General features: G+C 46.8%; 1 protein-coding gene across 2 annotated transcripts; it reads right to left on the reverse strand.

Moving 5' to 3' along the window:
- Positions 1–36,284: 36,284 nt before the first annotated feature.
- Positions 36,285–48,849, reverse strand: Enc1 (ectodermal-neural cortex 1). 2 transcript variants are annotated; one of them, XM_052743483.1, is made up of 3 exons: positions 48,382–48,849; positions 43,170–44,983; positions 36,285–38,851 (listed from the first exon to the last, which is right to left on the reverse strand). In XM_052743483.1, exon 2 carries the CDS (start codon positions 44,968–44,970, stop codon positions 43,201–43,203), a length of 1,770 nt encoding a protein of 589 aa, XP_052599443.1. In that variant the 5' UTR covers positions 44,971–44,983; positions 48,382–48,849; the 3' UTR covers positions 36,285–38,851; positions 43,170–43,200. The 2 variants fall into 2 exon arrangements, with proteins under 2 accessions (XP_052599443.1, XP_052599444.1); XM_052743484.1 differs by lacking the exon at positions 48,382–48,849 and adding an exon at positions 47,608–47,864.
- Between the last annotated feature and the right edge of the window lie 23,240 nt (positions 48,850–72,089).

The raw sequence follows: 72,089 nt of genomic DNA on the forward strand, positions 1-72,089 counted from the left end.
GCCTGGCTTCAGGAATGAGTCTGTGGACTCAGCGGCCAGAGCTCAAGGCTTGGCCAGAATGAGACCTAGAAGGAGGGAAGAAAGCCTAGTCCAGTCAGCCAAGGCTACAGCTGTGCTGTGACCAGCTTACCCAAGTGATTCCAAGGCCAGGTCTCCTCACATCAGTGGTCACACCGCAGGGGATCTACATGTGTGCCAAAGAATAACATGCAAAGTTGCACGTCTCTTCACAATAATCAGTTGCCAGATCCTCAACTTCTATACGGCCATTTTTCTAAAATTTCCTAATGGGTCAGCAAGACGTCTCTGTGAATAAAGACACTTGCCAGGCAAGCTTGGTGACCTGGGTTGGATCCCCAGAACCCATGTAAAGATGGGAGGAGAAAACAGATTCCCACAAAGTTGTCCTCTCACACAAGGGCCATGGCACACTCAGGCCCTCCCTCGATCATGTCCACACACAACCATGATAAATACAAATTTAAATACACCATAAACCATCATAATAACGAAAACCGCACTTGGAAAAGAAAGCCACACCCGTCCTCAGCACTCCTCAAGCCCACCCCTTCGCATCTTTCCTGTCACCTTGCTTTCTTACTATGAGGTTGAAATTCTGGAGGTGAACATAATTAGCAACCTCGATCACTTCCTACAATCACCGGTGCTTTATAGGTTAATGCTCTAGATTAAAATTCTCTTTGAATTCTTTTTCACTCAAAAAAAAAAGTTTCAGGACAGTATTTAAAATCCACTCAATCACACCTATCATAGAATATTTCAATTATAGTCAGTTCTAATTTTATTGCAAATTTATAATGTTTGGTATTTTCTAACTACCAACAAAAAAAAAAAATAAACTTTAAATCCATGCCTGGCATGCGGTAAGTCCGGGGTTTAATCCCCAGCACCCAATAACCCAAGCAGGGTGGCACAGGCGTCTAATCCCATCACTCAGGAGGTGGTAGCAGAACAATCGGAAGTTTCAGGTCACCCTTAGCTACGTTTGAGACTATCCTGGGATATATGAGACCCTTAAAGGGAAGTGCAATTTAATTATGACATCAGTAGAGTTTGGGAAACACAGTGAAGAGGGAAGGAGATGATTTCTGGGGTAAGTTAAATCTGAGAAGAACCAACTTGGTGTTCAACAGAGAGAGGGGTCCTTTAATATGCTAACAAACACTGAGACTCTCAAGAGAGGGGGCTGTGCTGTTCATAAAGTTTGATCATAGAAGGCAACACCAAGGGATAATTTGAAATTCTTTTATTCCTCCCCTCAATGACCTCATCATTACCATCCCCACAATGTGAAAACCGAATACATATCATATCTGACCTCAGACGTGAGCTTCAGGTCTAGCCTGCTCCTGGAAGCTCACAGTCAAGCTGTCTTCTGAGAGAAAAGGTTCTAGAGGACAAATTCACTCTGATGAGCCTAATACACACAGACGAGAAACAGTTGGGTAGGAAGTTGGCACCAGACCTGTGAAATGTCTCTGCATTTCCTTTAGAATATCCATCTGTAGCTGAGTGTTGGTGGTGCATGCCTTTAAACCCAGCACTTGGAAGTCAGAGACAGACAGATCTCTCTAAATGTGAGGCCAGTCAGATCTAGATAGTGAGTGCCAGGCCAGCGAGGGCTGCGGAGAGAGAGCCTGACTCAAACAATGCACCTGTGCAAATCAGATGCTTTCTTACAGAACTGTTTGTTACTTGTTTCGGTTCTTAACGGCATTTTGTAGGAATGTGCACAACTGCTGGACCCACCATATGAGATCATCTGATTTGGGCCTTACTGTCTTCATGACACCAAGTGTGTAGACAGAAGCCACTTGCCTAGAAGCATGACCTGGAAGTTGAAACAAACCCTGTGATAAAGAACGTTGTGGTATATCATGAATTCGTGCTTTGGAGTCCTGTGTACTGTGTGTATAGCAGTGGTATAGCTTCCCAAGCAATATAGAACACTTAAAATGTTATCTCTGCCCTTCTGTGTGGTGTGTGAGAGAGAATGTGTGTGTGTGTGTGTGTGTGTGTGTGTGTGTGTGTGTGTGTGTGTGTGCAGGTACACATGCATGTGAAAGCCAGGGTCATGCCTCAGGCTCTAGCCATCTAGCCATCCTATGTTTTGAGGCAGCCTGGTTTCTTTCTAGCCTGGAATTCACCAAGCAGACTGGCTGGCCAGCGAACCTCAGGGATCTACAAGGACTGCAATGTGTTCCCCGACACCTGACTTCCTTAAACATGGGTTCTGAGGTTCAAACTTGGCTCCCTGAAAGTACGTTTTCCACTGAGTTGTCTACTCAGCCTATCTTAAACAAGATTCTAAAAGTGTACTTGGTTGTACATACAATATCCCTAAATACTTCCAATTTAGTAAGCTCGGGGGGGGGGGGGCAGGGACAGATGTTTCTATACCTAAATTAAAATGTATTTGATATCAGCTTACCAAGATAACCTAGTGACTGACTGAACCTCTCACTCTTCCACGGTGCATTTTGCCTTTGTGTCTGATGATGAGACACGTCATTGTGCAAGACAGGAATGCCACCTGGCCAGAGCTACTCTGTACACAGGGAAGAATGCTGCCGTTCCCACACCACTGCACTGCTCCTCAGCATCGAGCTATGCTGAATGCTGCAGAAATGAGCGTCTCCACCACAAATGCCCTTCAGAGGCAGCCCTCCTGTCTCCCTGTCACATCTGTCCCACTCCCTATGAAGGCTGATTCTGACACAGCCCTTCATAGGCCCGAGAATACTCCCAGAGCAATGTAGATGATTTGGAAAACATCCTTTCCTGGTATATGAACACCTCATTTAGAAAGGAGCTGGGATTTCTTTTGTGAAATGCAACGCTATGACCTAGGAACGTCCCTTGCCATAGCTCATAGGGCATTAGTTTGCAGTTATGCAGTTTCCAAGCTACTGTCTCTTTGCTTGAGCTGAGCTTTCTTAGGAGCATTCATGCTCTGGGTGTTTCTTAACTTCTTCTTTCCCATGGCCAGCCTGGAGAGTGACACAAGGTGGGCCCCTCCGTAAATGTGTGTTATATGACTGAGTGAAATCCTGAATGTATGAATTCGAGATCTGGATCTCTGTCTTTTGGATGCAGTGGTTGGACAGGCAGAGAACTGTTACCATGGTTACCATGACTGATCTGTACAACAGTATCGTAGATAACAGTTGACATTCCTAGACTCCGAAATGCACATTGTCCTGTGCTAATAGCTTGACGAAAACATCCATTCAGTTTGGAGGCTTTCTCCGGCTTATTTGTATTCTTTTATACCTTGGTAATGGACTTCTGGATTTTCCACATACTAACCTCTCTATGTCTGATGATGACAGTTACATTTTTCCACTATTTGCCTTTTCTGCTATTTTTAAAATCAAATCGTAGAAGATGGGAGATGGCCCAGTGGATCAAGTGTTCACTGTGCAACTCTGACCTGAGTTCAGATTCTCAACACCTACATTGAGCTGGGATGGAGGTGTGTCTGTAACCCCATTTCTGGAGGGGCAAAGACAAGCAGATCCCTCCAGCTTGCCGGCCAGCTACTCTAGTGGGAATAGTCAGCTCCAGGTTCAGTGAGAGATCCTGCCTCGAAAAATGAGGTGAAAAGCAACAGAGGAAGACATCCAGGGGAGCACTGGCCTCTACATGCAAACATAATCGAGTACACACACACACACACACACACACACACACGCACACACACACACACACACACACACACACCCCTCAATACTTCCTGCCTTTACTCTCTGATATCGCCCTGATTCAATTTCTTCCTTGGCAAAAAGAAGAAAGAATCAATTGTGCTTTAATAAGTTTTTTCTATTATTTTCTCCCTTTGCTAATCCTGGACATTCTCCTCCACCTCCGATTACCTTCACTTTCAGTCCCTCTACATATGGTTCGCCCACCTCCGTAAGGCCTGCAGATCTGCTGATGAAAACCCTGGGTGCCAGGATCTCCCTGGGTCCTTGTTCTCATCCCCTCGGAGACTGTGGGAATCCTCCATGCTAACGTTCACTAAAAATCTGACAGTCTTCGAGTTATTTCATCAAAGCCAGGGACCACACGTGGAGACTTGTGTTTTATTATGGTTTATTTTTTTCCTCTGGCTCTGCTACTGATGTGCTAAAATGCTGGAGATGAGGTATTGAACTTGTCTTGTTGAGTATAAAGCAGGGATTTCGAATACTTGGCATCCATTCCTGCCTTGGCGTACAGCTCCAAGGATGAAAGTCTGTAACCCTAATAAAGAATTTATTCTTGCTGATCTCCATTAACAGTGCTTTTTTTTTTTTCCTGTGACAGGTTTTCTCTGTGTAGCCCTGGCTGTCCTGGAACTTGATTTGCAGACCAGGCTGACCTCAAACCCAGACTCCCGAGTGCTGAGATTAAAGGTGTGGGCCACCACGCCTGGCTCCTTAGCAATGTTTTAATCTTTTTTTTTTTAAATTGAATATAGATTTTTTTTCCTCACATAATATTTCCTAATTACAGTTTCCCCTCCCTCCACTGCCCCCAGTTCCTCCCCCCTCCCTTCCCATCCAGATCCACTCCCTTTCTGTCTCTCATTAGAAAACAATCTGGCTCCTAAGGGATAATAATAAAATAAAACAACACACCTGAATTGGACGAAACAGACAGAAGGAAAAGGGTCCAAGAGATTGCTCTAAAGTTACTGATGATACAGGAAATTGGGGATCGCCTTTGAGATGGACTGAGCCTTTCTTGGCTCTTGGAGAACTGGGGTCCTGGGAAATTTGACAGCTACCACCAAAGCTGCTCTGGAACCAGTGACTTTTAGCTTCTTGTCTTGCAAATTGGAAGAATGAAATTCACAAACCACAAAAGGTATGTGCTTTAAGAAGAATTTTGTTATGGATAGGGGGAGGCTTAAGAGAAAGAACGGGCTCCTGTAGGGCAGAAGTGGGTGCCAGGAAGTGGAATGCCACTGAGCTGCTAATCTGGGGCTTTTCTTTAAAGGACTTGGGCAGAAACTGTTTGTCACACCCCTCCCTTACAGCTTCCAGGCAAGGACCAGCAATAACAGGGGACCGGGAGTCAGAACTCTCTTCTGGTGTGTTACTGTCCCCCAGCAAGGTGCTTCTCAGAACGGTGGCTTTGGGGTCCCTACTGAAGGGTTAATGAGCTAAAAGCCTCAGGTGGACAAGGAAGCTGATGAGAGCACGTGTGGGCTGTTAGGTTCTAGAATGATCTGATGAAAGGGTCAACGCGCCTCTGAGTGACATCTGCCATTTTGAGACTGCAGGGCAACAGACCTGCAGAGGGCATCTTCCCTCCGCAAGGTCTCCTTTAAAACCCTGTAGGTCCCCCAAGACCCCTGCACCCCCCACGTGTGCACGGTCTCCACCCCTGTGCAGAGGCTGCGGCCCTTCATTGTTCTCATTAAGGGAACAGTTCTGCTTCTGGACATGCCTACCCGCCTTTTTTTATTTCCACATGGCTGCCATCCATCTCAGTCTAACACTAGCCCTACCCACCAGCTTCTGTCTCCTGTTCCCATCGTGGACGACAGTAACGAGGCACCTAACTAACACAAGGGACACGCTGAAGGGCTGTGACATCACAGCCTGTAAGAGCTATCTTCTCATGTGTCCACTCCATCTCCAAATGCCTGGGGACTGGAAAGATAGCTCAATGGTTAAATGCAATGGCTGGTCTTCCGGAGGACCTGGCCTCATTCCCAGCACCCACATGGTAGCTCATAACTATCTGGAACTCCAGTCCTAGGGTATCCAATGCTCTCTTCTGGCCTCCAAGAGCACCAGGCATGCACATGGTGGAAAGAGATACATACAGACAAAACAGTCAGACACATAAAATAATAAATAAATTAATTAATTAAATTAAAAAAAAACAAACACTGCTGGATTGTTTTGCTTTTAGAAAACTGTCTTGAGATTGATTGTTTGCATTACTTTTGTGGACTGGCTTTGCCCTTGGCGAGACCCAGAGAAACACAGCCAGAGCTCACATCTGACCTCACACAGTACCAAAAGGATCAGCTAGTGGGTAGGTCGTGTAGAAAGCAAGCAAGAACACTTCCTGAAAACAGCAGACTTGTGAGCCTTTCATCGTAGTGAATAAAGGCTGACTTACGACTTTTTAAAGATATTTTCTGGCTTGATCATTTAAAAAAATATTTAGAGAACAAGAGGGTGTGTGTGTGTGTGTAAGTGTGTGAGATGTGAGTGTTAGTGCATGCACACCATGGTGCACCATGTCAACCTTTGGGAGTTGGTCTCAACCTTGGACTTGTTGGGCTCAGGCGTTCACAAGCACAAGCACTGTGACCCACTGAGCCACTCCTCAGCGGCTAAAAAGAAGGAGAAATTCACCTTTATTAAGCATCTTCACTGACCCTGGCCTCCCAATAGGCGGCCCTGCAGATATATCCAACCTCTTAACGTTGTAGCACAGCATAGCTCTACAAAGTTCACGCTTGAGAATTTTGCAATTGGGTTACAAAATAAAAGCAAAATTTTCTCGTAATGGTTTAACCAGGTTTATGATTTTGCGTTGGGAGCATCACTCAGAACTCTTCTGTTGTGCATGGGGCCCACAGGCTGCAGGTGGAACCCACCTGAGAGAGGGTGCAGGGGTGTGAGTGTGTCCAGGGGTGCTTCCTGCAGATCTCTCTGCTCTCCTTTTTCTCTCCCCTTTCTCTCCATCTCCCCATTAAAGACGCGTTTAGGGAAGTGATGTGCAGAAGGATTCTTCCAGGGACTTTGCACGGTATGGTTAGAACCGCCATGGCAGATCCCCTGCTGTGAGGCTGTGGCGGCTGAACACAGCGGTGGAAAGCAGTGCGCATGCTCCTCTCCAAGTGGGGCATCAGCGCCTGTTTGGAGTAAGCTCAGCACCTCAAAGCCTTCCTCTCACCAAGTTCCATGAGGGGTAGGCCCAATTTTAGCTGTTTCTTTTCTTTTTTCTTCTCTCTTTTACTTTCTTCTTCTCTCTCTTTCTCTCTCTCTCTCTCTTTTTTTTTTTTTGAAATCTCACTTTTAAATTTTCATTTGTCTCCCTTATTATTATATTTGGAAGACCATGTCTTTACCCCTCTGGCACTCACGGCTCATTACAGAAGAAGGACGGCCCTCCTGTCTCTTCATTCAAACCGTGCACAGTTGTTTTCATGAAAGGCATGCAATAAAATAAATAAACAAACAAATAAATAAGTAAGGGGTGCCTTGAGAGCAACCAGGCCAAGGACTTCCTCATAAGGACTGGACGTGTGGACTCTACCATGAGCTAATCAACCTGTAAGTTTCTTGGGCTTCCTTGGAGTGGAGGTGCCATCTTGTTTGAAAGATTAAAATCTTTGTGTGATTGCGGTAAGGAGTAATCGGTCACCTCTGTAGTTACACGCTCAATAGCTGTTAAGCGCGAAGAATTACAAAGTGATTTGTGCCTCTAAGTTGAATCCCAAGAATTTTGAGTTTACAAAAGGCAAGGAAGTGGAGGTGGCAGAAAGACAGGTATGCTAAGTGGGAGCATTGACTGGGGACCTCCGGGAAGAAAGGCTCAGTAAGGGGGGGAGGGGGAGGTTCCTCCAGAATCAAGACAGGCCTCGCTGGCTTAGTTTGTGCTAACCTGTGTATACAGGAAAGCACTATTTGCATGCACAAGGTTGTGTGTTTACATGCATGCATAAGGTTTTATGTTTACATGCATGCATAAGGTTATGTGTTTACATGCATGCATAAGGTTATGTGTTTACATGCATGCACAAGGTTATGTGTTTACAGGAAAGTACCATTTGCATGCATAAGGTTATCTGAGGGGCTTTAGAAGTGTGCTTAGTGGGGAGTTGCAAATGTCTGCCTAAACTCAAGTATGATTTTTCATCACTCTCAGGCCAAGTATAATCTTCTTGAACTTTGTGCTAAAGACATGAAAGAACATTTACCTGTACCCTTGGGGGATGTGTGTGTGTGTGTGTGTGTGTGTGTGTGTGTGTGTGTGTGTGTATGGTGTGTGTGTGTATGGTGTGTGTGTGTGTGTGTATGGTGTGTGTGTGTGTAATTGGAATGAAAATTTTAAAGAAAGAAATAATAAAGCATTTAGTAGTTCTGTTCGCAGAGCCACCAGTATTTGGTTTTGTGCCAAGAGCTCTTTCTCCGCTTTAGATCACACCGGAAAATGCATTCATTAAACAAATATTGATTCAGCACCCAGTGCATACCAGGCCTCTTTCTGGGCTTGGTACTGGCGAAATGGTGAGAAACAAGATAGAAAAGGTCTCTGCATTCAGAGCTCAGTCTGACAGGAAAAGATGGCATTGTGGGTGGGAATAAGTAAGCATCACAAGCTGTGGGCGGTGGACGGTGACCGGTAGACTGTAAGTCTGTTCTAGTTTAAAAGGCAAGGACAACAGGTAAGAGGAAATGGTGCTTGTCTGGGACCTGGAGGTGAATTATCTAGGAGAAAGGAGAGAGGCCAATCTAACCTTCCTCCAGCATCTCCCTTTCAATGCCTTTCTCTCTCCAAACCTTGAAGCTCATCTACCTAGCTTGCTCATGCTAGCGAAGAATTCTGTGAATTGTCCGTCCGTCTGTACCAACTTCTGATGCTGCTGGTCTCTGCAGCCGAGCAACGGTAGGTACCTGCGAATTCGCCCATGGGGCTTCTCAGTAGGTTCTCTAGCATACAATCTGGGAGGAACCTAAGCAGCTGGCTTCCAAAGTAGAAGGGATCCAGGGGTGGCTGAAAAGGGCTGAAACGGCTGGGCAGCGGTGGCGCACGTCTTTAATCCCAGGCGGGTCTCTGAGAGTTCAAGACCAGTCTGTCTAGTCTACGGGCCGAGATCCAGGACAGGCACCAAAACTACACAGAGAAACCTTGTCTCGGAAAAAAAAAAAAGGGGGGGGGGCTGAAAAGCAGCTCAGTGATGTGTGGGATGATCAGAAGATTTTCAGGCAATTGACAAGGGGACAAACTACGTGATAAATGTAACTAGATAACTGTCACTTACATACCACAGACTTAAATTATGGCAATATCTAAAAAGTTTTGGAAAATTCACCCATTTCTCTTAGTAGTAAAATGTTTCTCCTCTTTCCCCAGAATAGGGTCCTCACCATCTATCCACTTAGCCTACAATCCTAACGTGTGATTAGTGATAGTTTCCAGTTTTATAATTTGTGTTCATTAGCTTTCTGTCACTCTAACAAACACCCAAGATAACTAACGTATAAAGAGAAAGGGTTTATTTCGGTTTGCGGTGTTAGAGGTCGTCCAGGGTCAAGCAGGCCCGTCACTTTAAGTGTCCACTAGGGGATGGAAATACTTAAAACCGCTCATTTCACGAGAAAGAAGGAAAATCAGGAAGAGTAGGAACAGGGCCCCTCTCTTCTCCTCCAGTGTTGATTCCAAGCCCATCTGTCTCCGCTAGCCTAGCCCTGCTTCTGCCTCCCTCCTTCCTAACAAAGATGAAAAGTGACCGTCACACTGTCCCACTGCCGTGAGCTCAGCCACGCCTTCCTGTCACGATGGACCAAAACACCTGAGCACAGGGTCAAAATAAACCTCTTGTCCCTTTGTGTCCCTCTTGTCCCTTGACCACAGCAATGGGAAAGAAATCAGTAGTTCAGCCCCTGTGACCTGAATCCCTCCATAGTCCCTACCTCTTAAAAGTCCTTTCAGGATTCAAAATGTCACCCCAGGGACCTTTTGTCACCTTTAGGAGACAGTCAAGGTACAAATTATAGTAGATTTTGTTTTTAAAAATAAATTTAGGAAACAGAAGAATAATAAAATCCTACTTTACATTTGGCTCTATTTCTTTTCAGTCTTTATCCCCAGCATCAGAGTCTGGCTTTTTCCTCCCTCGTCCTCCATTTATCTGTTTTATTTTGATTTTTTTTCCTTGACAGTGTCTTGTGTATACCCTGACTGTCCTAGAACTCACGCTGTAGACCAGGCTGGCCTTGAACACACAGAGATCTGACTGCCTCTGCCTCCTGAGTGCTGGAATTAAAGATGTGTGTCACCACCGCCCAGCCGATCTTCTTTTTAATGTAAGTGACTTAATATAATGTGAGTGACTAGCCCGGTGGTGGTGATACATACCTTTAACCCCAGCACTCGAGAGGCAGAGAGAGGCGGGTCTCTGTGAGTTTGAGGCCAGCCTGGTCTACAGAGCAAGTTCCAGGACAACCAGGGCTACACAGAGAAACCCTGTCTCAAAAAACCAAAATAGCCGGGCGGTGGTGGCGCACGCCTTTAATCCCAACACTCGGGAGGCAGAGCCAGGCGGATCTCTGTGAGTTCGAGGCCAGCCTGGTCTACAGCGCGAGATCCAGGAAAGGCGCAAAGCTACACAGAGAAACCCTGTCTCGAAAAACCAAAAAAAAAAAAAAAAAAAAAAAAAACCAAAATAATAATAATAATAATAATGTGAGTGACATACTCCATATTCATGAGCGCTGATTTTCCTCTGTTTACCCCTCTGTCCTCACACTCTCTCCCGTGACACAAGTGTGTGACAGGGCACACACAGTGTCTACCTCACTGCTCAGGGAGACATTTAAGGCCCCTGGAGCCTTTCTTCCATCCTGCAGCATTTTCAGTGGAGATCCTGGAAGCTGTACAACTGGATTAAATGATAGTCCTTTTAAAGAGGTCTGAAGCTTCCAGGCCCACCTGTTTTAAAACAGACAGCAGTTGATGCTCCCTTGATGATACACAAAAGCCCTGTGCGATCACACCCTTGTCAGGGCATGGTATTGCATGTCCTCTGCCTTTCCTGATTTGTTAGGCAAAACAGAGAGGAAAAGATGGTATCTTGTCTGAATTTGCATTCTGTGATGTTGATCATTTTCCTGTATGCATTATTTGTGTTTCCTTTTTTTGATGTGCATGTCCTTTTTCCTTCTTAGTTAGACGTCTTTTATACTTTTGCCATTGTCTTTGCTGTCATCTCAGCACTAAGGAGGTGGAGGCCAACAGGTCTCTGTAAGTTCAAGGCCTGCCTGGTCTATATAGTGAGTTCTAGGCCAACCAGGGAAACACAGTAAGACCCTGCCTCAAAGATATAGGTAGAGATAGAGATAGAGATAGATATAGATACATATATGTGCGTGTGTGTATTTGCTTCATTTTGTCTTAAATTTTTACATGCAGAATCATAAATCTTTATGTCAACTCTGATCTGTGAGCTTAGGACCAACAATACAACTTTCATTTGAGATACTACAACACAATTCATTTTTATTTCAAAATAATTCAAATCCTATTAGACCAGTTCTATAATACAACTTTTTATTAGGCTGGCTGGCCCGGAACTCACTATGTAGACCACTCTGGCCTAGAACTCAGAGTTTCCCAGCCTCTGCTTCCTGAGTGTTGGCATTAAAGGCCTTTGAAACCACACCCAGCTGCCTCTTTAATTTTTAGAGTCATGAACATGTCTATGTATGTGTGGGAACACACACACACACAACACACACACACACACACACACACACACACACACACACACACACACACACCACAATATGTAAATAGAAACAGAGAAGATACTTTCTTTTATTTAGTTACCAGTTTAATAAAAATAAATAAATTTAGTTAAGTTGTGGGTTTCAAATACTCATCTAGGGTTCTAATGGTGCCCATAAAACACAGAAAATTAAGAAACTAGTGTAGAATAAATGTAATAAGTAATGGGGACATTTTACTTTTTTAAAAAATTAATTTATTTTCATGTATGTGTATGCACATCTGCCTACAAATATGTATGTGCACCCAAAGAAGCCGTCAGATCCGCTGGAAACAGTTATAGACAGTTGTGAGCTGCCACATACATGTTGGAAAGTGAACATGGGTCCTCTGGAGGAGTAGCAGTGCTCTTAAGCGCTGGGGTAGTCTCTCCAACCCAAGAACATTTAAAAAAAAAAAAAAAAAAAAGCAAAAAAGCAAGTATTTATCTTTTTTTTTTTTTTAACTACTTAGAAACTTGTGTTTTGATTTTACCAAAAGGATCTTTGGGTTCTCATTTGAAATCACGTTCAGAATTAGTTTCTGAGTCCCCTTCATTTTTGTCCCAGCTTCTGTTACCTGGGTTTATTGTGGCTCTCTTTACCTGTTTTGACTTGAGTTTCGTTGAGAGGGTTTCAATGGTGTGTTTCCCTTCTTCCAAGGCAGAGAGAATTGCCATGATGTGTGCGATATGTCTGCATTTGCCCATATTTCTCCAAGCCTGAAGAGTGGATCTAAAAACAAAAGTTCAAAGGATGTTTAGGGAAAAGAGCCGCTGTCCTTTGAGAGCCTCAGAGCACTGGCTTCAGGAACCCAGGATACAACCCCTCAGACGCTCATGCCCATATGCAAATGGCATTGAAGCTACATACAGACCATGGACAGCCTTTGAAAGCAGCACCACATCACTTAAAATACTTAGTATAGAACAGCGAGATAGCATTGGGTAAAGGCACTTGCCACCAAGCCTAACCACCTGAATTCAGTCCCCAAAACTATCACGCTAGAGTTGAGAGACTCAAATCCCACAGGCTGTCCTTTGACCCCCACACCAATGTATACAGACACACACACACACAAATAAATAAATGTAAAAATCTATGTACTTAGTACGATGTATATGTGTCATACTTAGGACCTCAAACATCCCCCAAGTCCCACGTGTTAGAAGTCTTCGTCTCCAGCTTGTAGTGTGGGGTGTTGTGTGATATTTTGATCACGTTCTGTTGCTCCCAAGACTGTCAATAAAGTTTGTTTTGAATCAGAGGGCAGAGCTAGCTACTAGCGGGCCAAAATTAACCATAGAGGTTTTGGAGGACTAAGAACAGATAGACACAGAAAGTAGTAGAGTGGGGTGTAGAGAGGGTCCCAGCCCTTTTGGATCCAAGAATGAGAGAGAGAGAGAGAGAGAGAGAGAGAGAGAGAGAGAGAGAGAGAGAGAGAGAGTCATTAGTCACTTCTCTGCCCATTCAGGTTCTTACCCCATCTCTGACTCCTGAGCTTTTATTGATAAAGAATAATTAGATAAACACTTCAGTGGGGAACTGGCAGAACCTTTAGGAAAGAACTGGGCTCTAGTTATGGGAAGTTATGTAATTGGAGATATCTCCTTTGAAGGAGACACGGGAACTTCTAAGCCTCTCTCTTCGCCTCCCAGACACCATGAGGGGAGCTTTTCGCCACAGGTTCCCACCGTGATGAGCTAATGAGCTGTGAATAGAACACTTCCCACAAGCCAGATAAACCTTTCTTCTGTGTTTTCCTCCTCCTCATTCCTGGGGTGAGGGGATCAAACCCAAGGCTTCCCACACGTTTGGCAAGCGCTCTGCTGCTGGACTTCGCACCCAGCTCCCCTTTTCTGTTTTTAAGTTGATTCTTTCGGGATGCTGTTACCGTAATGGAAAGCTTAGGACATGCTAAGTGAACAGTCGCTGTAATGTGTTCTTTAGGGAATAATGACAAGGGAAATACTCTGTGCATATTGAGTACAGGTGAAGATATTTGTCCTAAATAGTTCAACTCAGTGGTTGGATCTGCAGGTGCTGACTACAGGGCTGAGTTCATAGAGCATCTGAAGGTGCTAACAAAACCAGGTTCACCTGCCTAGGTCTGTGCCTGCAAGCATGGTCTGCATCCCCAGAGCGCAAGGCCTGACTCCCCAAGATACGTTAGAGAAATCCACTTTGAGTCTGTGCTCGTAGTTCAAATACTTTGATTTGGTTTTATTTTTTTCAGAAACTTAGAAAAGTTGAATAACATGAAAACTAAACTGGTTTGGGTTTTGAAACTGGGATAGGTGGTTATGTGTTTGACTCAGTTTGTCCACGTGTGCACACCTTTGAGCATCATTTTTTTCTGAGGAAACATGAATCGGAAAAATCTGCAAAAGTATAATGTCACAACTATTACAGTGTTATCCTTTCTGACTAGAATGGTGCGATACACATTTGCTTATAAATGCCTAAGATGCTTGTCCTAGAAGGCAGAACCAGCAACGGAATTGATTATTCATTTGCAAAAGCGCTCTTGGGCACCTCAGCCACAGCAAGCGACTCTCTTCAGAGGATCAATAACCTCTTGTTCTAATCACCAGGAGAAACTCTGGGCATCAGGAAAAGTCATCAGCAAAAAACGTGAAAAGATGTTCAGGCTGCTTGTGACGGTCTGGAAGAGAGGACAGAGAAAACAAAAGGAAATGTTGGCCATATGCTGGGAGATGAGCGGTAATGGAAACACGGACAAAGACGAACAGGGGCCTGTCTGGGATTCAGGTGTGCAAACAATGCACTTCCATCTACTTAGTATTGACTCTTGTGAATTCAAATTACTCCAGGGCCGGGGTAGCCATCCCCGGAGTCCCGGAGATTCCTTATGCAGACAATTTGCCTGCGCCAGAGCTCTAAGATCAAACCCTAAGCTACAAATTAGCATAAAATATTCTATGTGAGTCATTTATATTTGAAGGGTGAGGGTTTGGGTTGTATTGTTTTGGTTTTGGCTAAGTTTCAAATTGGTGCTGTTGTCATATTTCAAATCTGTTTGGTAATCAGTCTCTCCCCTTGTCTAACTCCACTCTCTCAGCTGTGACATTCCTCATCACCACTCTTGGGGCTTACTTTCCCTGTGTAAGAAGACCAAGCCCCTGCTCCACCTATGTGGCTCAAAAGAAATCTGCCATTTCCTGGCGTATGTTTAAGAATATCTCCCGGACTCGTTTCTCCCTGAAGTCTTCTGTCTCCCCAGACATGGGTGCTATTCAGGTGTGCAGATAAACACGCCCATCTTTTTAGCATCTACTCTTCCGAATGCAAATCCAAGATACGGAAGCTGAATCAGTTTTGCCACAGCAGGAAGCAGGCAAGAGGGGAGCATGCGCTCCAAACATAATGCTAGTTTGTCATCAGCAAAGCCCTTGTGGACTTGACAATATAAATGAGGTCAAAAATTGGAAAGCCAGCCAGGCCTACACTCAAGACTTGGGTCCCAGATGGGGCTTTGTTCCTGACCATGTGGCCCCATGGGCTCCTTGTGGTCTCAGTAAGCCGTTGAAACAATGACCTTCTGGAAGTTACCAGACCAACTGCTTCAAGAAATATTGAGAAAATAATTTTGTTTCAAAGAAGATTTAAGTAGGAAAGGAGGGTAGATGGACTCAGTTCCCAAAGGGAGGGGAATCGGCCCCTGGCAAAGTTCAGAGATCTGTGGGAGTGATTTTGACTGTTCCTCAGGTTGAGAAGCACCATTAGACGTTAGTGGGTGGGGCCAGAAACAGTAAGAACCCAGCAAAATTCAATCCCCATCTCAGAACTTCCCAGTATTCTGCCTAGGCAATCATGTAAAAATCAGTGGAAAAGCTGATATAATGATCTGGGCTTAGTATCTCACTCAGCTTGCCACATAGGCACAGAGTGCATTTCCACAGCTGTAGAACTGTGTGCATGTATTTGCAAACACTGTGTGTGAATACTTCCCTTTGTTTGGAATTTTAGCAAGAATCGACCACACTTCTTACTCTGTTGGTCATTTTTGTCAAGAATCACCACCTTTGCCACCGATGAACCTCCGAGGACAGAGTACATCTGCCTGCAGAGGGATAACTGTCCTTGTCACGCACTGACAGAAATATATTTACTTAGCCCTCGCTTCAAAATGTCAAATATAGTGTTGACAATGTTCAGTGGCGTGACCTTACTTCTTGTAAGCCCTAACGAATGCGTTATAAATAGCTGTATCAGATGACTTCACACATCTAGTTTAGTCATGTCAAAAACACACGTGCTTTCAGTAAAAATCTTCTCCCTTTGGTTTTTCCTTTCTATTTCAGTTTGTGCCGGGCCCCGTATATGTCACACAGAGCCCTACATCCCCCAGCTGCTGGGAGTGTACACCTCAGACAGTCCTGGTGTGAGCCGCCTCCTCCTCCTCCCAAATTGCTCCTGTCTCAAGAGCTGTCCAAGGTCTTGCCCCCATCTCTGCCTTAGGAGCAGTCTTCCTTCCTCCACTGATGGCTCACTAGGGCATCATAAGGCTCCAATTAGGCATAACTCTACAAGACCAGCCCTCTCCAGACCTCCAGGTCAATCCATGGAGTCGGCTGAGTTACCTGCGGGGTCACAGGGCAGTATAGCCCACTCTCTCCGGCCCGGTCCTGTGTCCTTTTTCCTCTTGTAGGTGTTGATCCTAAAAGCAGGTCCCCTAATCCCATCTCGGGTTCCTGGCTCTGGAGAACCTGATGTGTGACACAGATAAAACAATTATGATTGTGTTGTTTGTTTATTTACTTACAGTTGTAAATACTGTTATGTAATGATTTTAATTTAGAATAAAATAGGGAGACATTACAAAAGATTTGCAACAAAAAGAAGAACCAGCTTTTCTGGGATATTAAGAACCACAGGACCGGCTAAATCAGTAGTTCCCAACCTTCCTAATGCTGAGACCCTTTCATACAGTTCCTCATGCTGTGGTGACCCCCAAGCATAAAACTAATTTCATTACTACTTCATAACTGTAATTTTGCTACTCTTTTTTTTTTTTTTTTTTTTTTTTTTTGGTTTTTCGAGACAGGGTTTCTCTGTGTAGCTTTGCGCCTTTCCTGGAACTCACTTGGTAGCCCAGGCTGGCCTCGAACTCACAGAGATCCGCCTGGCTCTGCCTCCCGAGTGCTGGGATTAAAGGCGTGCGCCACCACCGCCCGGCAATTTTGCTACTCTTATGAATCATAATGAAAACATCCGAGACGCAACCCTCCAGAGGGGTCCTGACCCACAGGTTGAGAACCAGTGAGCTAAATGCTGTAGGTTCCCTTTAGCCTAAGAGCCTCTCCTTTAGGGTAAGAACATGCTTCTGCTGAATGCTGACATCAGCTGAGACTCAAAATAATACCTTATGTAACTGTTTTTGCAAGAACTTGCATAAAGTAAGTGGTCCTGTACGGCTTCAGAGCACATCAGCATTTTTCTCGCCCAGATTATCCACCCACTGTGCAGCGCATCTCTCGGGAAGTAATTGCCATGTGTGTGGGGGGGGGGGGGGGTGGGGGGGGGGTGATGCAGCCAGCAGAAGCTAGTGCGCGTGCCCAGAGAGCAGCGCTTCTTACACAGGAGACCACAACTGGGGCATCACAGCCGAAGGTCCTCGTGTAAGTTCAAGTCTCTAGGAGAGCTAGTAAATGCCAACCAAGATAATAAGCGGGCTTGATTACAAGCAAATTTGGCCTTTGCGATCTTCAGATGATGTAGCGTTCTAATTTTATTCATAATATCACATAATATTACAATTTCCCCTGAACTGTCAACTAGAAAAGATCCACAAAGCCAGGTTGTGGCTGAAGAGTATGGGAGCATGGGTCTGAGTGTGTAGTGTATGGGTGTGCACGATTCTACAGATGTGTGTGCTCTGCGTATATGTGACAGAGCTTACCGGTTGAGCCAGAGAACAGTAGAGGAGAATCCAAAAGCAAGATCACACCTGACAAGAAATTATTTAAGGGAGCAAGGGCTTGTTTTGGCTTACAATTTAAGAAGGGATCCATCATGGAAGGGAAGGTATGGTGCCTACAGCCTGAGACACACTGCTTGAGCCATCAGGAAGCAGTGGGAAGACAGGAAATAGAAAGAGCCATTGTTCTGGGTTCATTTGTCTTGTTGTAATAGAATAGCACAATCACACGTAACTCAGGAGAAGAAAACGTTGACTTGACTTACAGTTCCATGTTACAGTCCATCGTCATTTCAGGGAAGTCAAGGCAGGAACTCTAGCAGCTAGTCAAGAGAAGAGAGAAACACACACGTTGCCTGCTTGCTTGTGTTTATGCTCAGCTAGCTTTCTTCACTCTTCCACATTTGTATTAGTTCCTTTGCCATCGCTGTGATAAAACACTACGAGCAAAAGCAAACTTATGGGAGAAAGGGTTTAATTTGGCCAACAGTTCCAAAGGGACAAGAGTCCATCACGGCAGGTGACGTGTGGCAGCAAGATGCAGGGTTGGTGGCAGAAGCAGGACGGTGAGAGATTACATCTTCAACCACAAACATAACGAAGAGAGAGCAGATTGGAAGTAGGACAAGGCTCAAAACTCCCAACACCTGCCCCCGGTTGGACATACTCCCTCAAGCAGGATCAAACCAGTTCATAAACTCCCAAACAGTGCCACCAACTGGGACCAACTGTTCGAATACCTGAGCTTAGGGGGAACATTCCTCATTTAAAACACCACAGCATTTCAGAGCCCGGCCTAGGGAATGGTACCACCCACAGTGGCCTGAGTCTCCCCTACAGCAGTCAACAATCAAGACGATTCCCTACGGACATGAGGACAAGCCAACCTGATCTAGACAATTCCTCAATTCAAACTCTCTTACCTGATGACCCTGGCTTGTATCACTCAACATTTCAAACTAATTGTCAGAGCACTCACATCTCAACACCGGGCCAGTTCCTCGGTGACTCATTTCCTCCAGCAAGGCTCTCCCTCCTAAATGTACCACAACCCTCCCAATCGGCCCTACCAGCTAGGGATCAAGCGTTCAACTACATGAGCCTATAAAGGATATTTTATACTCAAACCACAACATTCAATGAGTCATTCTCCTGCTTTCTGACCAGGCAGCTGTAGTCCAGCACTTCTAAACCCTTTGAAGGTGGTTTTGTTTCCCTTCATGCCATCAAAGTGCCTTTTGATACTCAATAAAACTGGGGTGAGGTTTACTCACCTGACTTTGTGTCTCCATTCAAGCTGACGGGTTGTTATACTACCTCAGTGTGCTGCAGTATCACCAGCCACTTTGGCCACTGGACATTCAACACAGCTGAGTGTCTAAATTTAAGCCCGGCTCCCTAGCTCTGCCCTACTGCCTCCTGGTTGTCTGAGTATTAGAGTCTGAGTCACTCGGCATGTCTTCCTTAATGTCTGCACTACAGAGATGACATTTAGAGTTCTCACTTGTAGCTCCCCCCAAGGGTGTGGTGAGGGACAAAGCCATAATGCTTCTCAAGTACAGAGACAGTCTAGATGAAAGTCACCATGGGATGGAGCGCATTCTGCTCTCAGCAACATAGGTGTATGGAATTCAAGACTTAGGACAGTAAGAGCAGGCAGGCGTCCCACTACAGCAACAATGTCATTTGTCTCTTGTGGTTTAGGGTCTCTTCAAATATAAAAAGAAGCCCTGGACACCGAGAGATCAAGAAAGGAATGCTTTCATCACACAGTTTTACTATCATCAGTAAACAATGTCTGCAATCCCTTCTCTTCTGCAGCCACCAAGTCGACAGCTAAGAATAGATTCAAGAATAAACAGTGTATTTACTTGTTCGTCTTGTCCCTTGTAGATCAAGGAGAGCTTTTGATAAAAAAAAAAAAAATCTTAGTGTCACTTTTAAAGACAAGAAGGTTGTATACGATGCCTCGGTCAACCTGAGGAAGTGCCTTGAGTGTTATTTTCTTACTGAGATAAATGGGTCACCTTCTCTCCCATGCGTACTTGGCATACTGTCTGGTCACATTCATGCTCTGACATGGATTACAACACCAATCGACTGGCTATCTTACTTCTTGAAGACTGTGTCTGAGAAATTCAGCAGAATCAACGACAGTCACGTATCTGATTTGATGCAGTGACATCATGAATCATGACTTGGAGCACTGAGCAATTTGCCCAGAGACTCTACTTCTATAAGATCTGCTTCCAAAAGAGTGTGTGAGAAGTTCTGTTTGCAGCCAAACCACTGAGTATAGCCGGTGACTCTGCTCAAATATGTCCAGAGTCCTGGTCTGGACAAAGAAGCCAGTTAGAAGTGAATACAGTGTTCATTTCTGGATATATTGTGTACTCTAATAAACTTGCCTGAAAGATCAGAGCAGCAAAACAGCCAACCACTAGTTCTTACCTCTAGGAAATCCTCAGCCTAAAGAGAATGAGTTCCTGTTTCCTCCCACCTTAAATACCTTTCTTTGCCCTGCCATAATACTTTCTAGGATTAAAGGTGTGTGTACTTCCCAAGCAAAGGCATGAGATCTCAAGTGCTGGGATTAAGGGTGTGTGCCACCACTGCCTGACCTCTGTGTCTAATCTAATGGCTGGCTCTGTCTTCTAATCCTCAGGCAAGTTTATTAGGGTACAGAATATATTACCACATTCATTGGGCAGCTTGGAGTGACAAAGACAAGTGATTGGTTATCAGCAAAGACTAGAGGCCTGCTTCTGCTCGTATGTATCCAGTGATTACATGAAAGTCTTGGAGGGGTATATGTTTTCTTCCTAGCATTTAGGGTACATGTTTACTCCTCCTTCAGGAGAAAAAGAAGAAATATGACAAAAATGGTCACGTTGAAAGAATTCAACATCTTATTGTTTAAATGGGGTGCTAGTTGCAGGTTAATACACGTGGTATTACTGATTCTCCTTGCTCCACCCATAATCAAACTCATGCCCAGAAACCAAGCAAGTATGGTTTTGTTGATCAGCTCCATCGGGGCCACAAAACTTTGGGGACAGTCATAGGAATTTTATCCATTTAATATTCTTTCTGTGGGAAGTGATATCCTGAATTTCAGATGCTTCTTATGTATCAGACTTAACGCACAAGCCTCTTTTTACACAGTACGTCACACATGCTGGGCAAGGGCTTTACCATTGAGCTATTCTCCAGCCTCGTAAGCCTCTGCTAGAGATGGACGCCAAAAGTATGATCACAATTTCTTTTTTAAAATATTTATTTATTTATTTATTTTAAATGCATGACTATTTTGCCTGCATATATGTCCATATACCACATATATGCCTCCAGATCAAGAAGAGGGAGTCATAGCCCCTGGGACTTGTGTTAATGCAGATGGCTGTGAGCCACCATGTGGGTTCTAGGAATTGAATCCAGGTCCTCTGGAAGAGCAGCCATCTCTTCAGCCCCATGTTCACAATGTCTGTCCCGGCTCATTTTCTGTTGCTTGTGATAAAGCATTGAAAGAAAGAAAACACTGGGGAGGAAAAGCTTTATTTGGCTCACACGTCACAGCCTCGCTTTAACTTGTGGGAAGCCCAGCTAGGAAGTCAAGGCGTGGTGTAGCACGTCTTTCTCTGTCCCACAAGCCAGCTCCCAAATAATGACAAGGAGATCTCTTATTAACATGAAAGCTCGACCCATAGCGTAGGCTTGATCCTAACTAGCTCTTAAGTTAGCCCATTTGTATTAATCTACATTCTATCACGTGGCATCACCTCTCTTCCATCTTGCACCTCCTATTTCCTCTCCATGTCTCCTGGTGTCTCTTGTGCACCTAGATTTTTTTTCCTCCTCTTCGTTTCTTTCCCTGGAAATTCTGCTGGGGAAAACACACTGTAATATTGTTACACACTGTTGTGGAATATTGGTTACACACTGATATTGGTACACTGTGTGTGATTGATGTAATAAAAAGTTGAATGGCCAATAGCTAGGCAGGAGAGAATAGGCGGGACTTCTGGAGAAAGAGAAACTTGAGAGGAATCTAGACACGGGGATTTCCCCAGCAGACTTGAAGAAAGTTGGACGTGCTGTACTGAAGCAAGGTAAAAGTCACGTGGCAGAAGGTAGATTAATAGAAGCAGGTTCATTTGAGTTATAAGAGCTAGTTGGGGACAAGCCTAAGCTAGAGGCCAAGCTTTCATAATTAATGATGAGTCTCCATGTCATTATTTGTGGGCTGGAGGTCGTGACTAGAAAGTAAAACTACATTCATTCATCATCTTATTTCTTTACTCCCCAGTGGCCATATCAGCTACTTTTCTCCTCACTATGACAGAATACCCAGAATAATCCACCTGAAGAAGGAAGGATTTGTTTTGCCTACTGGTTTGAAAGGATACAGTCTACAGTGGTGGGAAGGTAAGATGGTTGGGAAGGATGGTGGTGGAAACGGTGTGAGGCAGAATTAATGGGACCATGAGGTACCCGGTTACGTGGCATCAGGAGTTGAGAAGCAGAGAGTTCAGGCCAGAAGCAAAGCTGACCTATAATTTCAGGTCTCACCTCCCAGTGACCCACATCCTCCAGCTGGGCCCCACCCCCTAAAGAACCCACCAGCTCCCCATCAGTGCCACCATATGGGGACCAAGTGCTGAGACACAAGATAAGCATCCTCATTCCACTGCATGTGTTCTGTCTCACCCCAGGCCCCAGGGCACTGACACCATGTCAAGTGTGGTAGACACCCTAGTAATTGCAGTATTTGTGAGATGGAGACAAGGGGATGGGAAATGTGAGGCCAGCCCATGGTACTGTACAGTAAAACCCTGTCTAAAGACATACAACACTAAAGCGGAATAACCATGGACTGCAAGTCTGGGACTGTGAGCCATAATAACTCCTCCTTTTAAGTTGGCTATCTCAGGTATTTGTTACATCAACAGCGAGCTAACTAATACACAGTCCCATGTCATTAATGAAGAAATTCACTTCTCCTCAAATAAGACACAGACAGGTAGACCTAAAACAAACAAACAAACAAACCCTAGTTAGGAAAAAAACAAAAACAAAAAACAATAAAACAACAACAACAAAGCAAAATACTTCTAGTTCTGTCTTGGTCCAGAACAGGGAAAATGGAAGGATAAAATATCATTACTAAAATACTTTAGTGACAAACTCAAGTCAGGACTCCACAGTCTTTAGACCATAAACAGCTCGTCCAAAACTCCAGTCCAAGCACCCTGACATTAATCCACGCACATACGAACACCCGATTTTTGACAAAGAAACCAAAACTATACAATGGAAAAAAAGAAAGTATCTTCAACAAATGGTGCTGGCATAACTGGATGTCAATATGTAAAAGATTACAAATAGATCCATATCTGTCACCATGCACAAAACTCAAGTCCAAGTGGATCAAAGACCTCAACATAAATCCAGTTACACTAAACTTAATAGAAGAGAAAGTAGGAAGTACTCTTGAACGCATTGGCACAGGAGATCACTTCCTATATATAACACCAGCAGCACAGACACTGAGCACAACAATTAATAAATGGGACCTCTTGAAACTTAGAAGATTTGTAGGGCAAAAGACATGGTCAATAAGACAAAAAGACAGCCTACAAAATGGGAAAAGACCTTCACCAACCCCACATCTGACAGAGGACTGATCTCAAAAGTATATAAAGAACTCAAGAAACTAGACATCAAAATACTGAACAATCCAATTAAAAAATGGGCTAAAGAGCTAAACAGAGAATTCTCAAAAGAAGAATCACAACTGGCTGAAAGACATTTAAAGAAATGCTCAACATCCTTAGTCATCAGAGAAATGCAAATCAAAACGACTCTGAGATACCACCTTACACCTGTCAGAATGGCTATGATCAAAAACACTAATGACAGTCAATGTTGGAGAGGATGTGGAGCAAAGGGAACACTCCTCCACTGTTGGTGGCAATGCAAACTTGTACAACCACTGTGGAAATCAGTATGGCGGTTTCTCAGAAAATTGGGAATCGATCTACCTCAAGATCCAGCCATACCACTCTTGGGCATATATCCAAGGAATGCTCAATCATACCACAAAGATACATGCTCAACTATGTTCATAGCAGCACTATTTGTAATAGCCAGAACCTGGAAACAACCTAGATGCCCATCAACTGAAGAATGGATTAAGAAAATGTGGTACATCTACACAATGGAGTACTACTCAGCAGAGAAAAATAATGACAGCATGAAATTTGCAGGCAAATGGATGGAACTAGAAAATATCATCCTGAGTGAGGTAACCCAAACCCAGAAGGACAAACATGGTATGTACTCACTCATAAGTAGATTCTAGATATAAAGCAAAGAACAATCAGACTGCAACCCACAGAACCAGGGAGGCTGTATAGCAGGGAGGACCGTAGGATGACTGTGGCTTATAGTAAATTTTGGGTTTATTCAATCAATCAATCAATCAATCAATCAATCAATAAATAGGTAAAATGTAGATGAAGAGGCCAAAAAAAAAGAAAGAAAGAAAGAAAAAGAAAGGGGAAACACACACACACACACACACCAGAATCCTCCAACCCTAGCTGTCTGGGAGAAGACTTTAAATTCTAAATAACTGAGGGACCCTTCAATGTCATCCACCATCCACCATGCACATACCCGTGTGCACAAATGTAAACTGTCTGATCATGAATGAACACAGGACACTAGCTGTCACTGCCGAAGGTGAGAGTGAAAGAGAAATCCCATCTCCTCACTCCTCTTTGTGCTCTTGGGGACACCTGAATGTCCTGCCCAGTAGAGCCCTTCTGCTGCCCTCAGATCTCCAAAGCGTATACACGCTGCCAGGAAGTCAGCCTTGGATGGTGACTGAAGGAGACCTCAGGAGTCCGAAGGCAAGCATAAACAGTTTTCAAAGTTCTTAGGTGATTCCAGCAGACGCTGTGCAGCTGAGAGCTCCCGAGTTGAGAATCATTGGTAACACGGGTAACAATGGATTCAGCTCTGTTGACCTAGTATAGGCCTTCACCAGTGTGAGAGGGGCGGTGTGTTTCCTATAGCAATGAATTAATCGACCTTTCCAATCGGTTAAAGTAGCACTTCTCAGGAGCATACAGACTCCCAAAGTGTGATTAGATATAAAGATTTAGCAAAGGAATTTGTCTTTGTTTAAAACAGGGTCCTGCTATATGCTGTCATGGAGCTTGTCATCCTCCTGTCTCAGCCTCTTAATCAATAGGATTACAATAGGATTTTTAAATCTCAGTGGTTTAAGAAAAAATTACCTCCCATGGACTCAAGAGATGGCTCTGTGGTTAAGAGTGCTTAGCAATCCTGCAGACTGGGGTTCAGATGTTGATGCCCACCAACAAGCCTGGCATTCCACCAGTGTCTGTAACTCCAGCTCAGAAAAATACCCTTTTCTGGTCTCCGAGAATGCACAGGTGTGCACACCTGCACACATGTGTGCACACACACAGACACAAATGAATAAAATAAATCTTAAGAAGAAGAAAAGAAAGGAAGGAAGGAAGAAAAGAAAGAAAGAAAGAAAGAAAGAAAGAAAGAAAGAAAGAAAGAAAGAAAGAAAGAAAGAAAGAAAGAAGAAAGAAAGAAAAAGAAAGAAGGACCTCTTAGTGGCAGTGGCGAGCAGGCATGTTTTCATCATTTTGTACTTTTATCCCATTTTTGTGAACCCTCACACCCTAGGTGGTATGTAAAGGCCAAAACCTCACCACCAAAAGATATCTCAAGTTTCTTGGGAAATATTCCCATTTGGAATTCAGCTGTCAAGTGAAATGGGAAGTTGAGTGAGTGCCTATTACTATTTAAATCAGTGCAGTTTATGCACCTCATTATAAAGGGAACAGCCCAAGTTACTAAGTTTAATTTTGGTTAAAAAAAAAAAAAGATTGAAACTATATTTATCGGGTTGAAACATGAAAAGTTTCCAGTCAACTTTTTTTGGGTTCAAATAACTTTTCTTCATCATCTGTCACTCCTTCAGTTAAATTCTGGGGATAAATCTCCATCAAAGTTCAGGCTTTGATGAGGAGTATATGATTCTGGTTCCTCGGGAATACTTCATCCGGGCGGAGAGCAGCAGATTGGCCGGTTTGAACTTTATCTCTTCTTCACATTTCAGTCGGAGCAACCGGTACACAGCAGAGGCCATTTAATAAGTCCCAGGTTATGACAGCTTCACTGGAAAAAGGGCCATGCCCCAAACATTTTTTCTGTTTCTGAGACTAATGTGGTTTCTTCCTCTCCTTGCTAGGTCTTGTATGTAAATCAGAGAAACAAGGCATCAAAGAGTATGTCTGCAGAGGGATTTTTCCTCGGGCCCCCAGCTCACAAATATGACATGGAGACTTATTAATTATGAAAGCTTGACCGACCCTAGCTTAGGCTTTTTCCCACCACAGAGGTCCACGCACGCTTTCATGAACTCTGTCACCACAGAAAATTAAGCACCAGGCCTCGAGTCGGGATTCAAGGTCAGCTATAAGCCTGACGCCAGCTGATCTTACCCTGTGCTGAGAGCTTTGTGTTTGGAGTCAACAGAGGTTTGGAGAAAACCAGCTCAGAGAACTGAAGCAGAAGTTGGCCTCAGACGGGATTCTGCCTCAGACCAGGCCGGACCTGATCCATGCTGTTCTCCGTCAGTCACGCCCCAGGCGAAGCGGGTACGATCAGCTGCAGCGCCAGGGGTCGTTCCTAGGTCCTACCTGATGGAGGGGGTCCTAGTCATTGTCCTTTAGGGGTCTTTTGAAACTCTCAGTTTGCTTTAGTTTGGCTCGCTTTAGTAGAGCCCAGACTGACCTTGAACTTTTGATCTTGCTGCCTCCAAAATTAGAAACTAGATATAAGAAAGAGAAAGCTGGAGCCGGAGAGGCGGCTCGATTGGTAAAATGTTTGCCTTGCAAGCTTAGAAATCTGAGTGGGAGCCCCAGAATCCCTAAGGCCACTGGCCAAGTAGAAAGCCTCCTTGTCAAGTTCCAGGTGAGTGAAAGACATCGGAAAAATTAAAGTGGAAAAAGTACTTGAGGAGAAACACACACAGAGAGACAGACAGACAGACAGACAGAGACACAGAGAGAGAGACAGAGACAGAGAGAGACTCTTGGCATGGGTTAGGGTACATGATAAAATAAAGAGGATTGAGGAAAGCTGCTCCGGCCTCCAGAGCAGGAAGGTCCTTGCAAGTGCATTTTGCAAAATGCCTTTCGATCGGAATGTTTTTCCGTGGGTAACGCGACAGCTGTGTCTAACAGGGGGAAAGAAGCTGTGAGGTGAAATACACCTGCAATCCGAACACTCAGGATGCTGAGGCAGAGGGATCCACCGCTTCAGTCAAGCTCAAGACGCTTAGCAAGACTCTGTCTAAAAAATTAAATAAATAAAATAAATGGAAAGAGGGAGGAAAAAAAAAGGCAGAAATTTGGTGTACTCCCTCACAACTCCCCAAGTCTTCATGAGAAAATCGTAAACAGATGTAATGGGCAGAAGGCACCGCCGTGATGCCATTACAGAACCGTGGTAGGTATAAAGGCACAGTAAATGACTCCCCAATCCTTTTATTGCAAACCCCCAAATAAAAAGAGTAGTTTCCTCTCAAAGTAACCAAGACCACTTCCTCCTCGGCAATTGCCCTGTTAGGGCTGGGAAGACATTACTAGCAAATAGCCCAGCTTGGCCACAAAGAAGACTGTCTAATGGTTTGCTCCTGTGAACACAGAGAAGTGTCATTCATTACCTTTCAAGTTCTGTCATAGATTGTCATGGAGTGACTGCTACCGCTTTTCACCGTGTTCTAATTGGATATTAGCTCATTTATGGGACAGAGTTAGGAAGAGGGTTTGCCCAGGTGACTTGTAACAAAATGAAATAAGCAGATGTTAGGCATTCTAAAATTACTGCCAGGTTTTTATGAGCTGTTAGAGGCCGAGGCACTCTGAAAATCCTGCTTGAATTGCAGCTTAGCTGTGAACAGAGCAATCAAATCACTCTACCCAGGCAGACAGTGCCAAATGCGAGGAGTTTCTTTTTTTAAACATTTAGTCACCCCAGACCAGCAGAGACGGTTCCGTGGGGAAACTGCTTTCTGCACAAGCGTGAGGACCAGAGTTTCAGAGCCCCAGATCTCACAGAGGACCAGATACAAGGATACCCGACCACAAGATGGGCCGTGGAGACAGGAGCATCCTGAGGTTATCAGGACAGCTAGCCCGTGCGGTGCAGTAGTGAACGAGAGCTGTATCTCAAAGGAGGCAGGAGGTAAAGACTGACCCAAGGTTGGCTTCTGACCTCCACAGACTATGACATGTGTGCCCACCCTCACACACAAGCACGCACATGTGCATGAACACACACACACACACACACCAACCAAATAAATAACCTTTAGTCGTCCCCCCAAATGTAAAAGAAAATGAAGAATTCCTGTAGAAGTGAAAGGCTCAAACTAGGTCATGGAGGGTCTGATCACCTCTAAACTCTAACTTAAATAATCTACACACACCCCACCCACGTAAGAACTCTCAAGGCCCAAAACTGAGGGCCTAGGGTGGTGTGATTTCAACCTTAGTCTTCAGCTGTAGCCCTCCAGATTAGTGTCCACCGTGAAGCAGTTGGCAAGGCATGACGATACAGGAAAAGATTTAAATGTGGAAACAGAGCCAGCATGGGGGTGTGCCCATTATCCAGTACATGGGAGGTAGAGGCAGGAGAAACCAGAGCTCACGGTCATTCTTGCTTACATTGAGACCAGCCTGAGCTACAGGAGACTCTACCTCAAAAAATAATAGTAGTAATAATAATAATAACCGTAAGTAAATAAACAGTATGTGAAGAAGGAAGGAAGAGGACAAGGAACACAGGAGAACTCGCAGGACGCTGCACAGGTCTGAGCTCCGTGCCGTAGGCTGAAGAGAGGAAACAGTTGTGGAAATGCTGACGCTTGCTTCCTTCCCCTAGAAGGGCCGTGCTGGATGGAGAAGCAACATTTATGTCTCTACTCCCTCTGTCCTGGAGAGAGGAGATGGGCAAAGCCCCCTTTTTCCTGATCCCACTCTTCTGGACTGTCACCGAGAGTGTCATTGTTAGGATCTGGCATGTCCCCTACAGGCGCATTTTCAGTACTTAGTTCCCAGCTAATGGTACTTTTGGGGGAGGCTGTGGAACCAAAGGTGGGGCCTGATTGTTAGGCAAAGGTCACTGGGGTGCAGCTCACAGCCAGGCCCTGCTTCCGATCCAGCCTCTGCTTCCTGATCCGCCATAACGTCACCAGCTGTCCCCTGCTCCTGCTCTGCTAACCGGGATGGGGCAGTCTGCATATCTTCTTCACTGTGATGGGCTGTACCATCTGCCAGGCGTTTCAACAGGATGTCCTCAAAGTCTGAGAATCATGTGATCGACTTACAAAAATAAAAAATAAAATCTCATGATGTTTTAAGTAAGTTTGCAGTTTTGTGTTGGGGTGTACACACACCTACCTGCCTGTGAGCCAAAAAAATAAACCTTCCCTCAGTTCAATTCTGTCAGGGGTTTTGTTAGTGTTGGGAAAGTAATACAGAGGGCAAATGCCTGGTCGCTGTGGACCAGGCGTGATTACAGCTGCCCCACCCCACACCTGAAGGTACTTCCTTCTACTCTGACCCTGAGCTAACAACTACAAGTGTCTTCAGAAGCAAAGGACAGGGCAGGCCTTCCCCTGGGTCACAGCACGGAAAGATCCACTAAGACTGGAGACACTCACTGAATGACCACTGGCCGGCAGCGGTTCCCCCAGGAACCTCAGGACTTCTCTGCCTTTGAGCCTGGCTCAGAGAAGGCTGGAGAAGCAATGAGTGTCACTGAGGTGCTGCACAGGCCCTCATACCCTGAGCCCATCCTGCCCACAGCCTTCTCTCGCCCCGGTTTGCTAGATGCCAAGGGCCTGAGACCTGCACCCCGTCACTGTGCCTCTGTAGGCCACCACATCCCCTCTCTCCCCCAGAAAGCCATCTTAGTTGCTTTCTATTGCTGTGATAAAACACCATAGCCAAAAGCAGCTCAGGAAGGAAAGGGTTTAACAGCAGAACACAGTTGTAGCCCAATGAGAAGACAAGTCTCGGCAGTAACTCAAGGCAGGAACCTGGAGGCAGGTACGGAGCAGGGGTCACGGAAGAGTGCTGCTTACTGGCTTGCTCTTCATGACTTGCTCAGCCTGCTGTTTTATACAACCCAGGACCACCTTCCTAGGGTGGCACCGCCCACAGTGGACTGAGCCCTCCCACATCAGAAAATGCCTCACAGACTGGCCCACGGACCAAGCTAACGGGGAATTCTCTCAATTGTAGTTCCCTCTTCCCAGGGATGTCTAGATTTATGTCAAGTTGACCAAAACCAACCATCACGGAGCCCAAGGCTGAAAAGGGCCTCTTCAGTGAACCTTTGAGCAGCCCTGGCCAGCACGTTCCAAGAGAACCAACTGCCCTGCTTCCCCTAGCAACTTTAATCAACTCGAACAGTACTCTTGGAAAGAGTCTCTGTTCTTCCCAGTCCTTACCAGCAGTGACTCCTTGATTGTTTGGGGCTGTGTTCTCCTAACAACCAAACAAATGAAGAAACAGAGTTCTAGGCACATATGAACAGTTGGACACATCCATGGCGTTTATGACAGTTGCTTTCTGCCCCAAGGAAGCACTTACAGAGGAACATCCAAGTATATTGCCATCCCTAGATGTTGAACACTAAGTATGATGAGAGGAAGTCGATGTAGAAAACAATGCCAAAATGTTCTCGATCGTCCCTCACACTGGAGTGCGGATACCCACACACAGGTAATGTTGCGGGCACTAAGTTGTGAGTGGGTTCTGACTGCTGCCTGGACTTGACTCCTCCTTAGTCGTCAGGACTTGCCATCCTTTGCTTTCTCTCCAGAGTTAAAAATCTAGGACTTTGCACGTGCTGGGCAAGCACTGTACCCCAACCTACACCCCAGCTCATGACTCTTTCTTGAGCTTCCACTGGTGCTGACCTGATTCAGGGTCCTGAAGCCCTCTGAACTCAGTCATTTGGGGTTTTATGAAGCTTTATTTTTTTTTTTAAGAGTTGTGATTGATGGCCTGTTGGCCATTGCTAGCCAAACTCAGCTCCCCGGATATCCAGGGGAAAGTCCCAGTCTTGCCATGGGTCTACCTTGACCTTCCCGGGACCAGACTCTACTCCTGAAACTACTCAGGGGCTTCCAGCTACCGAGAGGCTCACTAGCATGCAAAAGATCCTCATTTCACACCAGAGATTCCAGGGACTTAGGTGGTAGACCAACTCTGTCTTACAAAGTCACAAGGAGCATTTTCTCTTCCCAGGACATGGCATGCATGCAAGATAATAGATACACACATTCATCATGCTTTGGTGGACCAAAGGACGTATGCCAAATCTCCACAAGACTCCTTCAAGTTCCATGTTTTCGTGGTACTTTTCATGGAGTGAAAGTACAGAGTTCCCTAAGAGCCAACTTGCACCTCACTCCCTTCTCTGGACACCTGGTCCCACAGTGGTGCATTTGTAACAACTGGGGCACATCACTGTCACCCACAGTGCTGAGGGCACACAGGTCTAGCTCTTGGTGCCATGTGTTCTACAGGTTTTGACAAACGTGCTAACATGCCCCCCACCACTTCATGTAATTTGGAATAGTTCCACTTGCCCAACAATTCCGTTCCCTTCCGTCTCCCTAGCCACAACATTCCAAGTGCAACTTCGTCTCTCCCACTCTCTCCCTCACTACAAGTCTTCATGCCTAGCCTTCTCTAGGTTTGTCTTGGTACCCAAACCCTGCGCTTACCCCTTCCTATCTTCAGAATGGCCTGGCTCGTAGACACTTCATTTCTGTGAACCCTTTTAATTGAGATATTTTAAGGAAAAAAAAAATTCTGTCTGTGGATTGACTGGTAGACCTCATACACACTGTAGTTATTTCTATTCTGAACAAGGGTGCTGGTTGACTCTTGCTCTGTCTCTTGAATAGGTGAACGCTCAGAAAATGCCAGAAAAGCGTCTCAAGAGGACTGCCACCCACGGACACGTACCCCCAAGCTTTCTTCTGCTCTTCTCTTTCCCTTTCTGCCCTTCAAATATACCAATTACTTCAAAATCCCTAGGTTCTCTCGGAACAGTTCCCCTCGCCAGAGCATCCGCAGGGGCTAAAAAACAAGGCAGTTAAGGCCTGCTGTGCACCCAGGGCAGTCCCAGAGGGAGCAGACACTGTTCTTGGCACTTGGCTTTGCCATGTCTACCAAGAGACTGGGCTCATCTCTGTGGTCACAGTATGAGCACCTCTCCCGGGTGGGGGGTGGGGGTGGGTCTCAGCCAGTCCACCTCCCAACACTCTCACAAGTAGTTGTCAGATAACTTGTAACAAAGCGAATCATCTGATAACGCAGCCAAGGATTAGTGAAAGACTGGTGGAAACCCCAACAGCCTCTCCCCAACCTCCGCCGCCACCCATCTAGCAGAGAGGAAGATTATGGTTGCCAAGGAAACGGGACTAGAGAGCAAGACAGAAACTTTGTCTCCTTTGGTTTCTGAAGACTCACAAAGCAAGCTGGGCTGTAAAGTGGAACTGGACATGACTGTGGTGGATTTACCATTTACTTAGTAAAATTGCTTTTAATTCCGTCATGCCGAGGTGTACAGTCCTCCCACCCTCTGAAAGTTAGGTCTTGAACCTAGAGTTTTCCAAAGTCTGACAAAGGACAGAGCTCTGAAATTCATTGTCTCTGATTAAATTCAAGTGCAGGACAGATGGCTAAGTCTGAGTACGTGTCAGACAGGCAAAGCACTTAAGATTTGCGACAGGCCAGACCAGGAATTAGCTGCTAAGTTTTTGCATTTATTCAGACATCCATGCGCACCATGAATGTGGCTGTAAAACTTATTTGTATTCACACTTTATTCAAAAACACTCCCAAACAAAGCAACTGCTCTCCTTGTGCCAGGCCAGATGCCCTTCTCTCAACCCCACTGACTTACAATCCCTTTTTCTCAGGCTGTAGGAATTGTGTACACTTCATATACCCAGACACGTAGGACAAGAGCAGCAACCTTTGGAACTCCTTAGCTTGTCCGGAACCCACAGTTGGGTCCTCATTTCTATTCTGGGAACTCCTCTATTGAGATATTTACTTATTTTAATGAACAAACATTTGTCTATAGGGAAAAAAAAAAAAAAACAGCCAGTGAAATGAGAGCAGGCAGCCACAGCTCTTTCAGAGCTGTGACACACAGCAAGGGAGCAGGCCACTGCCACTGGCAGAAACTCAAAGGAAGCCGAGTGGGAAGGCTTTATTGAGGGGGAAGGGAAAGGCTGGGGTTGAATGGAGCCCAGGGGCTTTGGGAGGCAGCAGGTGGGTCCACTATGGCAGCCAGCATCCTGTGGCGGTGATTGGTTAAGAACATGCATTTGGCTTTCTTTGGTTTATCTGAAAGATGAAAACTTTGGAAGCTGTCAGTTATTAATCAAGTACTGGCCATCTGAGGCTGTGTGTGTAGGCCAGAGAATAACCACGGTGTAATTCCTCATGAGCATTCATCCTTGCTTTTTGAGCTACATCTCTAACTAGCCTGGCGCTTGCCAAGTGTGCTAGGCTGATGACCAGCAAGTCCCAGGGATCCTCCTGTCTCCACCTCCCCAGCACTGGCTAGCACATCCGGTACCCCTTACTTGAGTACTGGGGATTGAACTCGGCTAGCACAGCTAACACTTTACCAACTGAGCTCTCTCTCCAGCAGCATTTGAGGCTACTTTTTACGGGGGTTATTTGGCTTTCTGGACACACCCCCCACCCCCATGATCAGGCCATGTTCCATTTGCATACTCATGCATTCAGTAAATATTTTACAAACAGGAATGCACCAACGGTGAGGGTACTGGAGCTCAGTAAATGACCGAGTATACACACCAGCCTCCTACAGGTTCCACTTACACTCCCTCTCCTCTGCAACCTTGTCTCTGGGCATCCACCGTCAGGATTCTTTTGAGACATGGCGCAGACATCTCCCATCCACTTCCTCATCCTCATGCCCAGGCAGGCTCAGCTGCTGCTGGCCTCCTCAACTATCTCACCAAGCCCAATCTTCAGGACACAATGGATCAAGTCAGCCTCGAGTTCCCACTATTATTAGACTCAGCCCCATGGGTCACTTCCCTCCACATTCCTGGGCCTACGGGACAGTTCAGAGGGCTTGCCTGGAAACCCAGTGCCCCTATCGCTTCGGACAAGTTATATAATCACTCCAAACCTGCTCCCTGTTTACCAGGTTGGGGGTGCAGGGGTGATCACAGAGGCTACTCTGGAGGGTGGCTGTGCTGATGAACCGTGACCGTAGGAGCATGGAGCCCCACACCCACCAGCCAGGGCAAACACTAACATTGAGATCCATTCATGTATTTCTCCCAGGTGTTATAAAGCGACAACTGGACGCCACTGAGAACCTACTATGTGCCTGGCATGAGCTTGGTGCTTTTCTTAAATTCATTATATTGCCAGGCTTTGCTATTTGTGAGTGTTGGTCATGCTTACCTTAGGATGAAGGAACCAAGAGATGATGAGAAATGACTGTGTGTATCTAAGTCTGTTGTGGCTCAGTGCCTGTCAAGCACATCCCCAGCTGTATCTTCAGGTCATCATGGCACCCAGACACAGCATATCTACAGAGCTGTCATTTACAATGAACGACTGCTTATTCACTGTGCTAGGCAACCCCACCCACCACAGTGGGCAACCTGGGCTCATCAATCATCAGTTCTCTCTCTTCCCCCTTACTGGTGAAATCAGCTAGTGCAATTGACTCACTGGAAAAGGTTTCTCTCCCTAGCCATTCATCTATCTTAGTAAGGTCATGTGACCTAGTTTTTTTTTTTTTTTTTTTTTTTTTTTTTTTTGGTTTTTCGAGACAGGGTTTCTCTGTGTAGCTTTGCGCCTTTCCTGGAACTCGCTTTGGAGACCAGGCTGGCCTCGAACTCACAGAGATCCGCCTGGCTCTGCCTCCCGAGTGCTGGGATTAAAGGCGTGCGCCACCACCGCCCGGCGTGACCTAGTTCTTACCAAGAGATCAAAAGTGTCCATATGAGCCTATTAAGCAAACTATTACTATCCCAAGAAAAAGGAAACATCGCTCAGGCATGCCTTTTCTCCCTTAACCCCACTCTGAATCCCCAGAAAGCAGGTATGATGCCGTGAGATATAGCTGCCATCCAGTGATCTCGAGAACTAAGTCCCAAGCCCAGGAAGGCAGAGTAGAGAGAAGCACGTCAGATTCTTGACAGCCTGCGGTGGTGACATGCCATCACCACTATGGGCAGACGGCTGTCACGCATCCAGAAGCTGCTCAAACTGTTGTGACTGAGCTGATTCTGGTGACCGAGGGCAGAGTAAAATTAAGTAAGATGAAGTATCTTTGTTACCCGTCCACATGTCCTAGTAGAGGTACAACAAAAAATCTGTCCGGGGCTGGGGACACACAAGCACAGGGGTCCGAGTTCCATGCCCAGAACCCACTTCAAAGTCAGGTACGGTAGTACGTGCTTGTAATCCCAGACCTGGGGAGGCAGAGACAGGCAGATCCCTGGAGCTCACTGGACAGCCAACCTAGCCTAGTCAATCGCAGGCCAGGGAGAGACCATCTGAAAAAATAAAGTGGATGCCACATGTGGATCAACACCTGAGGTTATCCTCTGTCCTCCCGACACATGCACACTCACGTGCATATTGCAGGCATGTGCACACGAACTCGCACACACACAATTTTAAAAGTTCTGTCCATAACCATCTCCATAGCGACCATTCTCTACTCTTCCAAGTCTCACGCATCAGCTTGTGCCAGCTTTCCCTCCTCCCTGTCATCTGCTGTCATACTTGTTTTAACCACTGGGTTTCCATGGGTCATACACACTGTGCCTTAGGAATCTGAAGGCTCGGACATGCGTTCCCAAAAGCTTGGCTGTCCCCCAGCCTCACCCAGCATGGAACCAACTGAGCCTTCTGTCAGCTCAAGGCCTTTGCTGGCACCTTGGTCAAGATCCAGCAGTCGTAACTGCATTGTGTCTGTCTGCTCGTGAGACTCCTAGAGTCCCAATTAGGTAGCATTTAGTTTCTGGCCCAGGAAGACTGTGCTCAACATTGCTCTGCACACGGGGACAATCAGGGGCCTGGCCCAAGTGATAAAGGAGCATCCGTGTGACATGAAGCCACTGTGAAGTGAGGGCTGGAGGCTTCATCTGGCTCCACACAGGACCAGCTGTCAACACAGACGAGCCAAGTGTGCCAGCGGGTCACACGGTGCTTTCTCTCCCCTCACAGAGACGGATGGATACACTCTTCAGTCCGTGTCAGCGGAGAGGGAGGACCGGGCTCCAACCCTTGCTGTTAAGAGTTCCCTCACAAAGGACAACACACCAAGAAACCAAGTCTAGATTCCAATACAAAGAATGCACAGTGCATTTCAGGTTATGAGTGACATGGAATTGATAATGATAGATTCTAAGCGTCATCCCAGCACTCAGGGGCAGAGACAGGAGTGGAGTTCAAGGCCAGCCTTGTCTCCATTTGAGAGTTTACAAGCCAGCTAGGGTTGTAAAGGGGAAGGGAGAGGGGGAGGGAGAGAGAGAGAGATATCAAGGATTTGCAAAACTACTTTCATAAACGTAGGTGCCGAATGGTGAAACATTCAGAGAACACTTGAAATCACTGATTAAATGAGAAAACAACACTTCCAGTGTTTAAAATGGCGTTGCTGTCAAATAAAAACTCACACAATGAAGAGAAAATCTCTAATAATTTATTGACCTTCAGTTTCACATCGTGAAAAAAAAAATAACAGTTTTACAAAACGTCAAAAGTGTAGTAGTAGCAAACGAGAACATACAAACACCAACATTTTCTAACTTCTACAGGGTTTGGTACGTGAACCACATAGTCAACAGCCAAGACAGGGGTTTTATCCGGCCCTCATCACTCTCACTCAGACAGGTGTCAAGCCTGAGAAAAGGGGCCCCACCATTATACCAGAAGTGGAAGGCTGACCTTTGTTATCCGTTTCCACGGCAACCAGCTCACCAAATGAGAGGAACCTCCCCCGTCTTGCGCCAGGGTTTTTGTGTGGACTGTGCTGTGAATCGTATTGGCTTCAAAGTGTGGGACGGTTCACAGGGTGAGGACCGTCAAGTAGCAAGCCCAAATGGCCACATCAATTAAAAGAGCTGGAGTCTAGAAAGGTCCCCCTTGCCAGCCAGGGCCCACCCTTGCGGTGCAGCCCCCTCTGGCTCACACAGTAATTAATAGAAGATTCAAGGACAGGCCACAACTTTGAAACAGCTGCAGAAAATTCTTCCTGCTCTCAGAAGCAGCAGTGACGTGCAGATCTTGAGACAGATTTGCATCGTAAACTACCTACGGAGCTGGGACAGCTAAAGGGCGGAGACTGATCAGGCCACCAGGGTCCAATCAGACACTTACACTGCTTAGAAATATATCTAGGGACCAGAAACTGACTGCTGGAACGATCTGGAAGCTTTCATTCCAACGGCTCATTTGTTTTATTTTGGTCCGACTACAGTCCACTTACTCATGGCACAGACAGACATGTACAATTAACCTAAAGTACTAAGGTGGAGAGAAATGTTATGGAATTATCTGTCATTAGACAAGGCAAACACACTCACAACGTAAAGGTGGTTATCCGTCTTAAATCCTATTTTTTTTTAAATACAGCACTGTGAGAAATATGGATCAAGCAGGCAGAGTTGCAAGTTCTGGTCTCCCCCAGACACCCCGGGGGGCTCACTGTGGTCTAGCACTAACACGTTTAGTAAACAAGCACTCAGACGAGCAAAGAATGTATTCACAATTGATCCAACAGGACGGGAAGACCTCTCCACAGGCCACCGTTTACAATCCTTGGCACCAAAGTGTGACCAAACATCACTTCTGTGTACCAAAGAGCTCTTTCAACATGTATCTAAGGGTGAACACGAAAGTGTACTTTGTATCAAAATGGATGTTTTTCTGGGAGAGTCTCGAGCACTCTCCAATCAAGGTCCAAGAGCCACGCGCAGGCCAAGCAATGTGGTCAGTGGATTTGTTTACATCTGACACATTTTAGTTTTTCCCCATTGGTGTTGTTATTCACCTAGAGTAAATAAATAGATAAATAAATAAACTTTAGACAATGTCTTCACCTGTGCCCTATATACAGAACGATTCTGCAGAACCTCCCAGGGTTTCAGGATATTACACAAACGGGGAAATACTATAAAGTAATTTGGTCCTTTCCAAGTGTCAGCAGCCGAGACCAAAGTTAGGTAAGTCAGACAGACAGGAGGAAGGAGGACAGACCAATACCCTGCTCTTAGGAGACCCGCCATCAGTGTGACCATGAACCTCAGTAAAGGGTGGTCTAGTTACGGTGACTTTGTGGTTTCTCTGCTTCTGGGATGTAATTTAAGTTTCCATCTTGGAATCTGTCTCCGTCCCGACATTTCAAAAATGCACCCCTCCCCCACCCACCCTCTACTTATCCTCCAAATTATAGCCCCAAAGTTTTCATTTTTTTTCTTTTTGTGCAGCAAAGCACGTCAACAGCTACAAAATGTGCAAAACATACGACCATCCACACACGCCCATACACGTGAAGACAACGTAAGCACTGTTTCAGCATGCAGGCCGCAAACAATAAATAGCTAAATCTAGAACACATTTCTTAACAGCCAAGAGAAGGTTTAAAGTCACTTATAAATAGCAAAGAGCATCTACCAATCGGCTACCAACAATGTCCCCATTGTTCAGAGGCGTTCCCGGGGGACCGCAACCCCTTTGAGATGAGTGGAGAGTCCTGGGGTGCCCATTCTTCCGTCGGCCAGGCCAGCTTCCCTCCTGACCCACGCTTGGCTTTGCGTCTCCAACAGCAGCTGGCCATGGAGGCTTCAAGCTCAGTCCTCGGAGGAAGCTGACAACCATTTCAAATCCTGCATATAAACGGTGGAGCCATGGAAATCAAACGCTGAATGAGCTACAGCAAGGGAAAAGGCCAGCTTTTCTCTCCCTCTGAGGGGCTGATTAACGCTGACATTAATCCACAATTACCAGACAAGGACTAGATCACAAGCTCTGTCATTCATATTTAAACCATGTGCTACTGGCATTGGAAAAATCCCACCCCCCTCCCCCACCCCTTCCTTCATGTCCACTTAAAAGAGTGTTCACAAGGTGCAGCCGATGGTATTTGAGGAGTCTTGTAGCAACTTCTCCTGGGTTTCTTTCTCTTCATTAAACTTGGCTTCTCCACAGCAGAAACCTCACATCGTCTCACCGTGTGTCGGGGTGAGCTAGAAAAAAAAACAGAACGAAAACACAAAGGCATGAAGGATTTGTGAGAGGTCACGGTTTAAGACATTTGCTAATAAGCACACAATTTAGAAAAATTTAGACTCGGGGCAGAGCTGGGCAACAGCACTCCTGACTGTGCGAATTACAAGTTCAACAGAAAGTGTGCACACTTGGCCAGCTGGTACCATGACCATGGGCAGCCCACAAAACAATGGTATCCACGGCGAGAGAGATGGCTGGAGCACTGGCTGCTCTTCCAGAGGACCCAGGTTCAATTCCCAACACCCACATGGCAGTTCCAGTTCCAGGGGATTCAACACCCTCATTCACATAGAAACATGCAGGCAAAACACCAATATACATACAATTTTAAAAAAATAATTAAAAATAAAAGGCATTTAAAAAATTTGTGTCCAAAGGACCTTCCTTTCTTAAACATGAGTATGTTCAAATTCAAGCCTACACATGGCCATCTTCCGTTTTCAATGCTTGGAAAGAAAGCTACTGTGACAGTCACTTGGACATGAAGGGAGGAAGACGCACCCCTAGGCCCTCTGATCATAAAAATATCCAAGGCAGACTTTTCAGAGATCGAAGGCAGCCATAGCAAAAAATGCATCCCCACTACTCACTGGAACCCTAGTACAAGCACGGACAAAGGGACTGTTTTGCAGGACCACTCATTAACGGCAGATTCTTCTCTTTGGCTCGTGTGTGTTCAGAAGTGTGAGTCAGTTCCCACTTGTTTCTTTTGGCTGTTGTCTAAGCGTGATTCAAGCCTTCAAGACATTCCTTAGCCCTTGGTGTCATCCCTCGGCCCTGCCTCCCTGCAACCTGTCTATCCACATTTGGCCAAAAGAATGCACCTTGGAATATTTAACATCTCGAGACATGGCATACTCGCACAGAAATGAAGAGGTGGCAGATTCCAAAAGAAGAAACAAAGCAAATGCAGGTCCACATCCTGTCAGGTGGGGGCCATAAGACATCGAAAAATTACAAGAAAATCAGAATAGTTCCCTTTTTGTCTTCCCACCCATGGAATGAACAGCAGGAGACAGTTAAGATCTCCTGAGCGGGTGAGTTTTCTGACCTGGGAAGGTTTCTGCTAAGCCTAGATGAATTCATCTTGCACCAGCATTTGGAAATCAGGGGACTCAGGCTGGAGGTCTGTGCCGACACCCAAAGGAGCCTCTCTGAATGTCATTCCAGCCAGCTTTAAGTGTTTTTAACTCCAGCTTGTGTATAGTAAACTTTAGAAATTTGAACCAACATCCTCCCTGCCGGAAACGGAAAGAGTAGCTTTGATCAGGGGCGCGTGTCACCCTTGAAAAGCAGCAAGCTGGCCCTATCAAGTTGACTTTTTTTGTGCCCGACTCTCCTGTCCAGGGTACCAAGGGTGGAGGCTGCTGTTTCTCAGGTAACCGCAGCATTTTGTTTGTTCTGTTTCCCGGGGACCGGAAGCAAGTTAGGGTCAAATACTTTTAACACATCCACGCTGGGCTGGGAAAGGGAACCAAAACTGAAGAACAGAAATGATAAACAGCTGATAATCAACGGTACGGAATGTCCCCAGGACACACAGACTGTGCTCCAGCCAGATCAGAGCAAGGGCTTACTGTAGCAAAAGCCGGTTGTAGGTGATAGAGGCCGGTGCTGGGCTAGACCAGGCTGTTTTCAACACCCACCTCTGTCTGAATTGGGACGCTTTTCTGGACGTTGTGGTTAAAATGACTCGTTCAACAAAAAAAAACAACCCAAAGTCCAGAGAGATCTAACACAAGGAACAGAGAACACGTGTGATCTCTCTGTCAGCCTCACCTTGTCTGCCTTGCTTTTCACCCACCCCATGGCCATGTCTGACAACACACTGCCCCCATCCCTGGCCACTTTTCCAGGTCGACTGCACACCCAGTCAGCTGCCGGACTAACTCTTCATTTTGCGTCTGCTAATTAGCGCCTCTTCCCTAGGAGTCAGTGTCTCTCTCTCTCTCCAGGCCTGCTTGAGGGTTGAGTCATGCAACCGTATCGCAAATGAAATAACCACTTGCAGAACGTTCGTTTATTCTGGATTACTGAGATGCCAGCAAGGCTGCAAAAACCAGTTTGGTGTGGGCTGCTGTCCGTAGGTCTCTCTCCTCTCGGGAGGTTTCTGACTGCTGCCGATCCTCTACGGGAATCTCATGCCCAGGGAACATGGCCCTGCTGGCCAGGACAGGCTGGAGGAGGAGACGGCCAAAGGGTTGAAAACAATGATGATGAAATAAATGTGAAAGGGAAATCCATTTCAGTTGCTTGTGAATGAGCTATTCAACATGAGGAAAGAAAGGCCAATAAGATGAGACCCCTCTGTTGAGCTTACAACCACTCTGAGGTCCCCCTTTTTCCTCTCAAAGGCCCCTTGAAAGGTGTGTGACACCCTAGGAAAAGCAGAGCCAAAGTCCTCTGGTAATGACTCTGCGCTGCCGGTCCTCCACCGTGGCATTCCTTAACAGTTAGTAGTGAGCCCGGCAATCGGCCAAATAAAGTGGCATGTCCCTAGCGCCCTCTGCTCAGCCAGTTTTGGGTTTTGATTTTTGTTGTTGTTATTATTTTCTTTTGTCAACCTGACAGAAGCTAAAGTCATTTGAGAGGAGGGAACCTCAATTAATGCCACCTACAGGCATGCCTTTGGACAGTTTCTTGATTAATGATTGATGTGGGAGGGCCCAGACCACTGAAGGGGGGTACTCCCTCTGGGCAGGTGGTCCTGGGATTGAAAGCAGGCTAAGCTAGGTAAGGGAGCAAGTCAGTAAGAAGAACTCCTCCACAGCCTCTGCTTCAGTTCCTGCCTTCAGGGTTCCTGCCCTGGGTTCTGGCCTTGACTCCTCTTGGTGAGGGACTGTGACTTGGTAAGATGTAAGAGGAAATACGCCCGGCTTGCTTTTGGTCATGGTGTTTATCACAGCAATAGGAGGCTAGCTAAGACAGACAGACAGACATGCTGAGGCAATTCCTGGGCCAGTGCTGAGGATGCTTCACAGGAGGCAAGCAGCCACAGCGACCCCAAACTGTGTAGGCTGATTCATTACTGGAGCCAAGAGTGTCATATGCACAAGACGACCACTGCGTACCCAGGTATATGACACAGGATACAACTTTTGTTGGTCCCAGCAACAGGGTCAGGCTGACTGATTAAGAGGATGCAGTTAGGGAAGCTTAGGTGGCTGAATTTATCTACACAAACTACCACCTTTCATGAGAACAACCTAGACTGTCCTCCAAAGTTAAGAGATGCTCTAAAGAGATGGTTCTTGGGGGCGGGAGGGCATTTTAAATAAGTGAACATACAATTTTGGAGTCAATAAACTAGAAAAAACTTAAAGCAATAATATTTTTAAAACCCTATTAAGTACAGAAAGGTCTGAAGAAGTGAAATCAGAAGAGCAACCCAGTATCCCTGGGATGATACCAAGATCAAGTTCAAGTTTATCAGGAAGCAGCTTGAATGCATACTCAAGCGTCTGTGCTCTGGAGTCAGACGGCCCTGGCGGAGTTCTTGACTCGCTTGACCACTTGTTGAGGTCTATGACATTGGGCAATTGACTAGTTAAACTCCATAGGCATCAGGTTTTTTCACCTGTAGAGAGAGATTAGTAATTACATCCAGGGGTTGTTCTGAGCATCAAAAGGATGCTTGAGTGAAGCACATGGTCCTGTCCTATGACATTGGGCAATTGACTCCATAGGCATCAGGTTTTTTCACATGCAGAGGGAGATTAGTAATAACATCCAGGGGTTGTTCTGAGCATCAAAAGGATACTTGAGTGAAGCACATGGTCCTGTCCTATTTAGGAACACAATGAGTATTTCACGACCACTAACTGGAATTACTAATGGATGTCTGGGGTTCCCAACCTGTCAGATATAACTGGAAAACTTTCTTTAAAGTACTGATGCGGGGCTGGAGAGATGGCTTGGCGGTTAAGAGAGCTGGCTGCTCTTCCAGAGGACCCGGGTTCAATTCCCAGCACCCACATGACAGCTCACAACTGTCTGTGTCTCAAGTTCCAGGGGATCCAACACCCTTACACAGACATGCAGGCAGGCAAAACACCAATGCATATAAAATAAAAAATAAATAAGTCATTTAAAGTACTGATGTTTGGATTCCACCCGGACCAAATAAAACAATGTCTCTAGAATGGGGGCACAGTTTCTGAAAATCGCTTTGGGAGATTTTGAGGCTCCGTGATGGCGGAGAGCCACTGGTTTCCATTGACAGGAGGTTGCAGTGTTGGCCAACACAAGCTTACATCTCCAACTATGCCTTCTTACCTCATGCGTGCTTTCTTTAGGATGTTCTGCATTAAGAAGGCAGATGTTTCCAGGTGCTGACAAACGCAGTAGGAATCAGTGAGTACGGGACCGTGGTTATGCTGTTCCACACATCTAAAGTCGGATCGTAACAGTCCAAAGTCTTGCAGCGCTGAATGCCGAAGTACCCTCCGACGACATAAAGCTTGTTCCCGGAGGCCACAGCGTGGCAGCTCATGCGCTTGGCCGTCACGTCTCCCACCTTGGTCCACTGGTAAGTCTCACTGTTGAATTTGTAAGCAGAGCAGGCAGAGAACTCTGTATCTCCACCCATAATAAAAATCTGGTTCCCCAGCACAGCTGCTGCTGTGTAGCGCCAGGGCTGGGGACAGGTGGCCGGTACTGTCCACCTGTTCTCACACTGATCGTAACACTGAACTTTGGGAAGCTTGTCATGGCTTACACTGGTACCCCCGAAAGCAAACAGCTTGAGTTTGGCACTCACTACAGCAGCATTGCTGACGCCTTCTCGGAGTGGGGCGACCATGGTCCACTTGTTGGTCGTGGGGTCATAATGTTCTACTTGCTTTAGAGAGACTGAGGGGGAGGCTGGGAGGCAGCCCGTTGCTGCTGTATGCCCACCGACCACATACAGGCAATGCTTCAGTTCAGCAGATCCATGACCGAACCTGGCCACCAGCATGGGGGCAGCCTTGGACCACTCCTCATGTAGGGTATCATAAACCCAGACATCTTTTGAGACTCCATTTTCAGAGCCCCGCCCCCCAGTAATGTACACTTTGCAGCCAATTGCACACGCACTGAACTCTTTCCTGGGGCTGGGAATGTCAGCCTTGGGAATGATTTCTTTAGCCTTCTGGTCTACCAAGTACAGTTTGTCACACATGAAAGTCTGTCCTCCCAGGAGGAAGAGGGCATGGCCGGTTTTCCGAGGGCGGGCACAGAGGCTGGTCACCACGCCATCGTTCTGCAAGATTTTCAGTTTGCACCGAATGGCCTCCTCCACAATCTCCTTACTCTTCCTCTGCTTGGTGATGAGTTCTTCCATCGCCACGTTCTCCATGAGATAGATGGCAGGAAGGAGGGCCAGCCTCACGGTCTGCAACAGCTCTGGGAGGTAACAGTAGCGCTTCTTCAGGTCATAGCTAATCCAGTTCATGGCCGACTCATAGACGAGCCTTTCATCTTCTGTCTCCAGCTCTTCACTGGACAGGAGCTGCACGACCATGTCCTGGGGCAGCTGGAGGAAATCTTCGTTCTTCCGGATGGTTTGGAAGTTGCTGAGACACATTCTCCAGGAGAGTTCATACAGCTTGGTGCACTGGTGGGCGTCGGACAGCAGCAGCATGCCCAGGCAGTTGGTGGGATGCAGGTTCTTTTCCAGAAACTCCGCACACGCGTCTCTGATGTCCTGAAACTCCAGCATGTCGCCGGCTTCCAGGAGCGACTCAGCATTTTCTTCATTGATGATGACCCTGGACGAGTACGCGTAGTCGAGAAGCAGCTCTAAGACTTCTGGGTGGATGGAGTTGTCGAAGTTGACTTCGCTGTCCTGGCTCTCTTTCAGACCACCACTGAACATGGCTTCAAAGTAGCGGCTGCAGGCAGCCAGCACCGCCCGGTGGCAAGGGAAGGTCCTGTTCCCCGCATGGAGAAGGACATCTGTGAAGAGCCGCTGCTGGCGCAGAAGGTTCAAGTGAGTGAGGACACTGTCCGCATAGGAAGATTTATGGAACAGGTAGATATTGATGGAGCCACTGCTGGCCCTGGACTTGCGGTTCTCGTGCACACTGACTGACATTTTGCTTCAGCGCCTAAAAGAAAACAGAACAGACCCATTGAACACCATGCTCTTGATGTTCCCAGCCACAGCACAAAAGCAATCATCACTTAGACAAAGAAAATGGAGCCTTGTTAGTCCTGCTGCTACCTACGGTTCCGAGGAGGGTATGGCCACCCTGGAACAAAGCCAGAGAACTACCTGGGAGGAAATACATTCCCTGTAATACTCGGGAGCTTATGTGAACCATACACTGTTGGGGGGTGAGGGGAGGCATGGCTTAAAAGCAGGTTTCTCTTGGAAAACCTGACTGCCAGAATGTAAGTCAGCAGAAGCTGAGGGAAGTCCGTCTCGTTCTCTCAGTTCCCAGCGCCAGCCCAGCTGATTCACTACAGGCCAGTTAAAAAGCCAAGCTTCCCGCTCTCATAATGCCAAGAACGTCAGGAGGGCACCGGCTTTAATGCCCTATACAACATAAAGCCATGCGTAAAACAAACACCTACTAATTAGAAATTCTATTAAGAATTCGTTTGGTGAGATCCAAACTCTGCATACATCTAACTACCCAACTCCTGAAGAGGTCAGCCTTTCACACAAAGGATAGACAGTTTCTAACTAGACAGCTCTACCACCAGGAGCTCTGAATGCACCAGAATGTAAAGAGTTACATACATTGATCAGCAGACCTCAGTGAAAGCACAGGATGGATTCTGGCCACAATTACCACCCATCTTTCTGAACCTGGACAGATTCCAGAATGACACTTTGGCACATAAAAGGAAGAATATTTTGAGTAGGCAGCTCCTGCTGTTTTTTTTCTGTTCTTCCTGCTCTATACCAATTCTTGGAAAACCGTCACAAGAACAAAGGATGCAGCCACACCGCTTTTGATTAAACACTCCATCACCAGGACTGTTATGTACCTGCAAATGCTGCACCTGCATATCAGGAGTCCAAACTGCAAACACTGCTTTATGTAGATTCAAAAGCACACAGGGGTAGGAGTGTGTGTGTGTGTGTGTGTGTGTGTGTGTGTGTGTGTGTGACATTCATGTGCCTATGTGTGTATTTTAACCTTTGTTCATGCAGGGCCACTGTAAAAATAATCAGCTACCTACAGCGCTTTCCTAAGTATCAAAATTAGCATCCGTGGACTCTCCTGCTATCCTTTTAGGTATCTGCTTGTAAGAAAACTAGCCAACAATGATTTAGAAAATGTCCACTGTCCATCTTGAAAACTGGAATTAACTCCCGCTTCTGACCAGTACCCCTCTACTGCTTTGAAGAATAGAAAGGACCTGCCCCTCTCGGGATTCCAGGGCAGGTTGTTTATGTCAGCAGCGAAGACTATGTAATTGGCTACAGTATCTTTTCCGATACAAATAGCCAGAACTTACAGCACAGCTGAAACTGACTGTTTCTTCTTCCTTCGGATATTTTAATTTGTACTCCAGGAATTATTAATAAACGTGAATGAATGCCTTACCAGATTCATGAGCTAGAACTGCAATTTCCCCCCACCAGCTGTGAAAGTTGGCACAGAAAACAACCAAGGTGGATGTCTGACATGCCTTTGACCCTTGGGGCCCATAACCTTCAGGTGATGTAACTTGTTTTCCTCTGGTTTGGGAATGTTACTTCTCATGCTGGGTAAACAAGGCCAAATAACAACCATCAAAGTTACAAAGCTCCAGGGTTACAAAGCCGAGGAAAAACACCCAGAAATTTCCAGTGGGTAGGAAGATGGTGAGGACCCATGCATCGCCCCCACCTCAAACTAAGGCTCCAGCTTCCAGGAGTCCATCCTGAGCCACTGTGGAACGTTCTGAAGAAGGACTCATACTGGAGGGATCCTGTGAATGCACTAAGTGTATGAAGTGTTCAGACTCCCGTGCACTTGACACCTGCATGCTTTACCCCTGTGGATGTCATTTACACGGATGCGTTCAGTGTTGAGTTATTTTGAAGAAGATTTTAAGCCTAAACCTTTAAAAGATTGCCTAGTCTCAGGAAGCTGCCTCCTCTCTGGCTAAGAGCCAAGACAGGAACATAAGCATCTAAGTGCTTGGCGGCTGGGCTGGAATCCCACTGGGCCAGAGCACATGTCCATTAACAGGAGTCAGGGTGGCATAAAACAACATTCACAACTAGGTTTCCACTTAAGAAAACAGTTTGTCCAGAAGACCTTAGGATACAAGATGCGCAACAGTCAGCAACACTCGGCAATCCTGTGTTTACGCTGCTGTATTTTCTAGGTCTCCCCAGAAAGCAAGAAGAGCCTACCCTGTCATCTTGGATCCCATCCCCACTGGAAAGGAACGTCACTGTCACAATCATCTTGGAACCATGTAGGATTAAAACAAAAGGTACACATGAAGGCCCAAGGGAAATAACTTGCTTTCTGGTTTAGAATTATGCCAACAGCAAAATAACCACAGAAATCATTTATGCAGTTACTAAACACACCTTCAACATTAAATTAATCACTCTTTCCAACATTTTCGTAAGCCCCCAGAGACATAAATTTGCATGCTAAGGAAATGGCCAAGAAAATGCACACATATACTTAACTTGCGTCTACAAAGAAGGCAGAGAAAAAGACTACTATTACTGTGAACATCAAAAGGGCTCCTAGTTCAGTAACTTCGGTCCACTTACTGTTGCTTCCACGCAGGCTGTCTGCCTCCCACACTTGGAGCACCTCCGTCTCTCCTGGTTTTAAACCTGATCTCAATCCCACGAGAAAAGGAACCAGGCAGATGTATCTCAAGCACTCACATCATTGGCAACAATGGAACGACACCATAAAGATGTTTACAAAAATAGCCCTTCGCCACACGGTCCCCTACAACATTTGCAACGCTACTTAACACGCTGAACATGCCACTGAGGGCGACACCAAATTACACATCCAAGTTCACTGTTTCATCTCCACCCCGCCCACCAATTCCTAGGCCTTTGAAATTAATAATGTCACTGGAAAAGGCAAAAGCTTGCAGGAGAAGAAACTAGTTTTTCAGGAACCAGTTTTCATTCATTCGGCTGCAATCAGATGCCCCCATGAGGAGGTCTGCGCGTGGCCCCCACCGTCCCCCGGAGCCGGCAACAGTGCACCATGGGGAACCGATCCCACGCGCTGGGCTGTCTGCGGGCTTCAGGAAGCCGGCACGCTATTATTCCCAACCTGGCTCCTCGCAGTCCCTGAGACTTGCCCGGGCGTTACACCGCGGAGGGGAGGGAGGTCGTTCCCCCAGCGCGATCCTGCCCTAGCGACAGTTCTGCCTCGAGAGCAGTTCCTGGGCTTAAGCCGCAGGCAGGCAGGCAGGCAGGGTGGCCGGCGCCGGCTGGTGGCTCGCAAGCACACCCGCGGCTGGCCCGCCCCTGAAAAATCCCGGAGCCCGCAACAGGTCTGGGGCTGCAGGGGAAACTTACAGCAGTAGGCGACTGGCCTCCGCACACAACCGGCTGGGGTTCTTGCCTCGGTCACCCGCAGGGAGCCGACGGAGGGCGTCTCAGTCCCAGGAAGAGGCGGCGATCAGCCGGGAGAAAGGAGTGCCGGGAGGAGAGGCGGTAGCGCCGGGGGTAGTGGCTCCCGGATCGGCTCTGGCAGGCAGCTCGCCTCGGCCTCCGGATCTGCAGCTGCGGACCTGGCGCCCCGGCCGGGCCGAGAGTCTGCCGGCGCTCGCCTAGCCAGGGGAGAGTGAGCCTGCGGCGGCCGCGCCGCGGAGGAAGGCGGGCTGCGAGCTGGGGGGGAGGGATCGAGGCTGCGGTGTGAGAGCCGGCGGCCGCCTGGCGTCTGCTCTGGGTCTCTGCAGCGCCTCCGCCGTAGCACTCGCTCAGAGGCTGCGGGAGCAGACTGCGCCCGGGCCACCGCGCACCGGGCTATAAGTTGCGCTCCCGCCCGGGAGGGGGCGCGTATGCAAAGAGACTCGTTCGGGGGAGGAGGGAGGAAGCGCGTCCGCGGTGCGGGCGGGAGCGGGTGGAGCTGCTGGGGGGTGGGGGGGGGGAGAGCTGTAGGGGGAGTTATCGGGAGAGGAAGCGGGGGGAGGGGGGGCGGGGAGTGCACCGAGACAAAGCGGACGCCCTCGCTCAGCTACGGGCAGCTGCAGCCCCCGGGGAGTGCAGAAGAAAAGAAGTTTGAGGGGCTCCGATGGTGTACGCCTCTTTGGGCCAACCTAATTCAAGGCTCTAGCTCGGGTTCTGGGGAGCCCGCTAGGGAAAACAGCCTTGGGCTGTGGGCTCAGTGGTACCAGGACCCCCGGGATGCTCAGTTTAGTGGTCCAAGGCCAAGCTGGGGTTCCGTGGCACCGGGGCGCATAGCCACTCACTGGGCTGGACACCCCAGCGGCAGGCAGAACCTATTACCCACGGGGGCAAGGGAAGAAGCCCAAGTCGGGACCCTGTGGTCACTGCAGGTTGCGCAAGTGGGACGTAGGGTTACTTGCTGGCAGGGGGCCAGACTCCAGCTCCAGGCTCTGTCCGGGTGTTGTCCCTCCCTACCCCACCCCAAGCTGGTGAGGAACCGGCGGCCGGCCGGACTCTGACCCACGCGGTGCTGGAGCCGCTGCAAGCCCGGCTCAGTCCCGCGGGCCCACGTGTTTCGCAACCAATCGCCAAGGCCGCTAGATTCAAAGGAGCAGCCACGCCGCCTCCTTTTAGGAAGACGTCTCGGTCACCTTCCGAGACTTGGCCTTTCCTGCTCTTTGTAGGTTGGTGGTGTTTGGAGTTGAGTCAAGAAGTAGACACACACACACACACACACACACACACACACACACACACACGCACGCACGCGCCTCGAGAGTCTGGCAAGAAAGGAATGCTGTCCGGGGAAAAAAAAAGAAATTCACGTGGCGACCACTGCTCCTGACTCTCACTCTTGACTCTTGTGCCAAGGGCTTGTCTTTTGGCCGGGAGCTAAAACGCCACTTGGCGTTGGCTTTTATTCAGCATTTGAGATAGAGTCTAGGGACGAGCTATATAGATGATTGATCCAAACCTTTATTACACAGGTGAAGAAACAGGTCTTGGGCGATGTGAACTGCCTGACTGGAGAGCTGCACCCCCCCAGTAGTGGCCCAGTCACGTGAGGGCTCCGGAGATCGACTTTACCCTGTCCCCGCCCCCACTCCCCCAAGCTTTTCCCCTCGTCTTCCTTAAAACACCAAGCGTAACAATGGTTTAAATCGGCTAAGGAGGCTCCACATGGCGCTTCCTGAGACCACAGACTGCTGTAACCAGTACGGTCGGTTTTTTTTTTTTTTTTTTTTTTTCATCCCATCCCAGCTCCACTTCTGGCTTTCTCTGCTATTATTCGGGCTGATAAATTTTGCTCATCGCAAAGAAAGACAGTGCCCTCTTAAGTCCTTTCTTAGCATTAACTCGTCAGCCTCACTACAGCCTCTTAAAAATCTGTTTCCTATTTTAATTTTTGATACAGAGTCTTGGCTCCGTTTTGCTTTACAAAGCCAGAAAAGCTCGATGGATTCAAGGTGAGAACCAGGTGCACAGGGCCTGAGGGCAGCCGCGAGCCAGGCAGGCAGAACTTAGTGCCCAAGGAAAAGAATAAAACCAGCATAAAGCAAATGAAAACACTGTACACACCAGATAGACACGGGCATTGAATAAAGGAAGGTGGTATTGGGTCGCTGCTGCACATGTGTTTATAAACACGTTTCTGTAGCGTGTGGCCAGGAATGAGAGGCACCAGGGCCAACTCCTGGCCCCCTTTCTGTTTTCATCGACCTGGATTTGAGTCAAACACAAATATGTTGTTTGGGGGCACTAACAGTTAATGTCTTTTTGGTTTTTCGAGACAGGGTTTCTCTGTGTAGCTTTGCTCCTTTCCTGGAACTCACTCTGTAGCCCATGTTGGCCTCGAACTCAGAGAGATCCGCTTGGCTCTGCCTCCAGAATGCTGGGATTAAAGGCGTGTGCCACCACTGCCCGGCACATTTTCTCTTTTGACAAAGTATGCCTTGCTTTCTCCTCAAGCCATCTAGAACTGCCCTAGATGCTGCTGCCCAGCAGTATTCGTACATACCTCAGCTGGTTGGCTGGGGATTTTGCTAGGAGAAGCCACCTGGCAAAGGACAGGTCATCATTTCTGTGGCATCTCCTACCTGGAAGCTGCAGTGTGGGAAGCCAAGGAAACAGTGAAGATCACTTTTTAGGCAGGGCTAAAGGAGTAAGTCCGGCTGTTGTCTATCGGTGTATCTTTTCTGCCTAATGTTGCCACTTCCTGTGCTTCAAACAATACACAAAATTGCAGCCTGGAAAATCCTGAAATGACCATATACATTCCCTCCATCTGCTGCTGGAAGATAAGCAAAGCAGGAATTCGTTTATGTAGGTTATACAGACTGGAAAATGCTGAAAGATACAGGAACCACAGACTATAATGATTGGCTTGAGCCAGTGTATGAAAAGTCTTCAGCCTGCTAGGCAGTTTCTAATGCCTTTCTCCAGGCTGAGGGTGATTTGCAAGTTAGTGGATTTATGATCGTGGAAACTCAAATTATGTAATTTTTATGGCCTCTCTCTTTTGGCCAGTGGTAAAAGTCACCCTTATCACCCTGCTCACAGGAAACAAAGGCGAGTCCTGTACATGTACAGGAAGAAAACGCTCCACAGGATTGTGATTGCTCTGGACCACAACGGACACAGCGGATAGCTGAGATGTAACACCTCTGAGATGTAGCACCTCGGTTGAGATGCTGCTGCTGCTGCTGCTGTACTTTGTACAACAGCCAGTGCTTGGTTCCGGTGCTAGCCTGGTCCTGCGGCCCCCCACCCAACCCCCCTGGGCTTGGGACACTAAACCAAGGTCTCAGGTTTTTGGGGTTTTTTTTCTTTGTTTGTTTTAATGCTATTAAAAACCTGTGCCCAAGGCTTTGGCCTTGTTATCTTTCTTAACAACGTTATTTTGTTAGGCTGCAAAATCAGCAGCATGGGGTTAAATGTATTAGCTGCCTTCAAACCTAATCTGTCTTCATTCGTTCCTAATTTACACTCGGACTGAATTAATGAGAATGATTTAATTAACGCCGTACAATCATGGTACCAGGGACTGGGCAGCTCCAGGGGATTGGACTTAACTGGGCCATGCAGCTGCCACCCTGCCTCTTGCCGGTTCCCCCAAGCCTTACCCAAATTCAGACATGTCCCCTGCTGGGATTCCAGAAGGGCCCTCTTTGTTCGCCGGATTCACTTCCTCACTCTGTGTGGGGAAGGTGGCACAGCCCTACTTGCTGAGGTATTGGCTACCCAGGCTTTGAGAACCATGCCCAGTCAAGTCAGCATGGCAGAGGGCCAAATGCCCACCCAAGGACTTTCACTGTCAGTTTGACTGGATTTAGAATCACCTAAGAGACACACCTCAGGGCATGTCTCTGAGGGTCTTTTCAGAGTTTCAATGGAAGAAGGAAGACCCACCCTGAATGTTGACGGTGACATAAGATGAGCTTGTGGTTGCAGGCTGAAAAAAATGGGGGAGAATGAGCTGACCGCAGGCATTCAGTTCTGCTTCACTGTAGATGCGGTGTGACCAACCACCTCACACTCCTATATTCCTTCCCCCACCGTGGGCTATTTTTTTTTAATTGTGAGCCCGAATAAACCTTTTCTCTCCTTACATTGCTTCTTCTCAAGTATTTGGTAACAACAACCACAAAAAGTAGGAAACACACAGATCTGTGCTTTTCTTTCCAGCATGTTGAGCTCGTGCTAGGAATGGACATCTAGCGAGGGATGCATGTCCTGCTCACACACGTGTGGAAGGGAAGGAGGGAAAAAAGGATTTGCAATGGGAGAGATTGAGGTGGGACTCTAGGCCGTGCAGGACCTGGGACAGTGACATCACTCTCACAGAGTTTCCCAGTTAAGGAGAGGAGACTAGACCTAGCTTCTGAAGTCCACCTCCATCACGTATTAAGACAGGCAGCTAGAAGAGGGACTGTGGCTTGTGCAAGGTGCCACTTTCGTACTGGAGGTGACTCAGAGCCACTAGCAGATGTGGGCATGGGTCCTTCATGACCAAAGCGGGGCCTGAAGGGTCCATCACAGCCCCCTGCCACACTTCACTTCCCAACAAACCTAGGGAGAGAGACCCTGGAAACTGCCAGCAATCCTCTTATTTCAAGAAGAGAAAGAAAGAATAATCGAGCTATAGATGAACAAGAATGACAAGCCGTCAACACGGAGTAGGTCTCAGAACGTAGCAGCTCTCTAATCCCAGGGCTTGCTGGGAAGAACAGGGGCCTCGGTTGGCAGTCTTGTTTTTGTTACTACGTTTCATCTGTGTTTGTGCTCTTTAAGAAATTCTTATTTGTATTGAGGACCTGTGCTAAATCGAGAGAGCGTCGAGGCTGTTGAAATTGGTTCAGTCACATTTTAACACTTCAGTTGTTTCTTAAGGTGCTTTGCCCATGCTGCTTTATTTATATTTTATGAATTAAATTGATTATGGTGTGGTTTTTTTTTTTAAATTTCAAATTCCAGTTGCTCGTTGCTGTTGTACATGACCACGATTACCTCTTTCTTGTCTTACAGTTTTCAGTGGAGAGTTTCATGAGAAATTTTACCTGTGCCCTTATTGACCTCCTCTATTGGGGTTGTTAGTGGTGGGAAATACACTCTTCCTTTCGGACTTCCTCGTCTCATCCAGCCTCCCGTGACATTTCAGGGGACTCAGGGAGACACCTGAGTCATCCTCTCAGTATAACTCTGATCTAGTCCAGTTCCGTTATGTTTTTCTCCAGGGCCCTAGAAGACAATGGTCCGCACAGACTGGTATAGGGTGTAGGTTGTAGGGGCAGGGTTTTAAAGCAGTTATTATTATTTTCTCTGGTTATGAAAGCAATGCGTGATTAAAATGGGGAGACTACAGACAGGAACAAAGAAAACCATACTCCACCACACGGAGATCCTGACAGTCCCCGTGTTTAGTTGTTAGGCAGTCAAGGCCAGGAACTCGAAAATGAAACTTGAATTCCTGCGCTCACGTATGCTGGAGGGGTGTTGAGGGGGCAAATACTAGACATTCATAGTAATTCGGTTTCCTCTGCTGTAACACAAGATGATTAGAAGATTGTTTTACAGGTTAAAAAACCTGGGGCATGTTCAGCCCGGCCACGGTGGCACACACCTTTATTCCCAGAACTCAAAGGACAGCAGAGGCAGGTGGATCTCTGTGAGTTTCAGGCCAGCCTGGTCTACAGAGTGAGTTCCAAGAGAGCCAGGGCTACACACAAAAACCGTCTCAAAAACAAAAAAAAAAGCCAAAAAATTAAATAAATAAATAAATAAATAGACTGGTACGTGTAAGACATGAACCATAGGGCCTTGCTAGCTGAACACTATGAGCTTGTTTTTATGTGGATTAGCAAGAAGTTGTTTACAGAGAATGGCGCTCTCCTGTAATCTCCGACACATTCCCAGGTGGCCCTCCTAAGGAAAAGACAAGGGTGACTTGAATCCTTATGGCAGTCCCTTCTTTCCACAGTTTCACCTCGTACTGAAGGAACACCTTCATGCTTCGAACGTGCTCTCTTACCCTCTGGGAAGGGTATTTGTTTTGTGGTGCCAGAGATTGGACTCAGGACCCTGTGCATGACAAACTCACACTCCACCCCTAAGCTGTACTCTCTGCGAGTTGGCTCCAGACTTCCTTGTCAGGAAGGAAAATGGCGTCTGCCGTACAAGCTCAAACCCGAGGGGTCCGCCTGTCCGGTCTCTTTCCCTGACGCTGTCTTCCTGTTTTGTCCTGGAGCCAACTGATGATGATGGAGAAATCATTCTTTTCCCTGTTGCTTTACAAAAAGAAGCTGATGCAAAGAAAATTATTTTTAAGACACATTCTTTTAAATGAAGCAACTAGCTGCATTTAAAAGAATGTAGCTAAAAAAGAGCTAAATATGGGGTCCAGGCGCCCCTATTTCCTGCCCTGAAGCTCCTGCAGGGTGTGTGTGTGATAAGAGCTCCCTGGCGCCTATCAGAATCACACCAGGCGTCCGCAGGGTGTGACCTTACACAGCCATGGGGAATCTTGAACCACTTCCCTCCCCTGATTTCCATAATCTTTTCAGTGCCCCAAGGCTCCTGGACTAAACTCCTAATTTGTTCTAAGTAATTACATTCAAGAATCGACCGTTGTTCCAAGGAGTGAAAAATGAAGGTTTTGTTTGGCCTGGATGCTGTGCCTCCAGGGCAGGATGCCAAGTCTCTGAGCAGGTCTCAGCATGAGAAGGGACCAGAAGAAGGGACCGTTGTGGTCCAAGGCCTTGCACCTCTGAATGAATATTGAAATGTTTTTATGGTAGTCCATGAGTACAGCCTACACAATGGTACCGCACAGGCTCAGATGGGGCTGAAGGTACCATGAATCAAAGGAAAAGAGAGAGATGGTGATCACTGTCTCCCAGTCTCATCAAGTTAAAAGTACAACAATAAGAAAGGATACGAGCTCATATGTGTATGTATGTATGTGTGTGTGTGCACACGTGTATAACAAAAAGAGGCATTCATACATTTCCCTGAGCATCATAAGAAAATGTTTCCAATATAAAACTAGCCTTACAAAAATAGGTATTTCAAATAGTTATGCTTGCCTTTCACAGCCCCAAATGTATGAGAAGTTTTCTTAAGGAAGTCTGTGTTTCTGCCATGTTTGGGGGATTCACTGCTTTAGAGGAAACAGCCCAGGCTTTCCCCAAACTCCACTGATAAATTCTGCACTTTTTCTGGGATACCTAAGATGCTGAAAATTTGAGGGAACACCAAGGTGCATTCTGATTTTTCAGATAGTGCTTTTCTGGGTAGAACTTGGGTTTCATCAGAATGCATTTTCTTTGACAAGTTGGTCTATTTTGAAAATTCCATGTATCAGTTTCCACAGCTTAATAAAAGTCAACAATTTGTCACATCTCGAAATTTTTATGTATGTTTTATTACAAACAAAACCCCCCTCCTCCTCGCCATATCCACTCGTCACCTGAGAAGTGACACTGTCACCCCCACAAAGCCAGGAATCCACAGGGCTGGCAGGCGGAAGCCTCAGGGAGGAATTCCATAAACCAACAGCGCCCTCTTCTGGCTGCAGTGAAGGTGCATTTACCAAAGGGTCTGATGACATTCAAAACCCAACTCACAGAAAAGAGAAAAGTGAACAAGCTCTACAAATTCTTGTGGGTTATTTTGATCCCCAGATGTTCAGTGTTTAGCTGAGCAAAGGGAAACTGTAGCTGAGGGCCTGGCCAGTCTGTGATAATGGCTGTTCTTACAGTGATCCAGTGGCCTACAGCACAAGCTGAGCGATTCCTAGCCAGCCAATCTCCTGCCGCTTCTCCTTCTAAGTACAGGGTACAGTTCAGTTGTCCTGAGGCCCAGCGTCAGGAACCTCTTCGTCTTCAGTGATAGAGTGGGAATTAATAACAGTGATGAGACTCTCGTTTTTATACTTACCGTGTGTAAGTAAACACCATAAAGGACGAAGATCTCATTGGGTGATGATCACACCAGAGCTGAGTTGTTAGCCCCTAAATTACACTGTGTCCTCTCTGCTTTCCTGCCCCCCTGGAGTGCCAGTTCTCTCTCTCTCTCTCTCTCTCTCTCTCTCTCTCTCTCTCTCTCTCTCTCTCTCTCTCTCTCTCTCTCTCTCTCTGTGTGTGTGTGTGTGTGTCTCTCTATCTGTCTCTGTCTCTCACACATACACACACATACATACACACACACACACACACACACACACACACACACACTGGATTTTCGGGAAGAGACAACATAGATTGCTTGATTTACTTTGCTCCATGTTGACAAGCCTGATAACAGTGTGACAAATGAGAAGCTGGAATCAATTGACTAAAATTATACTGTTTTTTTAATCCACTTTAGCCTTTCTCCATAGTTGACTAAACATCTTACCAGATCATGTTTTCATTCTGGCACACTGTACCCACCAGAGATTGGTACATCAACTCACAAGCAAAGGAATGTCTTCATCAAATTGCTCTTTCAAATTTAGTTTAGACATAGTTTCTCAGCTATGGTCTGAGGCACTGTTTCCCCCCCCCTATGATCAAGCCCCAAGTAGTGAGAGAAACATCTTCCCACTTCAATGTCTGCAACCCAAAGGCCCAGGGGAGCTCATGTGTCCTCTTGGAAGGATCTAGAGAGAAAATGCAATAGAAAACAAAGGAAGCTTTTAACTTCTTGGCTGAATCAGCAATTGTGACATTATGTTTTAAAACCCAGCATACACAGATTATGCAAAAGTCTGCAATCTTTATATTGGACAATGGTTTACAGATGTGCAGGACCTTGTCAGTGGGTAGTCACGGGGTGAGCATGCCGTGGTGTGCTCCAGTCCTCACAGATGCCAAATACAGTAAAACTTCAGCTGTCTGGAAGCCAACCCACTAGAAGGATTAGGAAAACATTGTTCCCACACTGACCTTTTAGAGGACAGAGTTCCTGTTGGGGCTTCCTTCAAAAAGCAGGTGACGTCTATCTAAGTAACCAATCAACAAGCAATATCTCAGGCAGGTAAATTAGTTAGGAGGAACAGGGCAACATTGATACAAAAACTGAAGAATAGGAAAGGGGACCTGTGACGGGAGAGGGGGGAGAGGGTCAAGGGCAGCAGCTGCCTTTCCTCTTGTCCCTCTGGACGATCAGATGTGTACGTGTAAACGTCAAGGCTGGAGAGATGACGAGGTGCTTAAGAGCACTTGGTACTCTTGCAGAGGACCCAGATCTGGTTCCTAGCCCCCACAGGGAAACTTATAAACAACTGTAACTCCAGTTCCTGGTGTTCTGACGCCCTCTTCTGGATTCTTTGGATAGTGTAGACACCAGGGGAACTTCCAAACATAAAATAAACACATCTTTTTAAAAGATGGAAATGTAGGCCAGGTGGTGGTGGAGCATGCCTTTAATTCCAGCACTCGGGAGGCAGAGGCAGGCAGATTTCTGTGAGTTCAAGGCCAGCCTGGTCTACAGAGTGAGTTCCAGGAAAGGCGCAAAGCTACACAGAGAAACCCTGTCTCAAAAAAACAAACAAACAAACAAAAAGATGGAAATGTTAAACCAGGCAGTGATGGTGCACACCTTCCATTCCAGCACTCAGGAGGCAGAGACAGGCGAATCTCTGAGTTCGAAGCCAGCCTGGTCTGCAGAGGGAGCTCCAGGACATCCAGTGAGTACACAGAGAAACCCTGCCTGGAAAAAAAAAGACAGACATGTCCGCTACAAAAATCTGGCTTGTATCATGATGGAGTCAGCATAGGCGCAGCCTCCTCTCTCACGGTGACAGAATGCTAGGGCCATTTGTCCTCATCCTCCGGAAGCAGTGTGTGTTTCTCGGGCATAGCATAAAGTAGCTATTTACAGAAAGCTTAATGTTTAGAGTGTTTCCATGCCTTGTAATCCTCGAATGCCCTTGGAAAGGTGGATGTCATCGACACTGGGCTCCATTTCTGGGACAGCCACTGAGTTTGAGGAACCCAGTGTCCCGCCTTGGACCACATGTTTCCCAAGCGGGTTTGTTGCCCCCAGAACGGCCTGTTTCTTGCTTTGTTTTGCCTCCATTCAGCATCTCTGTTTTCTCCAGTGTGTCCAGGCCTCAGACCAGCACACAGCAGTGACGAGACAATAACGCAGTGAGTAAGTATAGCCTGTGTGAATAAATAGTTCACCAAAGAAATGATCCTTCCTTTGGCCTTGCAAAAAAAAAAAAAAAAAAATACTGAAACTGGGCTCCTCGCTCAGTCCTTGCTTGCTAAAGCAAGAAAGCCTAAGAAAACATCTTAAGTCAATTTTCATGTTGGGCGACACCCAAATGATTTACCTTGCGTTGTTTGGAAAAACCTCATCCCCAGACTATTTTTACTTAATCAGAATTTCACTGTTAGGATCACATTCAGAGACCCACTTAAAAGGAAACTCCCCCACGGCTCCCAAGGAGGGCAATTGTTGACATATGATGAGTAAACCTGGGTAAATAACCTGGGTCTGCTTTGAAGCACAAGCCATTCCAAACACAGACTCCCCAGCATCTCCGTGATAAGGTGGGTTAATCACCCCAGCAGCAAGTCACCCGAAGGCTGAGGTCATTTATTTCTGCTCCTTGGTGATTAATTGGTCCTGTATCCCTTGGTGCAAGAAATGATAAGGCTTAGGTAATGGAAAGCCAGAGCGTCTCTCCCGGGTGGAGAAGGTCCACAGTAAGGGGAGAGGGGTGGTATCACTTCTAACATTCCAGCACCAATCTTCCCACCCTGGGGCTGGGTAGCTAAGGCTATCAAGAACTCTCCCCAGAGCTAGGCTTATGCCTAGGATATCACTAAAATGTCAGCTTAACCCCGATTCTTAACTGTGGGGAAAGAGTCGTTAAATAGCAAGCAGCTGGCATGGCACCTGCCTGTGACCCCCGAAACGAAGGTCAGGCAGAGAGAGTGTGGATTGAAGGCCAGCCTGAAGTACATGGGGAGACCCTGTATCTGTTCCGGTGATGAAACAGTGGTGGTAACCATGTCTTTGATGTTGCCAAGGAACAGTAAAAGGTAGAACCCACACTACAGGCTTTCTTTTGTTGTTGTTCTCTGTCTCTCTGTCTGTCTCTCTGTCTGCCTGTCTGTCTGTCTCTCTGTGTGTGTGTGTGTATGCATGGTCATGTGGAGGTCAGAGGTCAACATCTAACCTCTTGTATTGCTCACCACCCTGTTTTTTGGAGACAGGGCCTCTCACTGAACCTGGAGCTGGTTGGTTTGGGTAGGCTGTCTGGGTAATGAGCTCCAGGGACCTATTTATCTGCACCCGCTCCCCTCACCCATAACCCTAGGGTTGGCTGGGGTTGCAGATTCTCCACTGCACCTCTCTTTTATAAGGATGCTGGGGATCGCAACTCAGGTCCTCCTGTTTGTGCAGAGAGCATTTTACCCACCTCCTGACTTGGGTATTTTTTGAGACAGCGTCTCTATATCCCAGGCAGGCCTTGCTTTACAAGAGTTGGGTTTATAGGTGTGGGCCACAAGGCCCGGCTCAGATCCCAGCTTTCTAATCTAGAAGCTGTGTTCCAGTGTGTGGGCCTCTGGCCCACTTGTGCCCACAGGCAAGTGTATCCCAGGTACATGGTGGACTGCTGCCTTCATGAACTTTCTCAGTCAACAGGTACTAAAGTTGTAGCAGTGGTCATATTTGCTGACATCCCTTAAAAGCTTTTATGTTTGTGAGAGGTCCTGGTAGTTGGGTGGTACACAATCATGATGCTTAGGACACAGACTATAAAGTATTACAATTTTTATCTTTACTTTCCTAAAACAGAACACAGCTACCGCTGTGAGCCCCTGATCTGTGAGCTGGGTGGGAGCTCAATTTGAGCCATTTAAGGGATTCCATCCTTTGCCCCCCCACTTTTGTTCAGCATTGGGTCCAAGTTCCAGAGTGATGTTAAGGGTGTCTGCCTGTATCTGCAGCCACAGGCTGAAACCAGTGGTGTTGCTGAGGCCATTCAAACACTGAGACATTAGGACAAGACGTTTCTTTTTAACCAGATGATGCCCAGCTACGAGTACTCTCCAAAACAAACAAGCAAAAAACAAAACATGTCCCTTGGTTTGCCCTCCTGGGTAATTTAGTGAAGATTAAAACACTGCAAAATTACTGTGTAAAAATAATCTAAGTAAAAGGGACAGCTTTCCATTCCAGCCAAGGTGACATGATAGGGTATCGCCTTACCTTTTAAAACAGTTAAAGGCGCCGGGCGGTGGTGGCGCTCGCCTTTAATCCCAGCACTCGGGAGGCAGAGCCAGGCGGATCTCTGTGAGTTCGAGGCCAGCCTGGTCTACAGCGAGAGATCCAGGAAAGGCGCAAAGCTACACAGAGAAACCCTGTCTCGAAAAACCAAAAAAAAAAAAAAAAAAAAAAAGTTAAAGGCAAACAGAGTAGATTAAATGGTTGGATCATCAGGTAACAAAGAGCCAAAGTTTCAGCACCTCCAAGGACCTAGCTTCAAAGGACTACAATTTTATTTTATTTTATTTTTTAAGATTTATTTATTTATTATGTATATATATGGCTGCAGGCCAGAAGAGGGCACCAGATCTCATTACAGATGGTTGTGAGCCACTATGTGGTTGCTGGGTATTGAACTCAGAACCTTTGGAAGAGTAGTCCGTACTCACAACCGCTGAGCCATCTCTCCAGCCCAGGACTACAATTTTAAAATAGTAACTGCAGGGCCTGCAGAGATGGCTCATCAGTTAAGAGCACTGGCTGCTCTTCTAGAGGCCCTGGGACTGATTCCCAGCACACACATGGAGGCTCACATGTGTCTGTAACTCCAGTTCTAGGGGATTGTGTGACCTTTTCTGGCCTTTAAGGGCACCAAGCAAGCACATGGTACACAGTTGTACATGCAGGCAAAATAACCCTCCACACAATACAATAAAATAACAATAATAAAACAGCAACAGAGACTGTGGTTGGGTGTGCACATTTGGATTGGTAGCTTTTTGCTATAGCTGTTGTGGGTTGATGTCGGTAATTTTGGCAGAAAGTGGTTTCTTCAAGCCCTGATCATTATAAATGGATCATATTTTAATTGCTTCTGTTAACATGGTGGAATTATACACCATATTGATAAGGAACACCACGACAGCCAAAAGCCAATGTTACATGTTCACTGAATGACTGAATGACTATGTGTCCTGTTGGGGAGGTCAACCACAGTTTGGACCTGGAACCGAGTTGCAGATATGTTCTAGCTCACGAAAAACACAGGGACTAAGATATAGTTTATTATGGAGCCATTTTGAGGTACCATGGCCCAGGAACACAGATTGAGGTGCCTCCGAATTCCATATTCTAACACGGAAGCAGTTTTTTTTAAGTTTTACAAAACAAATAAAGCCATAAATCAAGGCAAGTTTAAAAAACGTTGATGGGTACACCAGAGAGGTGGATACGGCAAGATGAAGGAAGTTGATCTAATGGCCTCTGATGGCATCCTTAGCTTTTAGGTAGGAGGAAGCTAGTGGCCTATTCATCACAGGATGTTAGTTTTGACAGAGAGGTGGGCAAGGGATAGCTATTCAGGGGGCTAAAACCAGCACAAATTAAGGTAATTAGTCCTGGAGCGGCAACATCCCAACTTCTCCATGTCACTGCAGTTTTAACCAATCAGTCTCACAGACACAGTCAATTCCCATTCCCATTCTAAGCTAATCATAAAGCCGCCCTTGGGGGTTGGGGATTTAGCTCAGTGGTAGAGCGCTTGCCTAGCAAGTGCAAGGCCCTGGGTTCGGTCCTTAGCTCTGGAAGAAAAAAAAAACAAAACAACAAATAAAGCCAACCTTGATCCCTAAATCTCAGTTTCCTGGGCATCAGAGGATAACTCTGCTATTGATCCTATGGATGCCAAGGTTGCATAGCTCCAGGGCACAGACCGTGAGTCTTCCCAGTCCTCTTCAGTAAGGTGGCCCTGACTCCATCTGCCTCACTGAGACACAAGCTTGTAGACCCAGGAGTGGTCAGTCCAGAGATCTCTGGACCCGAATGTGGTTCACTGGAAACATCTGTCTCAAGGATGAGCAGGTGTCTCCTTACACAGGGTTTCTCAAACTCTCACACAGATCACCCCCGGGGAACTTGCTCAACTGCAGATGCTGATTCAGGAGGTGGGGGTGGGGAACAGCAGTTTGCATTTCCACCAAACTCCCAGTGGTTGTTGGGGCTGCTAGTCTGCAGGCCACACCTGAGCATAGAACGTGGTAGGACACCATATCACAGGAGTCAGCTTTATCACAGAACCACACAAAGACATCACCCAACCCTTCAAACCCTGGGGCTAGGCCTCCTTAGAGACGAGGAAAGCCCTCCTCAACAGACGCGATTCATATTTGTAAGAGACTGGTAGGTTCCCTGGGAAGGTTTTACTGGGGAAGGTGTTGACTTGTGAGCTGGGTATAAAAGAAAGGAGTTTAAACTGGGTGGGTGGCGCCGCATGCCTTTAATCCCAGCACTTGGGAGGCAGAGGTAGGTAGATATCTGAGTTTGAGGACAGCCTGGTCTATAGAGTGAGTTCCAGGACAGCCAGGGCTAGCTACATAGAGTAAACCATCTTGAAAAATAACCAAAAAAAAAAAAAGGAGTTTAATGTGAAGAAAAGGAACAGGCACACAGCATGAAACCATGGGGTACTGGGATAGCTTAGGTAGAAGACATAAAAGGTTATATGTGGGCTGTAAGCAAAAGGAGAGCTCGGTCGGGCCCCAGGCCTGGCTCTAAATCCAAGGAGAGTGATGAGGATGGTCGGAGCTGGCAGTGGGCTGAGGACCAGGGACCTCATAAACCTGCAGGTGCAGAAGCTGTGGGCTGTGACCGATGAGCAATTAAAGAACTAGTTCAGTGACATTGAATCTGGGTGAGTTAAATGAGCCCGGGCCAGCTCTAGGGATCTGGACATGATGTCTGGCCTGAGGCTCCAACCTGGATCCCACGTGTTCAGAAACAGTGGTTAGTGCATGGGGGCTGGTAAGTCCTCCTGGGACTAAGGCAGGGCCCTGGGAACGGAGCATGAATGGCTCTTTGATCCCAGTGCCCTTTCCCATCAGCTGTCTGTTAAGATTGTTTGTGGCAGCCACCAATCAGGGCTGCGGTAAGAAAATCTAGCTTTGGAGAAAATTCTGGTTCCAGGATGAACATGAGGATAACTCTTAAAGTGTTAAAACTTTTCTCCCCTCTTATTTTGAAGAAAGACTATTGATCTCTCAGGGAGCTCCTATAAAAATTGCCCTGCATTATTGCGAAGCAAAGCCAGTTAGAATTAATCAGCGATCTTTGTGCTAATTCATACAATTAGACACTGCATTGTTATTAAATGCAAAGGACATTAAGCAGTGAAAAAAAACAACAATAACAACACAGTGTATTTTAAAGGAGCTGAGTCCCCTTTCCACAATAAAGCCAGCATGGTAACCATGAGTGTTATCGCTTTAAATGTTATTATCTAAAAATCTCTACATAATAGAAAGACTTTTATAGGTATGTATGCCTTTCTGGTATATATTTTTGAGTTATGCCTTTAATAAACACTAAGTGACGGTATGTGTTATAATTTGGAAAAATCATTTTTATTATTAGTATAAGAAATTTCTTCTCAAGACCACATACCTGAAATATTAAAGGAAAATAGTATTTGATTAAATTTACTTCAGTCTAGAGTTCACACATTGTCTTTTCCAATTCGAAGGACCTACCAGGGGTGGGTAGGTTAAGAGCTCTGGAGTGAAGACTGCTGACAGTTAATGAGTACAGAGGGCATGTGCTTGAAAGGGAGCAAGAAAGGGAACATGGGAGGGTTTGGAGGAAGGAAAGGGAGCGGGAAATGAAGTAATTGTGTTATAATCTCAAAAAATTAGAAAAATAATTAAAAAAGAGTGATTGCTGAGCATTCTTAAGGACTGTTGTTTGGATCCCAATACCCACATAACAAGCAGAGAATCCTGCTCACAACTGTATCCAATTCTCTCTTCAACCTCTCCATACATACACATGCATATAAATTCTCTCTCTCTCTCTCTCTCTCTCTCTCTCTCTCTCTCTCTCTCTCTCTCTCTCTGTAACTCCCCCCTCTCTGTCTGTCTCTCACACACACCACTCACATCTGTGCTGAGCTAACGTGATATTGTACTGAAGTATTCATTTGAATGATTCCTAAGGCTGGTAAGATGGTTCAGTTGGTAAAGACTGTTGCCACTAAGCCTGACCAAGTCTGACCCCGACCAACTCCCGAGGCTTGTCCTCTGACTTACACATACAACATCATGGCACACATACACACACAAAATAAATAAATGTAGTTAAAAATACAGCTTCCTAAATTTCTTCTACAAGTACTTAGTTAGCATGTTATCGTCCAAACTGGCAAGTGTTTAAACGCCATTAAAATAATGGCTGTCATTTGTATTGTTTTTCACGTGTACAGTATCACTTAATCTCAAAAAAAATGCAGAAATTTCTCAAAATGGTCTCCATTTATGGATATGAGCACCAGTATTTAGAAAGATCTGGTGATGTGCCTGAGTTCTCACAGCTGTCAACAGTGAATCTGAGACTCCGGCTGAAGTTACCTGTTACATAAATATTCTAAGTAAAAAAAGGAAACCAGGCCATTTTGAAAAATTCTTCAAGGAAAAGAAAATATTCAGAGTTAACGAGAAAGGACTCCTCAATAGCCGGTTCATCAATCACGTCAAGGTCACTCACCGAGAGGAAACCTGAGGAAATGGAGCCACCTCGGGGCCAGTCTCTCCAGATCCAAAAGAAACACCAACTGGGCTCCACACAGCGCCATGGCTTCACCCAAGCCGTCCCCCGGGGAAGCCGTGAGTGGGAGGCATGCGCAGCCCTGTCTCTCTGCCCCAGCTCCACCGTCTTCCCGTGGCTGGTGCTACCGATCAACCCCGTCTCAGGCCTTCTGATTTCATTTCTTCCCTCGGCCACTGTGTGACCTTCCTGATAGGAACCATTTTAGCCTCTCAGCTGCCTCTGAGCAGCTACTCCTGTCAACACAGAAACATAGGAGGCAGAACAGACCTTTAAGGCTGAGAATTAAATGGTGTGTGTGTGTGTGTGTGTGTGTGTGTGTGTGTGGTGGGTGTGTGTGGTGTGTGGTGGGTGTGTGGTGTGTGGTGGGTGTGTGGTGTGTGTGTGGTGGGTGTGTGTGGTGTGTGGTGGGGGTGTGGTGTGTGTGTGGTGGGTGTGTGGTATGTATGATGTGTGTGTGTGTAGTGTATGTGTGTGGTGTGTGTGTATGTGGTGTGTGTTATGTAGTGTGTGGTGTGTGTGTGTATGTGTGTGGTGTGTGTGTATGTGGTGTGTGTGTGTGATGTGTGTGTGTATGTACGTATGTGTGGTGTGCGTGTGTGTGTGTGTGTGTGTGTGTGGTGTGTAGTGTGTGTATGGTGTGTGTGTGGTGTATGTGATGTGTGTGTATGTGGTGTGTATGGTGTGTGTTGTGTATGATGTGTGTGTGGTGTATGTATGTGTGGTGTGTGTGTGTATGTATGTGTGGTGTGGTGTGTGTGTGGTGTGTGTATATTATGTGTGTGTGTGGTGTATATGATGTGTGTGGTGTGTGATGTGTGTGTGTATGGTGTATGTGGTGCGTGTGTATGTGTGTGGTGCCTGTATGTGGGGGGTGTGTGTGTGTGTGCACGATTTTGTTGTTCCCAGTTCATAAACTAACAAGTGACCTCCACCCTCATGGCCCTATTTATACAGCCTCATTATCACCTCTGGCCACATTGTTATCTTTGTTGGCCCTAAATGCCACACACTCTGGTCTGAAGCCCTGTCTATGTCCCATGCTTTTCCAAAATCACGAGCAGGCTTTCTTTCTCCTTTGGTGTCCCCTGACCTGGTCTGAGCAGGCACGTCTCGCCTCCTCCCTTCAGTCTACTTCATTTTTCTGCAGAACGCAGCCACCTTGTGAGTTGAATTCTCATCCTCCAGCCTCCCGCCCTCTCCTGAGTGCTGGATGGCAGGAGTGTGTCACCTTCCTGTGGTGCTAGGTATCAAATCCAGGGCTTTGTGCACTCTGAGCAAGCCCTCCACCAACTCGGCTACATCCCCAGCCTTGCGATCGGTCATGTTTCATAATAAATCCCGATGCTTTGTAAAAACCTCCGTATTCTGTACACTCCTTTGACTGCTCGAGGTTGTCTTGGCCTCCCGGGTTGCCGGGTGTCCTTTGCCCCAGCCTCTCCCCTTTCTGTGTGCACGAAGTCCAGGGTTTCTGTTCACTTTCAAATCAAGCTACATAGTCTCTGACTCTGCTACACCTGTGCTCCCCAAACCTCCAGGGCAGGTGCTCACACACCTTGGTTGATGGCAGATAATTGACTTCCAGAGATGTCTGCTGTCTTTAAGCCCCAGGATGAAGGGCTCCAGAACCCTTGGCTGGGAAACATTCTGGTGTCTGTGAGCTAGGAGAGTCACGGAGCTGGGGACTTTAGCAGAGGTGCCTGGCAGTATCCCCAGGGCGTGTATGGAGAATGGAGTCCAAGACACCTGTATTTGAATAGCAGCCACCCCCCACCCCAACAACAACAACAAATTGCCAGCTCCCAGAGGTCTATGGTGGTTCTCAGCGAGAACCCTCCTGGAGGACCAACATCCAGGTCAACTAGGAGTCAAAAGGAAAGGAGCCTGTGCAGTTAAGACGTTGGTGTTGCCTAGAGAGAAGGCTACCCTTCACCCTTAGCTTCTGTCTTCATTTAGAGGCAGGACCCAGACCCACCACAGTGTAAGGTGGGAACTGGCCAGCCCCAGACACCAGCCAAGTGATTTAAGGTGGGGGCTTTGACATTACATTCTGGATCACATAAAGAGTCAAGCCTATAAAATGGGGCCCTGATAAAAACCTCTGAACACCCAAGGTTTGAGCGAGCTTTCCTGTTTGATAAAAGTCCTTGGATAATGTCACACATCAATGACACAAAGATGTGGCCTGACCATGGCTAAAGGTCACTTCAGAACCTTCTAGACTCTGCCCAATGCAGCTCTCTTTCCCTGGCTGATTGTGTCTTTATAGCTATATGAGTGTAACAGCTTTGGGTGGCTGCCAGAAGGTCCAGCTGATTAATGAATTGAGGGTAACTAGCCCCCAGGCTTGAAGTTGGCATCAAGGATGCATGCAAGGAATCTTGGGTGCCATGCCCTCTGAGCTCACAATTTTGGCTAATTGTGAGGACATCCACACATCAAGGGATGATTGGAACTTCTCCTTGGAGTTCTTCCAATTTAGGGCAATGTGTAGCTCCTATTTTTCCAGTTTCACTTTGATTTTAATATTCTTTAAATCACATTTAAACGCTTGTGTGGGGGAAGGGGACCTTTGGAGCAGGAGAACGTGCCTTTGATACTTATGTGACATTTGCACCCTGCAAACCCCAATATCCTTTAAGAATATTTCCCAGTGAGATTGTAGTGTTGCAACCCAATTCAGTCGCCTGTCTAAGGCCTCAGAAGGTTCATACCAAACCTGGGATCAGAGAGCCCAGTTGGTTTCTCAGGCCACCCAGCAGACCATGGTGAGATCAGGGCACACATTAACCTTGGCACATGCAATCCCAGCACAGAGTGGGTGGAAGGCTGGTCTTGGAGGAGCCTGGAACATCTATCTGCCTGAGGACTGTCACAGAAATGGCTGTGGGGAAGCCCTAGGCGATTCTGAATTCAAAGGGATTACAAGGTGAAGTGAGGTTCTCGTCAGCAGAAAACTTGGAAAGAGGAAGGATAGAAGGGTGGGCACAAAGTACTAAAAGTTACTAAGACTGTCACCTTGAGCCCTGGCCGGAGGACTACCAAAGTCTTCTTTATCTTTGAGCACAGAATTCCTAGCAGTCAGAAGGGCTGACTTCCTACGGGCTGGCTAAAACCGGCTGGATCTAAGGTGGCTGCCAGAGTGACCCCAGACAACTTCCAACTTCATTAAAATCCTACCCGTACACTACATGGCACCCTGTCTGGTGTTGTGACAGTTGATTTTTCATGGTGATGACTGGACATAACCTTGAGGGGAATGAAAAGACACATCTCACAAGTCCCAGGAAAACCCTGCCTGGTCCCAGAAAAGACAGGAGTATGTATGTAACTCCCCTCCGCTATCCTCTGTTAGCATTCAGACCCGCCCCAGCCCACCCAGCGCCCTGACAACATCACCTTATGTAAAGTCCTTGTGGTAAAAGAGGAAGGAGAGAAAGAAAAAAGAGAGAGATGTTTTCTCTTAAAGAGGACTTTACAGAAGATGACCTTGTCAGGGCGCTGGGTGGGCCAGGCAGGTGTGAATGCTAACACCCTCCCCTCCCTCTAATTTCTTTAAAAATTACATGTATGTATGTATGTATGTATGTATGTATGTATGTATGTGTATATGTCTACGGTGATTTGAATGAGAAATCTCCCCCACGGTCTTGGGCATTTGAACACTTGGTTCCCAGTGGGTGGCTCAGTTTCAGGAAGTTTAGCCTAGCTGGAGGAAGTCTTTACTGAGTACGGGGTCTGAGAGTAGCCTGCTTCCCAGGGGAAGCTCTCTCCCGCCGCTTCATGTTCACTGCTGAAATGGGAGCGAGCGTCCGGCTTCCTACTGCTTCCAACAAGCCTGCCCCTTGCTTCTGCGTCTCTGCTCTGCCGTGGTGGGCTCTTGTGTATCTGGAACCAGCGGTCAAAATAAACTCTCTTCCTAAAGGTGCCTTGGTCAGGGTATTTTATCACAGCAACAAAAAGTAGCTAAGACAGCTGAGGGACGGGGGGCAGGGGTGTGGGAGGCCAGCTCCCACCTTTACAGGGTTCCCTTGAGGAGGAGAGAGGCGTAAGGAATTTGTAGATAGAAAGATAGAGGAAATGAGACAGACAAACACAGGATAGCTTCGGGAGGACCTGGGTCAGCACCCAACAGCCCAGAACTTTATTCAAAAGGGCCTTTTTATAGCAATGCCACAGGGTGAGGCAAAAGACCGCCCCCTTGCTAGATACAGCCAAGTGCAGACCCTTCCAAACACCTGGTACCCAGGCCCGTGGTCCAATCACCTGGTACCCAGGCCCGTGGTCCAATCACCTGGTACCCAGGCCCGTGGTCCAATCACCTGGTACCCAGGCCCGTGGTCCAATCACCTGGTACCCAGGCCCGTGGTCCAATCATCCTCTTATGCAGCCCTGCTGGTAAAGCAAGCTCAGCTCTCACTAGGAGACCTCTGGGGTGGGGTGGGGGGCAGGCGGGGATGGGGGACAGGTCTCGTGCACAGTGAGGTTGTGGAGGTCAGAGGACAACTTGTAGGACTTTCCCTTCCCCCAGGTAGGTTCCAGAGATGGAACTCAGCTTGCCAAGCACCAAGGCACCTTTTCCTCAAAGCCGTCTCTCTGGCCTCCATTTCTTTTACCTCTAGCCTTCAGCCCACAAGGGCAGAGAAGCAGAATGGTAAGCTTCTCTCTCCCGCCCTTGGCCACCAGTCTCTGCTATCACTAATCAGTGCGGGACTCTCTCACTGATAACAGATGAGAGTGTGGAGGGAAAGCAGTCTGTCCAAGGAGAAAGACATGGTGTAAGGATTTGGTCCTTATTTACGTCCTTTAATTACGTCATCAGCCTTCACCCGCTTCCCAGCCTAAAAAGCGGGTGGGCCCTCTGTGGGCTCTCTCTGTCCCCTCTCCTTTGAGCTCCTTCCCACCCCCATCGGTCCCCCTCTCTCCCTCTCCCCCCTTGTCTCTCTCTCTCTCTCTCTCTCTCTCTCTCTCTCTCTCTCTCTCTCTCTCTCTCTCTCTTTCTCTGTCTCCCCCCCCCCCCAATAAAGCTCTAAAAAGGTAACCATGGCTGTGATTCTTTTAATCAGCACGCTCCTCCGCGGGCATGGCCGCCACGGGTGGTGACCAGCCACGAGGGGCAGCGCCATGGCATAAGCAACACATGGAGCGTCAGAGCTGCCCAATCAACCCAGCTCCTTCCTCCTTGGGAATAAACCAACATTTTGCTAAATTCTTTCTCGTTTTTTCAGTCAGCCAAGAGCTAACACACACTAGGAGCCTCCAGGAGAAACCAGCCTCCGTCTATCGTCAACTAAACACAATTTTTTTCCCCTCAACCCAGGAAATTGAATTTTGGTGAGACTAAATGAACTTAAACTTTAAAATTTTGATAAAGACCCGGAATTCGATATCATATTTCTGAAGCCACAGCAAGACTTTTTTTTAATGTTGGCCTTCTCTACTCTGGGGGTGGGGAGTGTGTGAGGACCAGACTCTGTTGAGAAGTGATGGGCCAGAGACAGCAGGAGCCCAAAGGAAAAACAAAATACCATTTACTTTGTAAGAAGCAAAGAAAAGGGACCTTTATCTTTGTAAAAAAGAAACAGGGGAGCTTTTGCAAAAGGAGTTGAAGCCCTCACTTCAGGTCCACAGCCTTTCTCTCTGAGAACTGCATCATGATAGTTCCCAAACAATTCATTCAGCCCTGAGTAATGGATCACTGAGTAATGGATTGTGATTGGCCCTCTAAACCAATGGTAGCTATCGGCTACAATGTAGTTGATGTCCAGCCTCCCTTTAGCTAAGAGTAGCGGTAGAGCCAAGTTGGATCTTGGGAATGAGGTGGAAAGGAGCCTGCCAGATGTTCAGGGAAGCCCATGAGGCTGGTGTCGCCCATCACTGTCCTTTCCACCTCAGGTGCACACGATGCTTTTTTAATCCTGTAGCAACTAGTTAATCATAGCTAAAAAGAATGAGACAAGAAAATCACAGAGATACTAGCCATGACATCATTAAACAACTCAACCAAGCCGGCAGCTGTCTACTCTGTGCTTCCCAGCAGCAGCTGACGGTGACCCTGAGGCAGAACTCAAGATGCCAAGAAAATGCTTCCATTCTGAATAATTGCGCACAAAGACATTTGCTTTGAGAACTAGCAGACATCATTAAAGAAACCTCAGAAGGATTTTTTTTTTAAATGATCTTGGAACTCAGGGATCCCATCGAAGAGATTCCAGTCCTGGGGAACACATAGATCCCAGTTTGAAGAGAACCAGGTTAGATCAAAGAAGCAATAACAGCTGTGCTAAGAAAGACAAGCCATAGACAAGCAAAGGCCAGTGGGATGAAGCACAAAGCAAGGAGCAGAAAGGTGGCTGGGGGTGGGGAAGCCAACAGGCACAGCCAGCATCCCCTCATAGAGGAAACCACCTGCAAGAAGTCACATCTGCATGGCCTCTGCCCTCCCCGGAAGATAGGAAACATCACATCTGCATGGCCTCTGCCCTCCCCAGAAGATAGAACACATCACATCTGCATGGCCTCTGCCCTCCCCGGAAGATAGGAAACATCACATCTGCATGGCCTCTGCCCTCCCTAGAAGATAGAACACATCACATCTGCATGGCCTCTGCCCTCCCCGGAAGATAGGACACTCCACCACTGTTCAGTGTGAGTATTTATTACCGAGCATCTCTGAGATGTCACTGCCCTGGCTCCCAGATGACAAACCCAGAGCTGAGCAGAAGTCAGCTGCACTCACAACTAAGCGTGGATTGTATCTTTGTACCATTCTGGAAATGGAACACAAATTGAAACCCACAAACTTTGACAACACTGCT

The sequence above is a fragment of the Peromyscus californicus genome, unplaced genomic scaffold (genome assembly GCF_007827085.1).
Source record: "Peromyscus californicus insignis strain IS unplaced genomic scaffold, ASM782708v3 Scaffold_18__1_contigs__length_77618521, whole genome shotgun sequence".
Lineage (NCBI taxonomy): Eukaryota > Metazoa > Chordata > Mammalia > Rodentia > Cricetidae > Peromyscus > Peromyscus californicus.

Excerpts from the sequence above, each read along its gene's own strand:
- Enc1 (XM_052743483.1), bottom strand. The coding sequence starts at position 44,970 with ATGTCAGTCAGTGTGCACGAGAACCGCAAGTCCAGGGCCAGCAGTGGC.